This window comes from Triticum urartu, chromosome 6A (assembly GCF_056163025.1).
Source record: "Triticum urartu cultivar PI428250 chromosome 6A, HENAU_Tu73, whole genome shotgun sequence".
Lineage (NCBI taxonomy): Eukaryota > Viridiplantae > Streptophyta > Magnoliopsida > Poales > Poaceae > Triticum > Triticum urartu.
In genome coordinates this window covers 231588024-231660112 of record NC_141878.1, presented here as the reverse complement: position 1 = coordinate 231660112, position 72089 = coordinate 231588024, and the positions used below count along the sequence as shown (strand labels likewise).

General features: G+C 47.1%; 1 pseudogene; it reads right to left on the bottom strand.

Moving 5' to 3' along the window:
• Positions 1 to 38196: 38196 nt before the first annotated feature.
• Positions 38197 to 61092, bottom strand: LOC147964863 (uncharacterized; annotated as a pseudogene).
• Positions 61093 to 72089: the final 10997 nt, after the last annotated feature.

Genomic DNA, 72089 nt, shown 5'->3' with positions numbered 1-72089 from the left:
CAGCACCAAGAAGGATAGATCCATCGCATCTTTCATCCAGGAGTTAAACCAGCACATTCGACGCCACGAGAACCAGATGTGCAATGATATGATAGAGTTGAAGAATGTGAAGGCATGGATCATCGAGCTAGAAGGAGAACTGAAGTCTACACGCAAGGACTACATGGACGAGATCGTAACTCTAGCAAGACACAATGGCGATCTTAAGTAGGAGAATGAAGAACTCAAGAGGAAGTTAGCATCCAAGGAGGAAGACGAGTACGTCGCATGTCCGGACAACTACATCATCATCGACGACACCGATTCAGATCCAAGTGAACCCGACTTTGAAGACGAAGCTGGAGCAGATATCATGGAGTCTTCCACCGGTTCAAATTTCTAGATGACCACCAGATAGTAGTAGTATTCCCCCATGTAAACACAATAGTTCGAACACTTTTGCGATAGTTAGACCGTTGTAAGCCCTTGTTTGATTGAATGAAGTGATTTTGTGTGCATTTGCTCATGTGCATTGGGGTAGTGTTTTCCCTTTAGACCTCACTCTATTCTTAATTCTCGTCTTTTCTAAACCCTCAGATGCCTCCGAGACGTGACAATGGATTCCCACCGGAGCTCACTCAGTTGATCCAGTAGCAGAATCAATTGATGCAAATGTTAGTTCAGAACCAGCAGAACAACAACAACAACAACCCACCACCACCCCCGCCACCTGTTGACCACATAACCCGTTTTCTTAGGCTGAATCCGCCGGTGTTTTCCAGTAGCACCGAGCCGATAGTAGCAGAAGATTGGCTCCGCAAGATAGGAAGGGAGTTGACCACTACAGGATGCACGGATGGTGAGAAAGTGAAGTTTGCCGCTCACCAGCTTAACGGACCCGCGACAGCATGGTGGGAGAATTTCATAGCCACTTACCCAGTTGACACTATCACATGGGATCAGTTTCAGCAAGCTTTCCGCACTGCCCATGTTTCAGCAGGAGCTATGGCCATGAAGAAGCGTGAGTTTCGCAACTTATGCCAAGGAGGAAGAACAGTTGGCCAGTACGTTGACGACTTCAGCAAGTTAGCACGTTATGCCCCAGATGACGTTGCTACGGATGCAGCTAAGCAGGAAAAGTTTCTGGAAGGACTGAATGATGAGCTAAGCATGCAGTTGATGGTAGCAAGTTTCAACAACTACCAAGAGTTGGTAGATCGTGCCATCATGATCGAAGGAAAGCAACAGTAGATTGAGAACCGTAAGAGGAAGTATGGACAGGGGAAGTATAACTCAGGAGCCCAGCAGAAGCCCCGTTTTTCCCCTAAACCGGGATTTCAGCTTCAGCACACCCATGGAGGAGGTAGTTCGCACAACCATAATGGCCACAAGAATGGTAATGGGAATGGAGGAAGCAACGGCCAGAACCGGACCACCCCATCGACCCCAACCAAGAGAGATCTGAGTCAAGTCACTTGTTTCAAGTGTTCCAAGACCGAACATTATGCCAATGAATGCCCTAAAGGCCAGAATGGAAATGGCAATGGAAGCTCTAGGAAAAAGCCGAACCCTTTCAATAGGGGACAGGTGAACCACGTTAATGTGGAGGAGTTTGAAGATCAGCCTGATGCAGTAATCGGTAAGTTTCTGGTTAAGTCATTTACCGCACTCGTTCTTTTTGATACTGGTGCATCGCATTCATACATATCAAGGGGATTTGAGGATAAATATAACCTGCCAACCCAAGCCCTTAGGTCACCCATGTTAGTAAGCTCACCAGGAGCAGAGTTTATGGCTAGACGATGGTGTGATTGGTTAACATTAAGGATTGGTAACTATGTGTTTCCCTTAGACCTAATAGTATTGGAATCTCAAGGATTGGATGTGATATTAGGCATGGATTGGTTATCAAAGTATGAAGGGAATATTGAGTGTGCTAGTAAGTCAATTTTTCTTACCACACCAGAAGGAAGAAGGATCAAGTATGTATCCCGGCATGTGCCAAACAGGACACAAGTAAACTGCCTAACAGGAGTTGTGCAAGAGGAAGTACCAGTGGTGAAGGATTTTCCTGATGTATTTCCTGAGGAATTGCCAGGCATGCCACCGGATAGAGACATTGAGTTTTTGATTGAGTTATTGCCAGGTACAGGCCCAATATCGAAGCGACCGTACCGGATGCCAGCAAAGGATTTGGTGGAAATTAAGAATCAGATTAAGGAGTGATTGGATAAAGGTTACATTCGCCCAAGTTCTTCTCCTTGGGGATCACCCGTACTTCTAGTGGAAAAGAAGGATGGATCATTAAGGATGGTTGTAGATTATCGGGGATTGAATGAAGTAACCATCAAGAACAAGTACCCACTGCCAATGATCAACGATCTGTTTGATCGGTTGCAAGGAGCTAAAGTGTTTTCCAAGATCGATTTGCGATCAGGGTACCATCAGTTGAAGATTCGAGAGCAGGACATACCTAAGACAGCATTCACCACAGGATATGGACTGTATGAGTATACCGTTATGTCATTTGGACTGACTAATGCACCTGCCTATTTTATGAACCTGATGAACAAGGTATTTATGGAGTTTTTGGATAAGTTCGTCGTAGTGTTCATTGATGACATTTTGATTTGTTCAAACAATGAAGAGGAGCATAAGGAACATTTGCGTTTGATTTTGGAGAAACTAAGGGAACATCAGTTATACGCCAAATTTAGCAAATGTGAGTTTTGGTTGAAGGAAGTTGGATTCCTCGGACACGTTATATCCGGAGAAGGTATAGCAGTTGACCCCACTAAGGTTGAGACCGTAACCGAATGGGAATCACCAACGACAGTTGGAGAGATCCGGAGTTTTCTTGGACTCGCAGGATACTACCGGAGGTTCATTGAGAATTTTTCAAAGATTGCGAAGCCTATGACTGAATTGTAGAAGAAGGATACTAAGTTCAATTGGACTGAGGAATGTGAGACTAGTTTCCAGGAATTGAAGAAACGCTTGGTTACCTCACCAGTATTGATTTTGCCAGATCAGAACAAGGATTATGAGGTGTATTGCGACGCTTCACGTCGAGGACTTGGAGCAGTGCTTATGCAGGAAGGAAGAGTTGTTTCGTATGCTTCACGGCAACTGAAGCCTCATGAGTTGAATTATGCCACGCATGATTTGGAGTTAGCAGCCGTAGTGCATGCATTGAAAACGTGGAGACATTTCCTCATTGGAAATCATTGTGAGGTGTACACGGATCACGAGAGTTTGAAGTACATTTTCACTCAAAAGGAGTTGAACCTCAGACAAAGGAGATGGTTGGAGCTCATCAAGGATTATGACATGAGATTGCATTACCATCCCGGAAAAGCTAATGTGGTAGCTGACGCATTGAGCCGTAAGAGCCATGTCAACACCCTAGTGACAGGAGAAGTACCAAAGGAGTTAGCAGAAAACCTTCGTGAGCTATGTTTGGAAATAGTTCCGAGAGGCTATGTAGCAACATTGGAGATTCAGTCAACATTGATGGATAAGATCAGAGAAGCTCAGAAATCTGACAAGGAGATTTGTGCTATAAAAGAGAAATTGAGCGAAGGAAAAGCAAAGGGATTTCGTGAGGATGAGCACGATACCTTATGGTTTGAGGACCGTGTTTATGTGCCCAATGACCCGGAGATCAGGAAGTTGATTTTGCACGAGGCACATGATTCACCGTATTCGATTCACCCAGGGAATACCAAGATGTATTTGGATTTGAAGGAAACATTCTGGTGGACCGGAATGAAGAAGGATATTGCAGCATATGTAGCAGTTTGTGACGTATGTCAGGGAGTAAAGGCAGAGCATCAGAAGCCAGCAGGATTGTTACAACCATTGCCGATACCCGACTGGAAGTGGGATAAGATAGGCATGGATTTTATCACAGGACTACCCAGGACGAAAGCAGGCTATGACTCGATATGGGTAGTAGTTGATCGTTTGACGAAGGTAGCACATTTTATTCCAGTTAAGACCACTTACACCAGTGCTAAGTTGGCGAAGATATACATGACTAGGATCATTTGTTTGCATGGAGTTCCGAGGAGTATCGTATCAGATAGAGGAACCCAATTTACCTCAAAGTTTTGGAATCAGTTGCATGAAACTTTAGGAACCAGATTGGAGTTCAGCACAGCTTTTCACCCACAGACAGATGGACAGACCGAGAGAGTCAATCAGATTTTGGAAGATATGCTGAGAGCTTGTGCACTAGATTATGGATCTAGCTGGGACGATAACTTGCCATATGCGGAGTTTTCTTATAACAACAGTTACCAAACCAGTTAGAAGATGGCACCTTTCGAAGCTTTATACGGAAGGAGGTGCAGGACACCGTTGTCATGGGACGAAGTTGGAGACCGTCAATTCTTTGGACCAGATTTGATTAAGGAGTCTAAACAAAAAGTTAAGTTGATTCGCGATAGGCTCAAGGTAGCCCATTCCAGGCAGAAGAGCTACCCAGATTCAAAACGCAAGGAGACAGTTTACGAAACTGGAAACAGAGTTTACCTTCGAGTATCCCCACTTCGAGGAGTTAAGCGCTTTGGAGTTAAGGGAAAATTAGCATCGCGTTTCGTTGGACCGTACAAGATCTTGCAACGTATGGGAAAAGTCGCTTATAAGTTGGAATTACCAGAGGAGCTGTCAGGAGTTGATGATGTATTCCATGTTTCTCAGCTGAAGAAATGTCATGCCGAGATGGCGGAGGTACCGCTAAGAGATACCGTGCCACTCGAAGCGATTCAGTTGAAGGACGACTTAACATATGAGGAGAAGCCAGTCAAGATTCTCGATTATGCCAGCAGAGTTACCCGCAGCAAGGTTATCAAGTTATGCAAAGTTCAGCGGAACCACCACTCAGAGGATGAAGCCACCTGGGAAAGAGAAGAAGATTTGCTCAAGGACCACCCTCACCTATTTTCTAGCCAACCCGAATCTCGAGGGCGAGATTCATCTTAAGGGGGGTAGGTTTGTAACATCCCAAATTTTCAATTTGGAATGTTATACATTAGATCATCATGCATATCATATTTTCTTGTATTTTGGTCGATCCTAGAAATTTCACGCAACTCAAGGACCCACGGAGAGAGTTGGAGATTTTGTTATTTTCATATTCGAGAGTTTTCTCGAATTTGAAAAGAGGATCATATTTATTTCATCTTCAATTATTTCTCCAATATATCAAATATGAGAGAGGGGAATAATATGACTTCCCCAAAATTTAGGAGAAATGAGGATTTAAAGAATAAATCAAAATTTTGTTTTCCGATGTTTATTTGCATTTTATTTGGATAGAGAAAAATGCGCGTTTGCAAAAATTGCATTTTAGGCCCGGAGAAAAGTTCATTTTGTTCGGCTCATTTTTAGGAGTCGGAGAAAATTTACATTAGGAATTTTGGAGTTCGTTTAGATTTTCTTTCTTTTGTTTTTCTGCACGCGTAACCGATTTAAAAAAAAGGGACGCAGGCCCAGCCGCCTGGGCCAAGGCCGGCCCAGCCGCGCGCGCCAGCCAGCCCCGCCGCCAGGCCGAGTCCCAGCAGGACTCCAGCCGCCGCCGCCTCCCCTTGCCCCTTCCCCAAGAAAGAGACCCCCCCATCCTATATAAATACCAACACCCCCCCCCTCTCCTCCCAAGCCGCAGCCACCTCCCGCCCCGAGCCGCGCACCAGCCCCGCCGCCTCTAGCGCCGCCGCCGCCGCCGCTTTGCCGCCGCCGCTGCCTAGCGCCGCCGCCTAGCCGCCCTAGCCGCCACCCTAGCGCCGCCGCCGCCCTTGTACCCCGCCGCCGCCGGAGCCCCTCGCCGGAGCCTCACCGGAGGTAGCCCCGTGCCGCGCCACTCTCTTTTTCCTCGCCTCGGTTCGGTTTTATTTTAGAAACCGTTCCGATTCTTTTCTGATTCTTTTCCGTTTTCTTTTTCCGGTTCTTTGTTTCGGTTTTCTTTTCCGAAAACCCTAGATCGGTTTTCGTTCTTCTTTCGGACCGTTCGTCTCAACGAACGTGATCACCGATTTTTTTCCCGGTTAACGAACGTCCGTTCGTATAACCGTTCGTCTCTTTCTTTTCGTCGAATTTATTCCGCGATCGCGATCTCAGATCCGAACTTCGTTCTAGTCTTTCTTCCTGCTCGTTTATCGGAATCATGTGATTCAAGCGCCTGGAGTTTCGTCTCGAAACCGCCGTTCCGTCTAATCAACTTGAACAAGCCTTTGCTACAGTAAAATTTGACCTAGTTTCAACTTGCTAGAACCGAGTTGTTTTCTTCCGCCGTTTGTTTTTCCGTCGTCTGTTCGGTTCTTTCTTTCTTTGCAACCGGAGTTCTTAAGTTGAACTTTCTGGTTCGTTCTCTTGTTCGAGTTTTACCTGTGCATTAGATGAGTACTTATTGTGTGCTTGTTGTTTGACTGCGATAGATCACCCGGATTGCGCCGCTTGTTACTTCGAAACCCTAGGACTCGCGGATCATCAGCAAGGCAAGTAACACTTTAATCATACCTTTTCTACAACCCATGTTTTATTGCATTAGATCAATCCTCACACATTGCATGATTAGGATCTAATCAAATTGTGGGATGGGAAGTAGATGAGGTAGTACCTATTACCTGTTTATTATGAAACCTTTGGGAGTTACTTCTACGTTTGCTTATTATGCCATGCTATGCTAGTAGACGTGGATTGGGTGAGTGATATCCATGACGGATGTGAGTTTGTTAATTTTAATGGTTTACTTAAGGTGGCAACTTAAATACACATCTGGGTGGATTGAGGCACCTGATGTCTATCGGGACTTGCCTGTTTTTATTTCGGACCGCCACCCAGGCTCAAAGGGATCATAAGATCATTCATGCTAGTAACTTCCGTGTGCAGCCACAAGCCATTATGGGCTCTGGCATAGTTGACTAAGTCGTGCGAACTCTTACAGTGGTAGACTAGCAGATGTAGGGGATATAGGTGGTACGGTCTACCCGATCGTAAGGTGCTAGCGCTTCTGAAAGACTATGTCTCGGTCATCCGTTTCTCAAACACCCTGTAGTGCGAGAAACCAAATGGAGGCGATCGAGTCTTGTGGGGAAAAGTGCGCAAACCTCTGCAGAGTGTACAAACTAATCATGATTAGCCGTGTCCCCGGTTATGGACAACTTGAGTATCTAGTACTTGAATATCATGTGAATCTCAACATGTTACTCTAATTAATATATGATGGGTTTTAATTACTTAATTGGGATCGGAATGCTGTCAACCATTCTCGATGTTTAACAACTACCATGATAGTTAAATAAATTTATTCCTTTGCAGTAGGGAAAAACTGGCTTTACACAAAACTGTAACCATAGAGCTTTCCACCAGCCATATATGCATGTAGTATAGCTGTTTCATTCCATTACTCTCTATGTGTTACATTGCCAGCATATTCCATGTGCTGACCCATTTTTTGGTTGCAACTTCTCATGTTGCAGACTTTTCAGACGATGAGTAAGGTGCTTTTAGGTCGTGGTTCTATACTCAGTGATGCCGTTGGAGTTGATGGACCCATTTATCTTCCAAGTCTTCCGCTGTTATCGACATTAGATGGCCTTAAGCCATATTATTTGTAATAAGTTCTCTTTGAGACAACGATGTAATAAGTGTGTGATTGCCACTCTGCTATAAATCCTTCGAAGTACTGTGTGGTGTCAGCATTACTGATCCAGGGATGACACCGGAGCACAGTAGACTTGATCCATTCGGGTCGGGTCGCTACAGAGTAACAACAAATTACCTAAAGTTTGGTAACTTTTCAGAATTTTTGGATTTAGGGAAGTATGATTCCTCTTGCATTCTTTACAGACTATTCTGTTTAGACAGATTGCTGTTATTTTTGCATTGTTTGCATGTGTTTTCTTCTTTAATGATTCTATTTGAGGATAGGAGTATTAAATATGCAGAGGCATTTAGTAGGCAAAATCAAATTATAATTTTAGTGATCTTCTACAGTAGAGTATGATAAGGTTTAGCATGGATTTATACTATCTTATCTCGCGAGTTCTTGTTGAGTTTTGTTTCGATGAAGTTTTTAAGAACTAGGGAAACCGTGATATGAGGGGAATTAAGGAGACACGAAAGCTCAAGCTTGGGGATGACCAAGGCATCCCTAGTTAATATTCCAAGAAGTATCAAGCATCTAAGCCTTGGGATGCCCCGGTTGGCATCCCACCTTTCTTCTTCAACAATGATCGGTCAGTTTGGTTGAACCTAAGTTTTTGCTTCTTCACATGATATGTGCTATCCTTGCAATGTCATTTTATTTTGTTTTGCTTGCTGTTTGAATAAAGTACCTAAGATCTGAAATTTTATTTATGAGAAGGAGTCTTCACATAGTTACATAATCATTCAACTACTCATTGATCTTCACTTATATCTTTTGGAGTAGTTTTTCATTTGCTCTAGTGCTTCACTTATATCTTTTTAGAGCATGGCGGTAGTTTTATTTTGAAGAAATTGTTGAACTCTCATGCTTCACTTGTATTACTTTGAGAGTCTCTAAACAGCATGGTAATTTTCTTTGGTTATGAATTTAGTCCTAATATGATGGGCATCCAAGAGGGATATAATAAAAACTTTCATAATAAGTGCATTGAATACTATGAGAAGTTTGATTCCTTATGATTGTTTTGAGACATAAATATGGTGATATTAGAGTCATGTTAGTGAGTAGTTTTGAATTTGAGAAATACTAGTGTTAAACTTTGTGATTGTCGTAGCATGCATGTATGGTGAACCGTTATGTGATGAAGTCGGAGCATGATTTATTTATTGATTTTCTTCCTTCTGAGTAGCGGTCAGGGACGAGCGATGGTCTTTTCCTACCAATCTATCCCCCTAGGGGCATGCGCGTAGTACTTTGTTTTGATGACTAATAGATCTTTGCAATAAGTAAGTGAGTTCTTTATGACTAATGTTGAGTCGATGGATTATATGCTCTCTCACCCTTCCACCATTGCTAGCCTCTCTAGTACCGCGCAACTTTCTCCGGTACCACACACCCACCATATACCTTCCAGAAAACAGCCACCATACCTAACTATTATGGCATTTCCATACACATTCTAAGATATATTGCCATGCAACTTGCCACTGTTCCGTTTATTACGACATGCTCCATCACTGTCATATTGCTATGCATGATCATGTAGTAGACATCGTATTTGTGGCAAAGCCACCGTTCATAATTCTTTCATACATGTCACTCTTGATTCAATGCACATCCCGGTACACCACCGGAGGCATTCATATAGAATCATATTTTATTTCTAAGTATCGAGTTGTAATTCTTGAGTTGTAAGTAAATTAAAGTGTGATGATATTCATTATTAAAGCATTGTCCCATGTGAGGAAAGTATGATGGATACTATGATTCCCCCACAAGTCGGGATGAGACTCCGAACAAAAAAAGGCCAAAAAAGTGAGAAGACAAAACAAAAAAACAAAAAAATGAGAGAAAAGAGAGAAGGGGCAATGCTACAATCCTTTTACCACACTTGTGCTTCAAAGTAGCACCATGATATTCATGATAGAGAGTCTCCTATGTTGTCACTTTCATATACTAGTGGGAATTTTTCACTATAGAACTTGGCCTGTATATTCCAATCAAGGGCTTCCTCAAATTGCCATAGGTCTTCATGAGCAAGCGAGTTGGATGCGCACCCACTTAGTTTCTTTTTGAGATTTCATAAACTTATAGCTCTAGTGCATCCGTTGCATGGCAATCCCTACTCAGTTACATTGATATCTATTGATGGGCATCTGCATAGCCCCGTTGATATGCCTAGTTGATGTGAGACTATATCCTTCTTTTGTCTTCTCCCCAACCACCATATTCTATTCCACCCATAGTGCTATATCCATGGCTCGTGCTCATGTATTGCGTGAAAGTTGAAAAGGTTTGAGAACATCAAAAGTATGAAACAATTGCTTGGCTTGTCATCGGGGTTGTGCATGATTTGAATATTTTGTGTGATGAAGATGGAGCATAGCCAGACTATATGATTTTTATAGGGATAACTTTCTTTGGCCATGTTATTTTGAGAAGACATAATTATCTTGTTAGTATGCTTGAAGTATTATTGTTTTTATGTCAATATTAAACTTTTGTTTTGAATCATGCAGATCTGAACATTCATGCCACAATAAACAAAATTACATGGATAAATATGTCAGGTAGCATTCCACATCAAAAATTCTGTTTTTATCATTTACCTACTCGAGGACTAGTAGGAATTAAGCTTGGGGATGCTTGGTATGTCTCCAACATATCTATAATTTTTTATTGTTCCATGCTATTATATTATCTATCTTGGATGTTTTATATGCTAGTTTATATGATTTCTGGAATTAACCTATTAACCTAGAGCCCAGTGCCAGTTTCTGTTTTTTCCTTGTTTTTGAGTTTCACAGGAAAGGAATATCAAATGGAGTCCAATTGACCTGAAACTTTACAACGATTGTTTTTGGGCCAAAAGAAGCCCATGGGGTACTGGAGATGCACCGGAGGAGTCTTGAGGCCACCACAAGGGTGGAGGGCGCCCCACCCCCCTAGTGCGCGCCCTTCGACCTTGTGGGCCCCTTGTGGACTCCCCTAACTTGTTCTCGACGCCAACACCTCTTATATATCCCCAAACCTCCAGAACAGAACCAAGATCGGTAGTTCCACCGACGCAAGCCTTTGTAGCCACCAAAAACAAATCGGGACCCTGTTCCAGCACCATGCCGGAGGGGGGAATCATTACTAGTGGCCATCTTCATCATCCCTACACTCTCCATGATGAGGAGGGAGTAGTTCACCCTCGGGGCTAAGGGTATGTACCAGTAGCTATGTGTTTGATCTCTCTCTCTCTCTCTCTCTCGTGTTCTTGATTTGGCACGATCTTGATGTAGCGCGAGCTTTGCTATTATAGTTCGATCTTATGATGTTTCTCCCCCTCTACCTTCTTGTAATTGATTGAGTTTTCCCTTTGAGGTTATCTTATCAGATTGAGTCTTTAAGGATTTGAGAACACTTGATGTATTTCTTGCATGTGCTTACCTATGGTGACAATGGGATATTCACGTGATCTACTCGATGTATGTTTTGGTGATCAACTTGCGGGTTCTGTGACCTTGTGAACTTATGCATAGGGGTTGCACACGTTTTTGTCTAGACTCTCTGGTAGAAAATTTGGGGCACTCTTTGAAGTTCTTTGTGTTGGTTCGAATAGATGAATCTGAGATTGTGTGGTGCATATCGTATAATCAAACCCGCGGTACTTGTGGTGACATTAGTGTATCTAGGCGAAATTATGGTTTTGGTTGACGTGTATCTTAAGGTGCTATTTTAGTACAAACTCTAGGGATGTTTGTGACACTTATAGGAATAGCCCAATAGATCAATCAGAAAGAATAACTTTGAGGTGGTTTCGTACCCTACAATAATCTCTTTGTTTATTCTCCGCTATTAGTGACTTTGGAGTGTCTCTTTGTTGCACGTTGAGGGTTTGTTATATGATCTAATTATGTTACCATTGTTGAGAGAACTTTCACTTGTGAAAGTATGAACCCTAGGCCTTGTTTCCTAGCATTGCAATACCGTTTTTGCTCAATTTTGTTACTTGCTACCTTGCTGTTTTATATTTTAAGATTACAAAAACCTATATCTACCATCCATATTGCACTTGTAGCACCATCTCGTCACCGAACTAGTCCACCTATACAATTTACCATTGTATTGGGTGTGTAGGGGACACCAGAGACTCTTTGTTATTTGGTTGTAGGGTTGTTTGAGAGAGACCATCTTCTTCCTACACCTCCCACGGATTGATAAACCTTAGGTCATCCACTTGAGGGAAATTTGCTACTGTCCTACAAAACTCTGCCCTTGGAGGTCCAACAACGTCTAAAAAGATAAAGTTGCATAGTAGACATCAGCCCTCCACTTCAAGTACAATAGGGCAATGACACTCTTCTTCAAGGTCTTAGGGGAAGATGGTGGAATGCTGCTCGGGGGGCACCAATAGCGACGGCGAGGCCGTCGGCGGTGAATTTTCCCTTTGCCATGCCCGTGATGCCTCCAGAAGAGGTGACATCTCCTCCAGGAGGAGCTCAAGCAACAATGACTATGACGAGCTACCGCACCGGGTCAAGGAGGAGGAGGAGGAGGACACCGACTAGGTTCCATGACGTTAGAGCTCGCGCCTCCTGAGTAGAGGCCTGTGGGAGGCGTTTTCTTTTGTTCGATTTCCTACATAAGTCATGAGGGGCCTCGCGGGGGGTGTGTAAGAATCATGGCACTTGCGCCTTCGTATTAATGTTTCCAACTCATGTTGCTTTCGCGTTTCTCGCTTGGGCATAGGTCCCCTTTTGTTCTTGTGATGGCTCAGTGCTCTACTTTGACAGGACCCAGTCCACAAGCAAGCTTCAGCCGTTGCTGGTATCTCGAGTCGCAATGTCGTGGTCAAGGCCATGAGGTGAGCGACCCAATGTCCGGTAAGATCCCCTGAGACGCGATGCTCAGGAGGTCCCCTTTGGCGCGCGAGCGGCCCTCGTACGACTAAGAGGGGGGATTCCTTGCCCGAGCGAGGTTGCGAGAAAATAAAGTGTTTAGTGGTAAGGCTCATGCTGGCATGTGTGAGATAACTTACCTTGGCAAGCCCGTGGTCCGTGGCGGTTCTTGCGTCGCGAGGGCGAGCTTCTCTGGAGCTTTCGATCTTGCGCATGTTTCTTGCTTTGTAATGAATTAAGGTAAACCCCATTAGCCTTTTGCGAGCCAGGATGCTGCTTGATCACGGTAGGTCCATGTTGGCAAGGCCGCTCGAGGTCCTATTTCCCGAGGCTCCTGTGTATTAGTTAGTTACAAAATGCAAGGGGCGGCGTGTGCTTGCTGATCTACCCATGATCGTACAGCGAGAAGACGAAGGCACTAAGGACCTGGTGAGGTGACGTGCACAGGGCCAACTCGCGAGCCAGAGCTCAGTCTCTTAGATTTATCAACATTGCAGGGACGGACCCGAGCACGGGTGCCACGCCTATAGCCCCATCTCGTGGGAGGTTCAAGGGGAGAGCTAGCAACGCGCAAAGCCTACGGAGGTGACTCCGGAGGTGATACATCGTCAGGTGCAAGGTTAACAACCATAGTAGCTCATGAAAGCATAACTCTCTAGCCCTGCACTTAAACTAGACTACAAATCCGAAAAAACACTAGTTTTGGCCCATAGCGAAATAGATTTTTTCTTCTCCACGGACTCCCCATGCTTGGCGCCATAGGCTTTACGACTTTTGGCACTAGGGAATCATACTTTGATCAGATCCGTGGACAGGCTCCCGAGGTCAAATCGGATTATGGACTTTTCCAGCTAAGTGAAAACGCACTTCACTACTAGCAAAGAAGTCAGTTTTCGAATTCATTCCTCGCTGACCGTGCGTCATCTTCAGTTCACGATTGAGGCTCGTCGGTAAGCTTCGCACAGGACCACCCCTCATAAGGCCGGGGCATCCCCATCGGTAGCTTTAGCCGTGGGTGGACACACTTGGCATCCATCATAACCCACTTGCTCTTGAAGCCATCGGCCTTCTTCCTGGTCTTCGAAATCGCGTTGGCCTTGCCGGCTGCGATGAAGTTGGCGCACCCCGTGGTGTGGCCTTCGTTGATCCGGAGGTAGAAGAAGTGGCGTAGCAATGGCATAGACGGCATCACCCCAACGTACACCTCGCAGTAGAAGGCAGAGATGGACAAGAGAAGAGCGGAGTTGGGATGGAGATGAAGAGCCTGTAACCCGTAGTGCTGGAGGACCGCGTAGAAGAAGTCGGAGAAGGGGGGAACGAAGCCGGCGGCCATGCTGCCCATGAAGAAGGGGTAGAAGAAGCTCTTCGGGGCTTCGGGCACGGCGGAGCCAGCCCGGAGCACGGTCTCCCCCTTCTCCTTGTTCTCCCCCGCCGTCAGCAGCTGCATGATGGCAAGGTTCTTCACCGAGACATTGGGCGCCTCCAGGCCCGACTCGTACCAGGAGGGCGGCGAGTCAACCTTGGTCTTTCGGGGCACCATTGTACAAAAGCTTGGAAGGATAACGGAGCAGCTCTGGAGGTTTCGGAAGCAAGGGGCGAGAAAGGGGATCTGGAGCAAGGCGGAGGAAAGCAATGAAGACGGGCGTGGTCCGCGCCAGTCCTTTGTCAAGTCGGGCAGTTGCCGAGGCTGCATGGGGAAGCGGAGACGCCTATGTCCAATCAGTCGCCATGCGTCGACTAAGGCCGCAGGCTGTTGGGGCCCGCGGCGCTCCACACTTGCCTGTTAGCTTCGCCTCGAAGCCAAGCCCGAGCGCTCCTTGGGCCCGGGGGCTACTGTCGGCGTTCTCGGAACGGGCGTCCCCAGACTTGCCTCCCTGCGGCCCGGGGCGTGGCTCCTCCAGCGGCCCCGTATGGCCCATCTTCACAAGCAAACACCCAAGACCCTCGTGAGACGGACGATGCAAGACCTCCTCAGGGGCGGCCTCACCAGGCTGGCTCACGAGGGACGGAGAAATCAAGGCAAGGAAAACCTCGCGAGGTTCCAATGACGTAAGCCATGACGATCAAGACCAGGCGGGCGCCAGCAAGCGCAGTGTCCTCGCTTCCTCTTTGGTGCTAAGGAAGCAAGCACAGGCGAGGAGTTCCAAGGCATGAGGCAAAGGTTTCCATATTGGTGCAACAAGACCAAGACCAGCAGGATGGCAGGACGAAGGTCAGCGTGGAGCCAAAGATGGTGTCACCACCAGAGCCTTTGGTAGGAGAAGACTACTTTTGTTTGGATAACTTGTACTAGTTGTCTCCCTTCGAATTTGGCTGTTGTAGGATCCCTTCCCTCTTAATATTTGGGAAGAGGACCAATGCCACTATAAATAGTACTAGCCACCACCATAGTAAGAAACGGGTTTGCAGGGGAGAGAGGATCTAGATCTTCCTCAAACACACAAGCTCACCAACCACAAGAACACCTCTCCTTAGAAGGCTGCTCTTCCCTTGTAACTGTTCATCCACGGCCCAAGAGGCAATCCACCACACCACACTGGAGTAGGGTATTACACCACAACGGTGGCCCGAACCAGTATATCTTGTGTCTCGTGTTCTCTGGGCCCGGTGAAGTTAGGCTGTGAGATCGTTGAGTGTGCGAGCTAGAGAGGGGGGAGATCTTCCTGCGCACCCTAGTGTTCGAACCTCAAGGGTTTTGCCGGAACCCGAAATCCGACACCGAAGCATGTGCATGTAGTTTAATTTTGAATTGTGCACCTGAAATGGCTAGAAACCCAGTTTAATGTATAAAATGTCCAAATGAACCTTGAATAATTCCAATTCTTTTACGACACACATATAGTTGCATGTTCACTGCAGATAAAAGGTCTAGCAATTCAAACAGCGTCCATCGTCTCTGTGACCCCATTTTGTAATTCAAATCAAGTAGGCCCCACATAGTTTATTATCACCAACTATGTGAGATGTAGCACAAAATATCTTGGAGCACCGTCGGTGTATATAGTACGCCTATGGCTTACACGAGAAGGTGCATTGTCTATAGTCCACAGCCGGCATGTCAAGCACACTAGCTCGCTCCCCAAAAACTCCCGCCTTTGCATCCCTCACAATCTCGAAAATATCTACCGCCTGGAACGTTTTAATGTTTGATAGCACACAATTAGTATGTGCGGACCGTGTGCGATGTCTGTTACTCCCGCTCTGCTTCGGTTCCTTGATTCAAATTTTTAGTAGCCCCGGCATTTTACTCCCGCCTCTGCATCCCTCGCAATCTCAAAAATATCTGCTCACCCTTGATCCAAATTTTCAGTAGCTTCGCCTTGTTACTCCCGCCTAGTAAAATTTTCAGTTGCTGCAGTATTTCCTCAAACACAACCTCCGCTCACACACACACAACCCTCGAAACCATTGGTAGGATGCCGCCATCACCGGCGCCTCCATCCTCAACCTCTGCCTGTGTGCTGGGGTGCTCGAGGAGCCAATGGCCAAAAAGAGGTTTATCATGGCCTTTTTGCCCGACGCTGGCGAGGTGGCCGCCGAGGTGGCCCCGTCGTCCTCCGCGGGCCCGATCCACCATCGCTGGTCCACCGATCCGCCCGCTGCCCCGCCCCTACGCCGGTTCGAGGACTTACCCGCCCTCCCACGGACCCGACAGTCGACGAAGTCCTACCTCGGGGTCCAGCAGCGGTGGTGGGGGACGTGGGTCACCGAGATTACAGATCGAGAGACCCACACCCGCCGGTGGCTCGGTAGCTTCCACACGACCGAGCTCGCGGCCATGGAGTACAACCGTTGGCAAGTCTGCTACCACGGCGCAGCGGCTAGGCTCAATTTCACCTTCGGCACATGTTTGGTCGACCTCGTTCCCCCGGAGCCAGGGGTGGTGAGCTCGGCTATGGCGCGAGAGGACTGCGAGGCGTGGGAGCGCCTTGAGGCCGAGGCCGCCAACGAGGCCTACATGCAAGAGCTCCGCCGGCAGCACCCAGAGCTCATGGAGGTGGAGCGGGCGATCTTTGCCGACGCGAAGGGCGATGAGGTTATCGCGCTCTCCACTGATGACGAGGTCGAAGGCGGCGAGGACGGCGGTGCGGAGGGCAGCGAGGTTATCTCGCTCTCCTCAGATGACAAGGTTGAAGGCGGCGGCGACGGCGGCACGGAGGGCACTAAGGTGGGCCCCGAGGACGAGGAGCTCGACATGGACGAGTAGAGGAGTGCCTTCCCCAATGACCACGACGACGGTAATAGCCCGGACCTGGCTCGCGGCACACCGTACATGACGAGGAAGGATTGGCTCGACCTCTACTTCGACCGAAAGTAGTTTAGCTTAGTTTAAATTTATGTTTTACGTTTGGTTATGCAAAACTATCTATTTTATGTTTGAATGCATGCTACTTTCGGTTGAACCTGCTTTGAACTTGATCAAATTGAAGTTTACAACCTTAAGTTTAGGGGATCGACTAGAAAAGGCCAAAAAACACTGGAGTAGGGCAGCGAGGTTTTCTAGTCTTAAGGTTTTTAGTCCTTAACTTCTTAAGGATCGCCTAGAGATGTCCTTATGACTTGTTTATTTCAGTTCTTCACAATGTGATGCTCTATATGTTCAACTATTTGCCATGCAGTTCAATTTCATCAATAACAGTTTCAACAATACCACTATGAATTACGATTTTTGGTTGATGTTAAGGATATTGCAGTTAACATGCCTTTTAATTTTTCAATTGTTGTTTAGCAACATGCATTATACTAAATGACTAAATATGCAATCCCAGGCTACATAGCAACAAGGAAGAGTGTTACCTTAATGTTCTGATGATGTCTATATATACATGTAATAAAATCTTATATAATGGGATGGATGGACTGTTCTACTACATCATTTTTCAATTGTTGTTTGGCTTCTAATATTAACTTGGTGCTTTTAGGTTCATATATCATTGCCAAAGATCCACACTTCGACCCTTTATGCGTATGGGGCAATGAGATATTCATGAACCAGCATCAAGTGAGGAAACTGATAAACATTGTTATTGAAATGGGTCAAAAGATGTCAATCGAACTATTTGTTTACACTTTATGCAAGACAACAGTGAACTGCAGGATTGTAAGTAAGAACCCTGTAGCCTTCTTGTTACTGCCTGTAATGAGTTGTGTTAGATGACATTGTCCAAAGCTTTTTTCTTTTGCAGTGGATCCTAAAGTAGTTTACTCAAGATTACCTCTCAAACTACATGATTGGCGGCCGGCCATCACAAGGAGTTGGACTAGAGTCCTGCATGCCTTTTGCATCCAGGAGAGCACAATAGGGCCATTTCGCTTCACCTTGTTTAGCAACTGGAATGTATGTCGCCACTTTCTTTACCATATGTAATAGTACAAGTATAGAACCCTGGTACACCATTCTTTATTTGGTGCTTATGTAATTCTTAAACATATGTACCTATGAATCGAATAATGCATTAGTTGTTTGAACCTGATGGATATGAATAAAGTTGTAGCATACATTCAAATTCAAATTCAAATTCAAATCTGGTAAAATTTGGAAAAGCAGCAATTAAATTAGGGTGAAATTACGCTCTCCAGGTTGTTACGGCACACACGGTTGGTAAAACACAAACGTTTGTGATATGCACCATAATTTGAGACGGTTCACAGAGAGGAAACGTGTGCAAGCATGCACACAGTTGTCGTTCGCAAAGCATGTGTGATGTTAGACACTATCACATACGGTGTGGGAAAACTAAATGTGTGTGATTGTCTACCTATCGTACACGGTTTATAATCATGAACTATTTGTGATGTGCTAGGCATCATAAAACTCCCGTGCCTAGAATCTGCTAGGAAAACTCTCGTGCCTGGAATCTGCCTGGTTTTAGGCAGAACCACAAAACTCTGACTACGATGGCAATGCGAGCACAAACGAGTAGCAAGGATGAAGCATTTGGGATATTCGAGATATTGGAAACGGTTATATAGGGACAACTATATGCATGAAGGCTCCCTATCCCCGATGGTTTCTGGGTCGTGTGGGAAGGACCCCCCTATCGCCCACACTCACTTGGCAACGGTTCAAAATGTTGTTGCGGAAAGGGGTTAAAAACCGTTTGTTTAGGACTGACGCGCACCAGTGTGTAAGAAGCCCAAGTTTCATAGCTTTATTTAGGATTGTTTGAAGCAAGTCAGCAACCAATACAAACAATAGTGGAGATAATGGATCACCCTGCCTTACTCCTCTGATGCAATAGAATTTTTTCCCAGGTACTCCATTCAGCAAGACAGCTGAAGAAGCAGATGTAAAAAGCATTTTAATCCAGTTTATCCATCTGTCTCCAAAACCTTTAGCTTTAAGAACTTCCAAGATTGGTTTGTGGTCAATTATATCAAAAGCTTTCTCAAAATCTAATATTAGGACAATCACTTCTTCCTTTGATTTATGACATTGGTGCAAGTATTCATAAGCCCATCCTAAACAATCATGAATTGCTCTTTCCTTGAGGAAGCCATACTGGTTGATATGAACCATTGAAAGAATCACTTTCTGGAGTTTGTTAGCCAATAATTTGGTGATGAGTATTAGGCAACAATTCAGAAGAGAGATTGGCCTGTAATCATTGGCTGTTTAAGGTGTTGGCCCTTTAGGAATCAGAGTGATGTATGATGTGTTGATGCTCTCCATAGAAATTTTTCCATCATGCAACTCATTGATTAGTCTGAAAACATCCACTTTGATGATATCCCAGCAGGCCTTGAAGAACTCATTATTGAAACCATCTGGTCCAGGGTATTTGTCATTTGGCAGTTCTTTAACCACTTCATTTATTTCCTCTTCAGTGAATGGGAATTCCAAGTTATGAAATACTAAAGCATCAGGGATATGTTCAAATAAGGAGACCAAATCTAAATGCATGGGAGTTTTCTTAGATGTCCCCATTCTTTTTTAAAGCTTCACACAGGATTGCTGCCTTCCCAGCATCATCTGAGAGATCTACTTGATCATCATTTTGAATGAGAGCAATATGGTTGTGTCTATGATTAATGGTAGCCTTTGTGTGAAAAAAAATTGTATTCTCATCACCAAATTTTATCTCTTTAATTTTACCACTTTGCTTCCAGTAGATCTTTTGATTTTTGAGGAGGGTGAATAAGTGTTCCCTGAGGATTAATCTACAATTCCACTCAAAATCTCCTAAATCGCTGAATTCTTCAAAAAGGTCTAGCAAGAATATCACCTCATTTACAGATGTTGTCGGCGTTCTGGGAACGGGGGTCCCCAGACTTGCCTGCCTGCGGCCTGCGGCATGGCTCAAAGGGGGGCCCAGCGTGGCCCATCTTCACCAACACAAACCCAAGACCCTCGCGAGGGGCCAAGCCTTGCAGGGCGGACGACACGGAGCTTCCTCAGGCGCGGCCTCGTCAGGCTGGCTCACGAGGAGGCGGAGAGATCAAGGCGGGGTACCTCACGAGGTGCCCGTGACGCAAGCCATGACGACCGGGGGCGCCAGGCGGGTGCCAGCCCGCGTAGTGTCCTCCCTTCCTCTTTGGTGCAAAGGGGGCGAGCGCAGCCGCGGAGTACCGAGGCATCAGGAAAAGGTTGCCATTTCGGTGCAACGAGACCAAGACCAGGAGGACTACGAGACGGAGGTCACCGTGGAGCCCAAGACGGCGTCATCACCAGAGCTTTGCGCAGGCGAAGACTACTTTTGTCAGGATAGTTGATACTAGCTGTCCCCCTTCAAATTAGCCCGCCATTGTTGGCTCCCTTCCCGCTCGATATTTGGGAAGAGGACCAGGGCCTCCATAAATAGGACCAGCCAACCATAGAGCCAAGAGAGCGGGGGCCGGGGGGATCGAAGGATAGAGAAGATCAGAAAGAGAGAGAGAGAAAGGTGACTGAGCTCCTCCCAGTAGTTCATCGCCCCAGCCAAGAACAGACCCTCGCGAGGCTGTTCTTCCTTGTATTGTTCATCATCATCAGCCCAAGGGGCAATCCACCACACCACACACTAGAGTAGGGTATTACACCACAACGGTGGCCCGAACCATTATAAACCCTGTGTCTCTTGTGTTGTTCTTTCCTTAGTTTAGATCCTAGCAAGGCGGAGGATTGCAGGTAGGTAGGAGGCGAAATCTCCGCGCGCACCCCAGTGTTCAAACCTCAAGGGTCTGCCGGAACCCGAAATCCGACATTTGGCGCGCCAGGTAGGGCTGCGCCGGGATTCGTCTTCCACCACCCCGTTCTCCTCCAACCATCACGCCCATGTCTGACGCTCGTCGGGCCCGCGCTGAGCGCCAGGCCGCGCTTGCTTCCCACGTCGCCCAGACAGCCCCTGTCGGCGGGCGTCCTCGCCGTTCCCCGTCACCTGCCGTCAACGCCACCACCGGCCCGGCGGGGGACGAGCAGCAAGCATCGTCCCAGCATCCATCCGTGCGGCAAGACGGCCGCACCGCAACTCCCTCGCTCACCCCAGCTGGTTCTTCGTCCAGCGCGCTCTGCGCGCCCATGGAGGCTCGGGCTGCACTCATCGCGGCGAACGAGCTCCTGTGCTACCGTCCCGTCGACGACTTCTATGAAGAATGGCTCCACCACGTCGCCGAGCTCGTCCGTGCCGTAGGGGGCTCTCCTGTGCCGTCCGTTCCGCTGCACCGCACCCCGCCCCGCACGGGCAATGAAGCTCCGGCGGTGCCCCGGCCGCCTCCTCCTCAGGAAGGCGCCATGGCTCCAAGGCGCGTGGCCCCTGGGCGGAACCCGCTCCGTCAGGCGCTAGCGCAGCAAGAGCAGAGCTGTCAAGAAGTCCCTCGCCCGCAAGAAGTTGCTCGAGCGCTCCCTGCTCCAGCATGCCGCGACCATGCTCCTGCTCCCGCGCGTCAAGACCCCGCGCTGCTCCCAGCTGCAGCGCGTGGGCGCATGTAAGACCAAGCTCCCCGTCATCCAAGGCCTCCCGTGGCCACAGCAGGCTGCCGCGCCTTCACTACCGAGCTACGCAACGTCGCATGGCCCAGCAAGTTCAAGCCAGACTTGCCTCCTCACTACGACGGCACGGCTGACCCTGCGGAGTTCCTCCAGCTCTACGAGCTGGGCATCGAAGCTGCCAACAGATACGAGAAGGTCATGGCGAACTGGTTCCCCAAGGCACTCAAGGACGGGGCCCGCACCTGGCTCCTGAACCTGGCTCCAGGCACAATCTCCTCCTGGGACGAGATGCGCACCTGCTTCATCGCCAACTTCCAAGGCACTCCCCACCGGCCACCCACCGTGAGCGACATGCGCCGCATCAAGCAACAGCCCGGGGAGACCCTACAGAAGTACATCCAGCGCTTCAACAACGCACGCCTCAAGATTCCCAAGGTGACTGAGGAGGCCATCATCTCGGCCTTCTCCGACGGCGTGCGCGACGTCAAGATGAAGGAGGAGCTGGCGATGCATGAAGACCTGTGCACTTCCTTGGAACTGTTCAACCTGGCAACCAAATGCGCCAGGGCCGTGGAAGGGCGTCTCTCCCTCCTCGAGCTGCCTGCCGCAGACCCAGAAGAGAAGAAGCCCAAGGCCAAGGATGTGAAGCGCAAGGGGGCTGCCGTGCAAGCGGCAGAACCAGACACCAAGCGGGGCAGAGATCAGCCCGAACCTTCCAAGGGCAGCCGGTACTGTGTGTACCACGACCTCCACACCCACAACACCAACGAATGTCAAGAGCTCCGAGCCGTGCGAGAAGGAAGGATCGGCCGTCGCCCTGACCGCAGTGACCGGGGCTACGGCCGAGGAGGAGGAAGGAACGCAGGACGCTGGGAAGACCGTGGCCCGCGCCAACGGTGGCGCGATCAACCTCGTGAGGATCGCTGGCAAGACCCGCCTCGCGAGGTAGATAGAAGGCAAAATCTCCGCGCGCACCCCAGTGTTTGAACCTCAAGGGTCTGCCGGAACCCAAAATCCGACATTTGGCGCGCCAGGTAGGGGTGCGCCGGAATTCGTCTTCCACCACCCCGTTCTCCTTCGACCATCGCGTCCATGTCTGACGCTCGTCGGGCCCGCGCCAAGCGCCAGGCCGCTCTCGCTTCCCGCGTCGCCCAGACGGCTCTTGTCGGCGGGCGTCCTCGCCGTTCCCCGTCACCTGCCATCAACGCCGCCACCGGCCCGGCGGGGGACGAGCAGCAAGCGTCGTCTCAGCATCCGTCCGTGCGGCGAGACGACCGCACCGCCACTCCCTCGCTCACCCCAGCTGGTTCTCCGTCCCGCGCGCTCCGCGCAGCCATGGAGGCTCGAGCTGCGCTCAATGCGACAAACAAGCTCCTGCGCTACCGTCCCGTCGACGACGTCTACGAAGAATGGCTCGACCGCATCGCCGAGCTCGTCCGCGCCGCAGGGGGCTCTCCTGCGCCGTCCGTTCCGCTGCACCGCACCCCGCCCCGCGCGGGCGACGAAGCTCCGGGGGCGCCCCAGCCGCCTCCTCAAGAAGGCGCCATGGCTCCAAGGCGCGTGGCCCCTGGGCGGAACTCGCTCCGTCAGGTGCCAACACGGCAAGAGCAGAGCTGCCAAGAAGTCCCTCGCCCGCAAGAAGCTGCCCGGGCGCTCCCTGCTCCAGCACATCGCGACCATGCTCCTGCTCCCGCATGTCAAGACCCCGCGCTGCTCCCAGCTGCAGCGCGTGGGGACATGCAATACCAAGCTCTCCGCCACCCAAGGCCTCCCGTGGCCACAGCAGGCTATCGTACCTTCACCACCGAGCTATGCAGTGTCGCGTGGCCCGGCAAGTTCAAGCCAGACCTGCCTCCTCGTTACGACGGCACGGCCGACCCTGCGGAGTTCCTCCAGCTCTATGAGCTGGGCATCGAAGCTGCCAACGGAGACGAGAAGGTCATGGCGAACTGGTTTCCCATGGCACTCAAGGACGGGGCCCGTACCTGGCTCCTGAACCTGGCTCCAGGCACGATCTCCTCCTGGGACGAGATGCGCACCCGCTTCATCGCCAACTTCCAAGGTACTCGCGACCGGCCACCCGCCGTGAGCGACATGCGCCGCATCAAGCAACAACCAGGAGAGACCCTGCAGAAGTACATCCAACGCTTCAACAACGCACGCCTCAAGATTCCCAAGGTGACTGAGGAGGCCATCATCTCAGCCTTCTCCGTCGGCGTGCACGATGTCAAGATGAAGGAGGAGCTGGCGATGCATGAAGACCTGTGCACTTCCTTGGAGTTGTTCAACCAAGTGTGCCAGGGCTGAGGAAGGGAGTCTCTCCCTCCTCGAGCTGCCTGCCGCAGACCTAGAAGAGAAGAAGCCCAAGGCCAAGGATGTGAAGCGCAAGGGGGCTGCCGTGCTCGCGGCAGAACCAGACACCAAGCGGGGCAGAGATCAGCCCGAATCTTCCATGGGCAGTCGGTACTGTGTGTACCACGACCTCCACACCCACAACACCAACGAATATCAAGAGCTCCGAGCCGTGCGAGAAGGAAGGATCGGCCGTCGCCCCGACCGCGGTGACCGGGGCTACGGTCGAGGAGGAGGAAGGAACGCAGGACGCTGGGAAGACCGCTGCCCGCGCCAAGGGTGGCACGATCGACCTCACGAGGATCGCTGGCAAGACCCGCCTCGCGAGGGAGACTGGAGGGATCAGCCTCGCGGGGATCGCCCGCAAGGCAATGCAGGCCTCCCACCGCTGCCGCCGCCGCCAAGGAGAAACGTGGACCGCCACCAGGACGAGGGAGCTGGGGGTTTCCAGGAGCCGCGCGCGATCATCTGCATCCTGGGCGGGGCACAAGCCCCAGCCTCTCAGCGCATCTTCAAGCAGTTCGCCTGCGAAGTGAACGCAGTCCTCCCCAGGCTCGAAGCCACGCGCCCTCTCAGGTGGTCGGCGTGTGCCATCACGTTCAGCTCAGCAGATCAGCTCAAGTGTGCGGCTACAGCCGGAGTTCTCCTGATTCTTTGCTCCCTGATCGTCAGCAACATGGTGGTCACCAAGACCCTCATCGATGGCGGGGCAGGGCTCAACGTCCTGTCCGTGGAAACATTCAACAACCTCCAAGTGCCCTACAGCCAGCTTCAGCCAACCAAGCCTTTCTCCGGTATCACCAACGGCTCCACGGTGCCGATTGGGCAGGTCCGCCTCCCTGTCACCTTCGGGGCACGCGACAACTACCGCACCGATCTCATCGACTTCGACGTCACTCACATTCGCCTGTCGTACAACGCCATCCTTGGGTACCCAGCGTTGGCCAAGTTCATGGCCGTAACTCACCACGGCTACAACGTCCTCAAGATGCCAGGAAGCGGCGGAGTCATCACGGTGCCCTGTGAAGAGAAGGACGCGGTGTGTTCCCTGGAACGAGCCTTTCAGGCCGCGTCACTTGAAGACCCGGATCGTGGAAGCAGGAGGCCTCCCGAGACCGCCCCTAAGAAGAAGAAGACATCGTCCGGCCCGACCACTCAGGAGGCAGGCCCCTCTGGGCCCGCGCCTGCCTAGGGGGAACCTCCTTCCATCGCATAGGAAAGCGCGCCCGGCGCCCTCCTCCGGCAGGGCTCGGGGGCTCTCCCCTGGAGGGCCACCAACCTAGCTAGGGTCACGAGGGAGGCGCTTGGGCACCACATGGAGGCGTGTTTCGAAGCACGTTTCCCTCTGAAGGAGCAAGGCAAGGAGACCCAGACCCTCAGGAGTTCGTCAGCAAGGCCATTCAGGAGCTATAGGAGTCAAGAGTCATGAAAGGTGGCCGCCGCCTACCAGCAGTGGCTCCCCATCCAGGCGAGGATGGTGGGCTGCGCGTCTGCATCGACATACCAGGGCTCAACCGAGTCGCCTCTCTAGAGCGCCTCTGGCCCTCGCGAGTGGGGCGCTGCGGAGGCCCACCCCACAGCTACGTTCGCATGCCTTACGGCTTGCCGAACGCGGCTGACACGTACCAGCGCCTCATGAGGGGCATCACGGGGGCACGAGAGGCCAGGCGTTCCGCGGCCCTAGCAGGGATGGAGATGGCCCGTGAGGAGCCGCCAGCGCCTCCGGAGCCTTCCGAGGCCCCTGGGCCTGGGGGCTCGTGAGGATCGGCTCCCGCAGCCCACCGAGCCTGCTACATCAATGCTCCTTCGTCCTCGACATCATCAGGTGACGTCTTTCGAGTTTTATTTCCAGCTGGGAGCGCCCCCCTAGGGCTGCATTATTCCTAGGCCGCGTGGTTCCATCCCTGCGGCGTGTATCCCTTTTTTATTCCATGTTGTTAGCTTACCTTGTTGGGGGCGCCCCTCGGGCTGCATGACACCCCAAGCCGCTCGGGCCAGGCCTAGCGGCATGTATCCCGTTTGCGTTTATTTCTGATTATGCGTTAGACCCACCATGCTTGATTATTTGATGCCGGTCCACGGCACCTCTTCTTCTCCATGCCGACCACTTGCACGTTAAAGGGGGGTACCTGAGCATCGCGACTCAGGGCTCTTACTGGCTCTCCAGCCCTCACCCTCTGGCCTTGTCCATGGCATCGCGACCTGGCATACCAGCGACGGCTGAGACCAGCTCAAGGGCCGGGACCCGAGGACGTAGAGTGCCGACATATAACCAAATTTGCAGGGACAAATCACAAGATAAGGCCCAGTGCCAGGCGCAACCCGTCTAGAGGTAGGGCCCCGTGAGTCCCGCGCTGGCTCACGGGTGCCCAAATACACCTCGCCATGCCCTACCGTACCAGCCACGTGTCAGGGCGGGGCTGTACACGCCCCGGGGGCTCCTCCCGGAGGGGGGCCCCCTCCCACGTACCAGTGGAAGCACCATGCTCCACGCTGGCTGACGACACTGCCGAGGAGCGGCTATGCCCGTACACATACTGTAGCGCTATGCTCCGCGCTGGTGATAAACAACTGAGGGTGGCCCCCGGGCCGCACCAACCTCAGGGAGCCCAGAGCTCGGTGTCTAGCCTCATCGTAACGCCTCCCCTCGGGAGTGCCGTGCGAGGGGGCTGGGCACGGGGGCTGCGCCTGGGTCACACCCAGACGCACGCCGCCCAGCCGGGTCCCCCCGGGCCTGGTTCGTCGCGCGTCTCTCCCCGAGCGGAGCCAAGGTACGAAGGCCGTTTGAGCGTCAAGGAGGACTCCTGAGCATCGCGACTCAGGAGCCTAACTGGTCACGTAGCCCCTCACTCTGTGGCCCCATCCTGGTTTCCGGTCGGGACCAACGCTGGGTGAGGTATGCGCGCGGCCGGGCTCTGCAGACGTAGAACGGTAGATCCACCCGCATCACGCCTCCCTACTCTTGTTGTTCGTGCGTCAAGGGGGACTCCTGAGCATCGTGACTCAAGAGCCTAACTGGTCACGTAGCCCCTCACTCCGTGGCCCCGTCCTGGTTTCCGGTCGGGACCAACGCTGGGTGAGGTACGCGCGCGGCCGGGCTCTGCAGACGTAGAACGACAGATCCACCCGCATCACACCTCCCTACTTGCTGTTCGTGCGCCAAGGGGGACTCCTGAGCATCGCGACTCAGGAGCCTAACTTGTCACGTGGCCCCTCACTCCTTGGCCCCGTCCTGGTTTCCGGTCGGGACCAACGCTGGGTGAGGCATGCGCGGGGCCGGGCTCTGCCGGCGTAGAACATAAGCAAGTAGGAAGGAAAGGCACAAATTTCAAGAAGTTCAAAAGCAAATATTACAGTCCACACTATTATCTCGATGCCAAACGCAAGTTTAAACGCCTCCCCGAGGCATGATACATGTGCAGGAATTAAAGGCAGGACAGGAGCCGCGACGGAGTCACTTGTCGGTGATGGAGCAGCGCGGATTTGGTACGCCTTACGGAGCGGTGGGGTCGGCAGCGCCTTGCTTCGGCTTGGTGCTGAAGGCCCGGAACTTCCCCAACAGGGCCTCTGCGCAACCCTTCACGGCCTCGGCAGCGGCAGCGGCACGCTCGCCGCTCATTGGCTCCAGCAGGCTATCGAGGTCGACACCGGGATCGCGAAGATAGATGTGGGTGAGGACCCGTGTCATTGCTGCAGAAGACAGGACACGCGCCTCAGCCTCGGCCGCGGGGCCAAGTCCAAGGGCGACATCTTCAAGAGCGTGAACCAGGAAGGGAAGCAGCTTGGCGGGGCCGTCCTCAGCGCCAGCCAGTGGGCTCTCCAGGCCGCTGTCGTAAAGCGTCCTCAGTGATGAGCGAGCCCTCGCCTCCATCTCCGCAAAGGCCACGCGGTCCTTGGCAAGAACCAGGGCCTCGTCGTCCAGCTTGGCCTTCCTCGCCCCCAACTCCTGCTCCAGCGCGCCTAGGCGGTCGTGGCGTTTCTTGAGCTTGACCTCCTTCTGCTTGAGAGCCGCCTCGCGAGCCTTCACGCCTTCTTCCTGCTCTTGGCGAAGGCGGACCTTGTTCGCGAGCTGGTCCCGCAAACCTTGCAGTTCGCCCTCCAGCGCCTTGCAACGGCCACGAACGTCGACCACCTCCCCCAGGGCTGCATCACGAGCAGCCTTCGCCTCAAGGATGGCCTGCTTCTCCTTGTCGCATGCCGTCGAGGCCTGGACCAGCGCCGCCCGAATCGAAGCGTCGGAGCGAACCCATCCTGAAGCCAGCTCCAAGCGCCCGGCCACCAAGCGGGGGTCGGCGCCAAGAAGATCCTGACGCAGTCGGTCCAGCACAGCAATAGCACGATCCAGAATGGCAGAAGGAGTCGGAGAGACAGCAGCCGCTGGAGTAGGAGGAGAAGACGGCAGCGCGGCCACAGCATCCTGAGGCGGAGTCTGCCGCGCCCCGACAGCTGAAGTGGCGGCGGCAGGCAAGAGCACCTCGGGAGCCACTTGGGCCGTGGGGGCTGAGCTCGCCCCAGCCGGCTCAGCCAGGCCTCGCGAGAACGACCGGGCAGGAGAAGCCTGTACGTCGTGGTCACCCTCCTTCGTGGGCAGAAGCGCTGCCACGGATGGAACCTCGGGAGCCCCCTTCGGCTTCTTTGCGGCGGGCGCCAGCCTACCGAAGAGATGCGGACATCAAGCCTCAGAAGCAGAGCAAGAGATAAAGACAAGAATCGAATGGTTACGGGTCATCGCCAGTGAGCTCAAGCGGCCTCCAGCCAAATTTGAAGCCTGAAAGCCAGCTGGAAGGGTCAACCTCGGGAAGCTTGTAGGCGGAAGGCGCATCTGCGGTCCGCCCCGGGGCGGGGCAGACCCGTGGGAGATCAGCCTGGTCCTGTCCTTCTTCGGGATCGGGAGTGAGCTCCCGCCGTCCTGCTCGTCGTTGTCCTCGTCGTCGTCTTCGTCGTCATCCTCATCGTCATCGCTCGGAGAGATGCGGAGAACGCGGGACCTACGCCGGGGGAGGGGAGCCCCCGACTCTCCGTCAGTCGCCTCAGAGTCAGGCCCCTTTCCCCGCTCCCCTCCTTCCTCCTCTTCGCTGGAGTCATTGGAGGGCACGTCCACTGGTTCCTCAGGAGTTTCCACGGGCACGGGCCCATCCCCGTTGAAGACGGGCATGGACTCCACTACCTGCTCCCAGTCGTCGTGGAGGAACAAGGGCGTAGGAGCGCCCGCCAACCTCACCACATTGCCCCCGACCACAGATTGGAGGACAGCAGCCAGATCTTCGTCGGCTAAGGCCGCGGGGCTCGGGCGGGGCCTCCACATCGGAAGCGAGTACTGCCGAAGCGGAGCCAGCTGGTGCTCCAGGAATTCCCTCAGCAGCGACGCGCCGGTCAGCTTCGTCGCCGCCATGTTGGCTGGCCTCAGATCCGCGTCCATCTTCTCCAACATCAGCTTCGTGCGGGGGTCCGTGAGCTCCGCTCGACCCCAATCGCTGGAGCTCGTGGGCTGCTCCGTGGGCAAGATCAGCCGAGGGTGGATGCGCCCAGCATCCACCAAGACCCACTTGCTCCTGAAGCCCTCAATCCTTTTCCCGGGGTTCGAAATGGCAATGGTGCCACCGTACGCAACGAAGCTCGCGCACACGGAAGCAGTACCACGAGAGGTCCAGAGGTAGAAGTAGTGGCGCAGCAAGGCCACTGAGGGCTGCACCCCCACGTGAGCCTCGCAGTAATAGGCGAAGATTGCCAGGAGAAGGACGGAGTTGGGGTGGAGATGCAGGGCTTGTAGCTTATAGTAGCGGAGGACAGAGAAGAAGAACTCAGAGAAGGGAGGCACCAGGCCAGCAGCAATGGCACTTACGAAGAGCAGATAGAAGGTGCTCCCTTGACCATCAGGGGTGGCGGAGCCGGCTTTAAACACCTTCGCCCCGTTGATGCCCCGCGCCATCGCCATCCGGCGCAACCTGGCAAGGCTCGCCTCTGACACGTTCGGCGGGTCTAGGGCAGACGATTACCAACCTACGGCCGGGGGCTGACGAGGCGCCATGGCTTCCTAGGCCACATGGTCGGAGTGGATCTGGAAATTTTGGAGGAAGGAGAGGCGCAGGAAAGGGGATCTGAGCAGCAACCGGGGAAAGTAAGAAGCAAAGCCTAGGTGGATGCCGCTCCTTTATCAACTCGCACGGTTGCTAGGGCGCCTACGTCCAATCAACCGCCATGCGGCGCCCAAGGCCGCAGGCTGTTAGGCCCCGCGGTGCTTCGCTCTTGCCCTTCCTCCTCCCTGCACGGCCAAGTCCGGGTGCGCCTTGGGCCCGGTGGCTAATGTCGGCGTTCTGGGAACGGGGGTCCCCAGACTTGCCTGCTTGCGGCCTGCGGCGTGGCTCAAAGGGGGGCCCAACGTGGCCCATCTTCACCAACACAAACCCAAGACCCTCGCGAGGGGCCAAGCCTCGCGAGGCGGACGACGCGGAGCTTCCTCAGGCGCGGCCTCGTTAGGCTGGCTCACGAGGAGGCGGAGAGATCAAGGCGGGTACCTCACGAGGTGCCCATGACGCAAGCCATGACGACCGGGGGCGCCAGGCGGGTGCCAGCCCGCGCAGTGTCCTCCCTTCCTCTTTGGTGCAAAGGGGGCGAGCGCAGCCGCGGAGTACCAAGGCATCAGGCAAAGGTTGCCATTTCGGTGCAACGAGACCAAGACCAGGAGGACTACGAGACGGAGGTCACCGTGGAGCCCAAGACGGCGTCATCACCAGAGCTTTGCGCAGGCGAAGACTACTTTTGTCAGGATAGTTGATACTAGCTGTCCCCCTTCAAATTAGCCCGCCATTGTTGGCTCCCTTCCCGCTCGATATTTGGGAAGAGGACCAGGGCCTCTATAAATAGGACCAGCCACCCATAGAGCCAAGAGAGCGGGGGCCGAGGGGATCGAAGGATAGAGAAGATCAGAAAGAGAGAGAGAGAAAGGTGACTGAGCTCCTCCCAGTAGTTCATCGCCCCAGCCAAGAACAGACCCTCGCGAGGCTGTTCTTCCTTGTATTGTTCATCATCATCAGTCCAAGAGGCAATCCACCACACCACACACTGGAGTAGGGTATTACACCACAACGGTGGCCCGAACCAGTATAAACCCTACGTCTCTTGTGTTGTTCTTTCCTTAGTTTAGATCCTAGCAAGGCGGAGGAGTGCAGGTAGGTTGGAGGCGAAATCTCCGCGCGCACCCCAGTGTTCGAACCTCAAGGGTCTGCCGGAACCCGAAATCCGACAGATGTAATTTGAGTTTTCACGCAAGAAAGGGTCCTATCCCACTGCTTGAGAGATCTTCTAAGGTTCTTGAATTTTATATTAATACTTTTGGCAGCATCCATATTTCCCACTGCAATGTTCCAGCAGCAGCTACTACTTGTTTGAAGTCAGAGTGTTGTAGCCAATAATTTTCAAACCAGAACACTTTGGCCTTTGGGATTGCTGTACCAATTTTAATAACACATAGAAGGTGATCTGAGATAGGTTTTGCCAAAGGAACGACAATTGTGTTTGGGAAAGAGGTCATCTAGGAAGCTGAAGTGAAAAACCAATCCAACTTAACCAAAAGTGGTCTTTGTTGCATATTACTCCAACTAAATTTCCTCCCATGTAGAGGTAGCTCCACCAGACACTGATTACTTATGGCTTCATTAAATAACAGCATTTCATTAACATCTCCACATGGTCTGCTCTTGTTAGAGGGAGCTCTGATGAAGCTGAAATCACCCTTTAGGATCCAGTCTGTATCTATTGGCATATGAATATTATGAAACTAGGTGATGAACTCAATCATGTCTTGCACTTCACAAGGGCCATATATGTTTGTGAGGACCCAGGTCTGATTTGATTGTAAACTTGTGAATTGCAATGAGAGGGAAAATCTATTTTGGGCAATGACTTCCCCTACAAACAAAGAGTCATTCCAAGCTACCAAAAGACCCCTTGAAGCCCCAATGGAGGGAAGGAAAGCAAATTTATTAATTTTGTTTTGGCAACGGAGATAAATGGAATCAATCTCCTCTCTTTTGGTTTCCTGTAAGAAGGTAATTGCACAATCACTCTCTTCAATCTTTTGTCTAAGAGCCAACCATTTCTGTTCAGAATTCATCCCTCTAGTGTTCCAATTCAGTATGTTCCAATTCTTTGTTGTGTTATTCACAAGAATTAAATGTTAAAAGCAGCCAGTGATCAAGTTCCATCACTTGATCCAATATAAAGAGTGCCAAGATGCACCTCCAAGAACCAAAATGCCACATGAATTAACAAGACACCCATTTCATACATACTCTCTTAAGTTTCCTTAGATATCTGACCAGTAACAAAGAGCAACATACCCTGAGCACATATAACAGCATTATCCAGTAGCAACTACAGGTCCACAGGTAGCACAAGATTACAAAAGGGGAAACACCAGCCACTACTAAAGGAACCATTACATCCAAAGGTTGAATTAAGAAGCAAAAGGAGATCATGTCCTCCCCGATAGTCAACAAGATCTGGTGTGCAACCATTTGGAGTTCTGTGAAGCTGCTGCATCTCCCATGGTCAAGTTCACCTTGCCCATCTCTTCCCCTGATCTTTTTTTAGGTTTCTTGGCTAACTTTGCCTCCAGCTCCTGATCAGCCACCTTGCAAAAAGTAGCAGTGAGATTCTTAACTACTTTTTTTGAGCAATTGGAGGAGCAGCATTACAAGGTAGGAATTTATTGTTAGAGCGGGAATTACTCTTAAAACCACCATTATCTTGCTTTATTCTATCACTCCTCCTTACCTCAGTTTTGACAAGGGGAGTGTTTCCCCTCTCCTTTTCTTGGAGTTCTCATGACCAAAGGGCTGCAACAGAGCTTGAGATTCTAAATCCATCTAGTTGGAGGAGTCCCCTTGATTCTCCTTATTCCTCCCTAGAGCTTTGTTATTCTCTTCCTCATTCATCTAACAAATAGGAGCATGAGTAGTGGAGCACTTATCAGCGATATGAAACATACTGGAATTAGAATTATCATCAAAATCAGAGAGCAGCTCCCACATAGGTGATTTCAACATATGGACAGTCCAGCCAAATTTATCTGGTGTCATGAGGAGATGCACAATGAAATTAAACCAACTTACATGAATGCTGATAGATATTGTATTTCCATCTTCATTTGGTTTTTCTACAAAGTGCTGCTTCCATAGGAGTAGACCTTCTTCAGAAATTATAGTTTCATTATTAGCAAGGGCAGAAAGCTGGATATTTTTCAAACCCAACACAGTAGGAGCAATATTAAATAGCCCATTGATATCCTGAACCCATTTACCTCTTATTGTAGTATGAAGCTTATCACCATGGGAAACTAATGCAGGGCTGCCTCTGGTGGTGTTAACAAATGCAGAAATATCAGAGTTGAGGGACTAGAACGGTAGCCTCCTTTGGACTAGAAACCTCAATTGAAGTAGATTTGGTAGCCACATCAACCCCCTCACCAGGTAAGACCTGGATAGAAACATGATTGTCATAATATTGCTGGACAGACTCTGGATTAGCAGACTGTACAACACGTGCAATAGAGGAAATGTCTGTGGCAGGTGCATTCAGAGTAGGAACAGTATGAACAACTTCAGTATCAGGTAAGACCTCTTTTTGAGGTAAAGGCAGCTCAATAACATTTGCAATATCCTCGGGTTCCTCCTCATCTGATTGATAGGCTTGAATTAAATTTTGTAGACCATTTGCTATGATATTGACTGCGGGAGGAAGAATAGCTTATTGAACTAGAGGTATCTGAAAACTTGTGGCATTAGAGCACCCACTGCAAGTGTAACTACCATGCCCATGAAGTTTGCATTGTCTCCTTCAGAAAAAGACATATCTAAGGACAAACTACTGTTACTAGCAGCAGGGAGGAGCTCTTCACCATTAGCCCAGGCCATTTCTTCTTATTCTACAACATCAAGTAAGTCATGAATTGCCTCATTGGGAGCTACAGGTTGTTGTTGTACCCAATTTCCATCTTGTTCCCACTCACCCTCTTCCAAATTATCATACATATCATTGTCCATTGCCTCTTGATGAAACCCTGGAATTTGACCAGCATTTTCAGGCAGTGGGTGAGGATCTACATTGTCAGGCGGTATGGGGTCCTCATCCGTGGGTCCACCACCCAACATCTCACTAGCGAGCACTTCAACAGAGGAAGACCAGCCATCTTCTTCAAACTCATCCCCCTCTGACCATCTGACGCTATTAGGGATGATTTCAAGATTCATAACCCTGGCTTTGAGCACAATGCAGCCCATGTGCCCTTCCTCATTATCCCAAGAAATTAACTGGTCAAAACGTCTGACAGCATTTGCAATATCTTCAGTGTTACAGAAATCAAACGAGACGCCCGTAAGAAGAAGACAAACTATCCTATTGAAATGTACCCTCCTATTATTCCTCCCTTCATCATGCTTGGAGAAGGAAATGAAAACGTCATTGAATTCATGCGGGCTATCAAGAACAAGTTTGTCCCTATCTCTGACATGCGTGAGGTGAACATAAGCTTCCCCAAACGGATATCTCTGCACATCTCTAAGACCCAGTTGCTTATGAACAACAACAAAATCCTCAATCACTTCTCTTACAGTGGGGAAAGGAGCGTCGACCAGAATTGGATGGATGGTGGCTATGGCCCAGTCCTCATGATGACGCTTGCCGTGAGGAAGAACCACCCGAGCAACACCATTGTTCCCGTCCACTTGATGGATTTCAAACCCGTAGGGAACAAAACAACGGGGGTTGATCGGGATGTCGGCCATGGATGTAGAAACCCTGAGAGTTGCGGCCAATGACAAGGATGCTAGTGTGGTATTGGAATGGTGTAGGGAAGGAGCAGAGGTTGGAGAAGCCGAGGAGGCAAGTGCCAAGCGAGGCTGAAAATTAGGAAAATCCCCCAAACATAGCTCTTTGATATTAGATACCATCGGGTCCTCGCGGGCCGGGCCAATCGAATGGAACCAGTCATCCACCACACAATGGGCCCAAGCCTCTTCTGGTAGGATTCTAAAGGTGTCAAACTGGAGAAATGGGTAAAGCCCGGTGAGTCTTTTTTCAGTGCGCTCTTTAGCAAAATGGCTGACTTGACCACAAGCATAGCATTGTACTATTCCATTCGAACGTGACCAATCGGCGCTGGCGGTTGCTCTGTCCGGAATGACGCCCGCCGAGTAATTATCCACATTAAATGTGTCATTAGTAGTCGTGGCATTATTCTCTGAGGTACCATTGTTGCTTGATTCTAGATGATTAGACAGACGCAAGAAACATATTGCCGGCGGTGATCGCTGGAGGAACCACGTGAACGTGATCCGCCGCGATCCACCAATGTCCAAGAATCTTCCTCCTTTTGTAAAAAAGGAATTCCTCTCCACGCCAATTTGGACCTCCCACACCTCAAAGTGAAAAAACTATTTCTAAGTCTTTTTCCACAACGCGACCTTGATTATAAATCTCAAAAACGACTGATTTTGAATCCACACAGAACCTAAAAGACATGTCCTTAAGATGAAGAACTATGAACCCTTGAGGATAACCACCAAAGCAAGATTGGAGAGCAATGCTGACCGTATGAAAGTCCAAATGGAAATGAGCACGACAAAAGGTGGCAACTAAAACAAATTCTTTCTACCAAAACCCTGGCGAAAACACAATCGGGTGACCGAACTTCTTCCTCATGGAGAGTTGAAACTCTTTACCTCGGGCAAAGTTGAGTGATGGTGGATCCAACACCATCTACCCCCGTCTCTCTACCAAAGGCCTAGGGAATGTGGCTGCCACCGCCGGAGTGACCGGTGGTAGGAGGTGTCCTTCGGGGCCGGAGTGGCCACCGGAGTAGACGAGAGGAATCTACTGGCTTCTCTCTCAAACACACACACACACACTCGCTAGTTCTATAAATTATTTTCATCGGAGTTATGGTTGATTTTCTATTAATTTCTAAAGTTTTACCAATATCCTGAAAATTCATAACGATTGCAACTTTAGAGCAAGATATATACATGCTACAGCAAGATTACATGGCAACCAGAGGCATGGCATCAAAGAACACATTACATAGAGCAAATCATGTGAAGTAACCACATGCATATGAGCTATAGATTAGTGGCTATCATGAAGCAAACATTGAACCAATTAACAGTTTCAGACTTAGTGAAATATGGGTATAGCAGACAACAGCTTAACGATTGTAACTTTAGAGCAAGATATACACATGCTACAACAAGATTACATGGCAACCAGAGGCATGGAATCAAAGTACACATTACATAGAGCAAATCACACGAAGGAACCACATGCATATGAGCTATAGATTAGTGGCCATCATTAAGCAAACATTGAATCGATTAACAGTTTCAGACTTGGTGAAATATGGGCATAGCAGATTCGTACACGATTCACTTTTGCAACAAAAATTATGACATGTAGATGAATCCTGACATGGGTGTAATTGACACCATCGTGTAGAGCAAAGATAGTACATCAACTTTCATATACAAATCATCTCCATCGGGTACACGGTTACAGAGATACGAGCATCATGAAATTGCAAAGAAAAAAGGAAAAAAAGAGCGGCCGGAGCGCGGGCGGTGTCGGCATCGGGGTGGGCGGCCGGAGCATGGGCAGCGATGTCGAGGCACGGGGGGAGGTGGAGAGGAGGGGAATGGCACGGCAGCTCATAGTGGGAGTGGGGACGGCGTCGGAGCAGCTCCGCGACGGTGATGACAGCGGCCGGAGCGCGGGCGGCATTGGCGAGCAGGCCCGGCAAGGGCTAGGGCATCGTTAGAGCAGCCTGGCGGCGTAAAGGGCGAGGGCATCAGCATCGGGGGAGAGAATGGGAGAGTGGGGGAATTTTTTAAGTGTTGGCTTATATACAAATGGCTTTAGTCTCGGTTGGTGGCTCAAACTAGGACGAAAGGCCCCCCTTTCGTCCCGGTTCGAGCCACCAACCAGGACTAAAGCTCCTTTTCAGCAGCCAGAAGGGCGGGAAGCAAAGGGCTTTAGTCCCGTTTGGTGGGTCCCTTTCGTCCCGGTTCGACCCACCAACTAGGACTAAAGCCCTTTCCTATTGCATCCACAAGTTTAGTCCCACCTCGCTAGTTGAGAGGGGCTTGGAGTGGTTTATAAGCGTTGTTTCCACTACCCTCTTGAGCTCCTCTCAACTTTAGGTAGTACATGCCTATTTGACGCCCTGTTGGGCCTGCTTGCACTACGGGCCTGCATCCTAGCCCATTTCTAGGGTTTCTAGTCGTATGCAGGCCGTGGTGGCAAGTAGGTGGGCCTTTTTATTTTTTGCATTTGTTATGTTTTTAATTTTTTATGTTATTTTTTGCATATCTTATTTTTAGTTGCATAAGTTTTCTTTTTTATTGATTCTTTTTAGTTGATTCCTTTTGTTATTAGTGTTTTATAAAAGCTTTTTAGTTTTCTATTAAAGTTTGTAACAAAAAATAATTTATGAAAATTCTTTGTAGTATTAAAGTTTTTAACAAATAAATACTTTGATAATTTAGTTAATATTATTTTGTTTCTTTTTAGTTGATTCTTTTTTATATTGAAGAATATTATATTTAATTGATTCTTTTTAGTTCATTCTTTTTGCTATTAGAGTTTTATAAAAGCTTTTTAGTTCATTATTTTTGCTATTAGAGTTATATAAAAGCTTTTTAATTCATTCTTTTTGCTATTAGAGTTTTATAAAAGCTTTTTAATTCATTCTTTTTTCTATTAGTTCATTCTTTGAGTTAAATGACCCTAGAAATAAAAAGCAGTACAAATGAACTCTGAAAAGGTTGAAAGTTGGTATGGTATCATCATTTCACCCACATAGAATGTGCTAAAAAGTTGAGAGGGTTACGGCAAAAACTGGATGCACTTTGTGTACAAAATGGACAATCTCTTTCGAAGTATCAGGGTTTCAGACGAAAACTCATCTGTTACAAAGGCATTTCATTTTTTATAAATTATTTCAACTCTAGACTTTTTGTGCGTTCAACATGCACTATTCAAAGCCACATCATCAATTTTCAACCCTTTCTGACTTCATTTGCTATTTTTCATGCATTTACTGATTTTTTTAGCTAAATGACCCTGAAATTGAAGAGCAGTACAAATGAACTCTGAAAAGGTTGAAAGTTGGCATGGTATCATCATTTCACCCACGTAGCATGTGCTAAAAAGTTGAGAGGGTTATGGCAAAAACTGGATGCACTTCGTATACAAAATGGACAGTCTCTTTCGAAGTATCAGGGTCTCGGACGAAAACTCGTCTGTAGCAAAAGCCATTTCATTAATTGACATGTAACTGCAGTAATATTCTAGATAAAAGCCTCATCAGAATAGTTATGGAGAGAAAGTCTTCACTTTTTCTTCGCGTGTGTCCCTTGCTTATTGCACCATCACCATGGATAATCTTCACCATTTAACAGGGTGCTTGGGTCAGCCTTCACTTTCAAGGGAGCAATTTCATGAAAATTTTCATAATCTTCAAACATGCCTGTCTTGCCCTCCACTCCCACGGTGTCTCTTCCCTAAAAGAACTATGTGGCGCTTTGGCTCATCGTATGATGTATTCGCTTCCTTATCTTTTCTCTTTCTCGTTTTGGTAGACATGTCCTTCACATAGAAAACCTGCACCACATCATTGGCTAGGACGAATGGTTCATCTATGTACCCAAGATTGTTCAGATCCACTATTGTCATTCCGTACTATGGGTCTACCTGTACCCCTCCTCCTGACAGATTGACCCATTTGCACTGAAACAAAGGGACCTTAAAATCATGTCCATAGTCAAGTTCCCATATGTCCACTATGTAACCATAATATGTGTCCTTTCGCCTCTTGGTTGCTGCATCAAAGCGGACACCACTGTTTTGGTTGGTGCTCTTTTGATCTTGGGCGATCGTGTAAAATGTATTCCCATTTATCTCGTACCCTTTGTAAGTCAATACAGTCGAAGATGGTGTCCTGGCCAACGAGTACAACTCATCTCCAACAGTGGTGTTACCCATGAGATGTGTTTGCATCCAACTACCGAAAGTCCTGATGTGTTCACATGTAATCCAGTCATCACACTGCTCCGGGTGTTTGGAGCGCGGAATATTCTTGTGTTCATTGACATACGAGGTCACCAAGGTAGAATTTTGTAGAACTATCTAGTGTGCTTGAGCCCAAGAATCCCCGTCCCTACATATTATTGAGACTGCTCCTAGTGTGCCTTTTTCAGTCAGTCTCCCCTCATACCGCGAATGAGGGACACCAATCGGCTTAATGCCAGGGATGAAGTCAACACAAAACCCAATGACCTCCTCTGTTTGTCGGCCCATGGAGATGCTTTATTCTGGCCTAGCACGGTTACGAACATATCTCTTTAAGACTCCCATGAACCTCTCAAAGTGGAACATATTGTGTAGAAATATATGACCCATAGTGGAAATTCGTCGACTAGATGAACTAGGACGTGCTTCATGACATTGAAGAAGGATGGTGGGAACACCAGCTCGAAACTGATAAGACATTGCACCAAATCATTCTTTAACCCTGGTAGGATTTCTAGATCGATTACCTTCTGAGAGATTGCATTGAGGAATGCACATAGCTTCACAATGGCGAATCGAATGTTTTCTGGTAGAAGCCCCCTCAATGCAACTGAAAGCATTTGCGTCATAATCACGCGGCAGTTAAGAGACTTTAGGTTCTAGAACTTTTTCTCTGGGATATTTTTTATTCCCTTTATATTGGACGAGAAGCCAGATGGGACCTTGATACTGAGCAGGCATTAAAAGGAGATTTCCTTCTCTTCTTTGGTAAGAGTGTAGCTCGCAGGACCTTGATAATGCTTTGGATGCATGTCATCTTTTTTGTGCACATGTTGTTGGTCCTCCCGTGTCTCTGGTGTATCTTTTGTCTTCCCATACACGCCCAAGAAGCCTAGTAGGTTCACACAAAGATTCTTCGTCACATGCATCACGTCGATTATAGAGCGGATCTCTAGGTCTTTCCAATAGGGTCGGTCCCAAAATATAGTTTTCTTCTTCCACATGGATGCGCGTCCCTCAGCACCATTTAGAACAGATTGTTGATACGTCTCCAACATATCTATAATTTTTTATTGCTCCATGCTATTATATTATCTGTTTTGGGTGTTTTATATGCATTAATATGCTATTTCATACTCCCTCCGTCCCAAAATAAGTGACTCAAATTTATACTAACTTTAGTACAGAGTTAGTGCAAAGTTGAGTCACTTATTTTGGGACGGAGGGAGTATTATTTTTGGGACTAGCCTATTAACCTAGAGCCCAATGCCAGTTTCTGTTTTTTCCTTGTTTTATAGTTTCGTCGAAAATCAATACCAAATGGAGTCCAAACAAAGTCCAATCGGAGTCCAAACGGAATAAAACTTTTGCGATGATTTTTCTTGGACCAAAAGACATCCAGAGGATTTGGAGAGCAAGTCAGAGAAGCCACAAGGACGAAGGGCACGCCCAAGGGGGTAGGGCACCCCCCACCCTTGTGGGCCCCTCGTGACTCCACCGACCAATTTCTTCCGCCTATATATTCCCATATATTCCAAAAACAACCAGGGGAGCCATGAAAACACTTTTCCACTGCCGCAACCTTCTATACCCGTGAGATCCCATCTAGGGGCCTTTTTCGGCGTCCTACCAGAGGGGGGTTCAATCATGGAGGGCTTCTACATCAACATGTAACGCCCTCGATGCGGCTATATCTCCCACGTGTCGAAGCATGACTTAGAGGCATAACCACATTGAAAGCAATGTCGCAAGTGAGGTAATCTTCGCAAACAACCCATGTAATACAATAAGGGAAAAGATACATAGTTGGCTTACAATCGCCACTTCACACAAATACATGAATAAAGCATTACATCATCTAAATACAATCAGGGCCCGACTACGGAGCCAAAATAAAAGAAGACTACCCCAAATGCTACACAGATCCCCGATCGACCCCAACAGGGCTCCACTACTGATCAACTAGAACGAAACAACATAAAGGACAAGATCTTCATCGAGCTCCTCCTAAGCTTGGTTGCATCACCTGCTAACTGGTTTTGGAAGTATCTGTGAGTCACGGGGACTCAGCAATCTCACACCCTCGCGATCACTATTTAAGCTTATAGGTAAGGCAAACGTATGAGGTGGAGCTGCAGCAAGCAACTAGCATATATGGTGGCTAACATACGCAAATGAGAGCGAGAAGAGAAGGCAAAGCACGTTCGAGAAAGTATGATCAAGAAGTGATCCTAAACAACCTACGTCAAGCATAACTCCAACACCGTGTTCACTTCTCGGACCCCGCCGAGAAGAGACCATCACGGTAACACACGCGGTTGATGTATTTTAATTAAGGTCAACTGTAGGTTTTCTACAACCGAACATTAACAAATTGCCATCTGCCCATAACCGCGGGCACGGCTTTCGAAAGTTCAAATCCCTGCAGGGGTGTCCCAACTTAGCCCATCACAAGCTCTCACGGTCAACGAAGGATATTCCTTCTAGCGGGAAGACCCGATCAGACACGGAATCCCAGTTACAAGACATCCTCGACAATGGTAAAACAAGTCCAGCAACACCGCCCGAATGTGCCGACAAATCCCGATAGGAGCTGCACATATCTCGTTCTCAGGGCACACTCAGATAGGTCAAGCTACGAGTAAAACCAACCCTCGAGTTGCCCCAAGGTGGCCCCGCAGGCTGCCCATTTTGGACCAACACTCAGAGGAGCACTGGCCCGGGGGGGTTAAAATAAAGATGACCCTTGAGTCTGTAGAACCCAAGGGAAAAAGAGGCTAGGTGGTGAATGGTGAAACCAATGTTGGGCATTGCTGGAGGAGTTTTATTCAAGGCGAACTGTCAAGGGGTTCCCATTATAACCCAACCGCGTAAGGAACGCAAAATCCGGGAACATAACACCGATATGACGGAAACTAGGGCGGCAAGAGTGGAACAAAACACCAGGCATAAGGCCGAGCCTTCCACCCTTTACCAAGTATATAGATGCATTAATTAAATAAGAGATATTGTGATATCCCAACAAAATGTCCATGTTCCAAACATGGAACAAGCTCCAATCTTCACCTGCAACTAAAAACGCTATAAGAGGGGCTGAGCAAAGCGGTAACATAGCCAAACAACGGTTTGCTAGGACATGGTGGGTTAGAGGCTTGGCTCAACAATATAGGAGGCATGATAAGCAAGTGGTAGGTATCGCAGCATAGGCATAGCAAAAGAGCGAGCATCTAGCAAGCAAAGATAGAAGTGATTTCGAGGGTATGGTCATCTTGCCTGAAATCCCGCAAGGAAGAAGAACGAGTCCATGAAGAAGATAAACGAGCGTAGTCGAACGGGTCCTCACAAACGCGACGTTATTGGAACCAACCCGAAAAAGCAACACCGGAAAGAAGCACACAACATAGTAAACAACTATCACATGATCATGGCATGATGCACAACAAGTATGATGCATGTCCGGTTTAATGATACATGGCATGGCAAAGTGCAACAAACAATACTACAAATTAAGTGGAGCTCAATATGCATCGGGATGCATATTGACGAAACACCACATCAATTATTTAGTTCTCTCTCGGTTAGGGTACTCAACAATATTAAATGTTGTTAAACATGGCAAGAGAAGAAGCAACAGGAAATTATCTAACTAAACAAGTTTAAATGGGGCCGGAACAAACATCAATTCCGGCAAATCCCCATATGCATTAGTAAATTAATGCAACAACAAACTAAACATTTTAATTGTTGTTATCATGATGCGAATGACATGAACAAGTTTGTGCAATTTTTATTAAAAGTTGACAAGAGCATTTTGAAGTATTTGTCATCATGGCGGAAACGAAAGGGGTGCCACGGCAATGATAACGAAAACGGTGCCACGGCAGCGTTCCGGTTCCGGTAACTCGATTGAGATACCGATGCAAAGGAGAAGTGTGCGGATGCGTGTAAAAGATGGTGGGGCGCTCCCAGATACTGGGTGTCCCATGAGTAGATGACATGGAAGCGAGAGACACTACAGACATGGTGCAGACAAAGGGTGCAACTCATACAACACGCAACATTCGTCCACGACGGTCGTCTCGACGTTATACCTTTGAAGCGTGCGCTATCGGAGGGGTTTAAGTTCGATGCGGTGTAGGGGAAGTAGACGTTCTCGGGACGTTCGGTAGTGGAAGTCGGGGCTCACGCGACGGTAGTCGAAGTAGTCATCCTATCGTTCATCAATGATCATTGGAGCGGTAGTGGAAGTAGAGGCTCACGGCGTCTTGTCGAAAAACACGGCGGCGGTAGTCGTACACAATCGTAGATGTTCAGGGTCGTCGGGGTACTTGTCGGTCGGGTCTTGACGGTCTCGTTTTTGCGACGATAGTTGTGCTAGTCGGCGGTAGTGAAACTTGACGGTCCGAGGGCTCCGGGCATCGTGGTACTTGTCGCAACACCGTGTAGTCGTACATTTGAAGAGGAACTTGGCCATCTGGAGGGTCACACTTGTCGTCGTGGAACTTGTCGGTCCATGAAGTCGATCTCCCGCGTCTTGTCGTACACGTATCGACGAGGTACTTAACGTTTCGGTATGCAGTCGTTCGAGCGTCCGTGTGGTCTTGCCGGTGGGGTACTTGTCGCTTGCGGTCCAACTCCGAGGTCATAGTCGTGTAGTCGAACTTGACGAAAAAAATGGGTCTCGCTGGGGACTTTGCATCCATTGGGAACTTGGTGGTACTTGGCGTTTCTCGGTCCTGCGGTTCGTTGTGTAGCAAAACTCGAGGAGGTCCAAGGAGGCACCGGATGGAGGTGGAGGCTCCAGCTCAGGGAGGAGGTCGAGGCCGACAGGTACGGGCGCGCGGGCCGATCCGGGCGAAGGCACACAGGATCCCGTCAGCGGCGTGGCCTTGAGACGACGCGCCATGGGGATTGGTTCCCTGGATGGCATCCGACGGTGCTAGAAGAAAACATCAGCGGGGGTGCGAAGAGGCAAGGTGGAGGAGGAGCTGGCGGCGCTGCAGGCTCGCGGCGAGGAAGGAGGCACAGGCGTGCGGGCAGAGCTTGGCGGCGGGGCCAGCGCCAGGAGACGGGGCGACGTCAGGCGATAGGAGCAGTGGATCGGGCGACGTGGTCCGGCGACCCGGTGACGGGGCGCGCTGGCGAGGAAAGGAGCAGGCAGAGGGGGTCGGGCGCTCTCCCTGGCATCGATGTGTGGCGGCGGCACGGGAACGAGGGGGGAGAGATGGGGATCGGGAGGAAGTAAGGGATCGGGCACGGGGCTCTCATGGCGAGGAGTGAGGGAGAGAGCGAGCCTGCGAGGGAGAGAAGGGGATCGAGCACGGCCTCCTGGCTCGATGCGTGAGGCGTGCGTGTGGCGGCGGCGTGGGAGGACGAGAGGGATCGAGAGAACGAGGGAGTGGGTTCGGTCGACGTTAGGGTAGCGAGGAGATGGACCGGGCTGACCTTCATTGCAGATGGGCCTTAGAGGCCGGCCCAGGGAGAGGGAAGACTGCGCCTAGGGAGGTTTGGGCCTGCTGGGCTCTCTCTCTCTCTCTCTTAATCTCTCTTTTCAGCAAAAGAGATAGGCCAAAAAAATAATTAATAGAAGAGGCCATGGAGAAGAACAAAATTATGGAACATTTTGTATGGCTTTATGGAATATTTCCACCTTAACAAAAATAGTTCCGACAAGTTAGGAGAATTTAAATTCAAACTTATTTGACTTGAGCCAAAATAGTTTGAATGGAGGCTAGGCTAAAGGGGTGTACAAAAATGTTGAGGGTTTTTGGAGGACCCTCGATAAATGGAGAAAGAACTACTGCCAAGGTTTGGAGGTGAATCTTGAAGCAAAAGAACCCAAGGGATTTATATTGTGAGTGTGTTGTGGTTGATTCCTAAAGGATGGAATATTTATTTATACCTCCCTATACATATTGGGAGATATGTTATAAAGAGAATTTCACCATGTGAATATCCCTCGATTGAAATGGACCGAAGATCCATCCGATTTTATTTGGTTGAGTTTTAAAACATGTTGCAAGATGACATGAAGCAATGCACATGATGCAAAAATGAAAGCAACGAACCAAACAAATCACACGATGAATCACGGAAAACCCTCGAAGGAATCTGCAGCTCCGGTCTTGGGGCGTTACAACACTCCACCACTAGGAGAGGATCTCGTCCCGAGATCTAGAATGGCACCAGAGGGAAAAGGAAGAGGAAGAGAAAAGGTAAAACTAAGTTGCTTCTTTGACAAACGAGTGGAACCAAAGAACCTTGAGAAGTTGAACAAATTGAAATAAAGAATGTAATGGAGATGAATGAACTTGAAAACACTCCGTTAGAAAAGAGGAACAAGGAAGAACAACTTCGGGCAGCACTTCGATTGAAAAGAAAAGGAATTGAATAAGAACTTGGTAAGATGAGAAGATACTTGATGAAATCACAACACACTGCCTCCGGAACTATTGAATGAATGGAACAAGGGTTAAGAAAAAATCTCACACAGCACTCCGGTTGAAAAGAGATGCAAGGCTTGATAAGGCGAAAAGAACTTGAGCAAAACAGGCACAACACTCCGGTTAAATGGATAGGCATGAAAAGAACATGATCTTTGACAAAACGCGATGATGGGTGAAAAGAACAACATCGCAATGCGTCCGGAACAAAAGAATAGAAGTTGGATCATTGGAAAGAAAAGAGTTGAGAATAAAATGACATCTACTGCCACAATAGAATTTGAGAAGCATCCCTAGAAAGAAGTATGGAACGGAGTTGTTGAAAAATCAACAACGAAAAAAACAACGGCTGCTTGTGGGCTTATGAAAACGTCTCAAAAGTTAAGGTGAAATTCTGCCACTAACGAAAACAAGATTGGATTGATAAGAACTAGGAGACGAGAAACTATTTCACCGGGAGGCTAGATGAAGAACTTGGGTCATTTATAAGCACCATAATTAGCAACATTCCCAATGGAAGGCTTACGGTGAAATATAAACCAAGATACTCCAACGAAAAGAAAGATGGATTGAGAAGAGCTCATGCTCGAAGAAATTGATGGGTTTACCTATCTCATTTCTGACAACTTGTGAATCATGAAAAATGAAAGAAATTGTCAAAATGACATAACACCACATGAAGAGATAAAGTGGAAGGAATTGCACTCCGGATTGCAAGATGAAGAAATCTTGAGCTCCTCTAAAAAGAATCTTGATGAACACTTCGAGAAGGAAACTAAATCCTTGATGAACCATCATGTAGAACTCCATGAAGAACTCCGTTAAACAAAAGAATGATCAAACGGAAGGAAAGAGAAGTTGAAAACACAAAGTGAATCCTTGTACCAATTTAGATGGATCTCCGTGATAATTAGAGCTTGGTACTCCGAGAAAGAAAAGATGAACAAAAGAAAATCAAGAATTTGATGAGCCTCCAGAATAAAGAATTAAATTCACTCGATGAAACAAGAATGAGAATTACATTATGCTTATCCTTCACCAATTGAATTGATGACAAGGAACGGATTTGGCATACTACTTATTCTCGTAGAAAGGATTAAGATAGATATTGCGCAAACTTGAGGAAGGTCTTCAACGAACCACCGGTAGAATTGAAAATGAACGAAGTAAAGATAAAGAAACACCGGGAAGAATTATAAAAAGAACGAAGATACTTGAGAGAATTTAGATACAAGTGAACGAAGAGATTCCGAGATGATTAGAGAACACTTGGATGAAGCACCGATAAGATTTAGAGAAAAAGAGCTGAAAGCTGAGAATGAATAATTCTGAGATGATGGACTCCGGATGATCAAACTGAAAAGACTCCTGAATTGCTCCGGATAGGTGAAAAGAAATCTCACAACCGAAGAGAATTATGAGAGGATGGCAACAAGCTAGAATCACGAATCTTTGAAGAGAATGGAGCAAGATTGAGAGAAAAATCTTCTTCCGTCTTCAATCCGAGAATGACGACGAGAAACATCACCAAATTGTTGAGGCACTCCAGAATGAATAATGGAAAGGTTGAGCCAACTATGAAAAGAATTTAACCGATCTTGGAGAAAGGCATTTGACTGATGATAACTCATTCTTATGTCAAACTTCGAAAAGAATTTGAGGATAACTCCGGAAAAATTAGAAGTGTCAGGTAAGATCCTGGAAAAAGACCTGTGGGTTAGGGCCCACTAAAAAAACATCGTAGAACGATTCAAAAGGGAGAAAGCACCGGTTAAATAAAATGGCTTGAATGAGATAACAACCTTGGAATAGGTTTGAACGGATCTTGAAGGAAAAGATGAGCCTTCCGAGATATCTTCAGCACTCCGGAATAATTGAATAGCGAGAGGTGAATGAATATAAGGTGCACCGGCATGAGAAGGTATTTGAAACGAGGAAAAAGATATGATCAACACCAAAAGCTTGAATTGGTTCCACCGGAGAAGAAAACGAGTGAAGATTGACGAACTTGAAGCTCTGTTAGAATATTCATGAGAATCACCGGATAAGGATATTGACGGAAAAGGAATGAAAAGGCCTCGCGTCAATAAGATGGATACTTGATTAAGAAATCTGAATCCTTGAAGAAAACAAGGGTGGGAGGGTGGGAAAAACAAAGTCAACTTGGAACGGATGAAGACAACACCGTTGAGAAGAACTAGTAATAGATCTTGCTGATATTGAAATGATCGGATCCACTTGAAGAGAAACACACCGGTTGAAAAGGATTGCCATGACAGTCTTGATTATCATGAAGGTTTGGTATTCACATCGGAGTATGAGAACACCGTTTAGAGAAGGTATGGAATCAACATTTGACTTCGAAGCAACTCGAATACCACAACTCAAAACAAACAAAGGATTGGCTTGCAGAATAAGCCGGAACAAACATATGATAGAGATTTCGTCCGAAGTTTTCGTGGCGGGGCCTACACGGGCTCGATCGTACAACACCATCATGTACAAGGCAGTGCACATGACATACGAAGCGTCCCCGAGTCGGCATAGCCAATGACTCTTTAAGACACAACGAGACCACTGTAAAACCAACCGTGGATAGGCGGACCACTAGACGTCGAACCCCAATTTCATATCATACATCTGTCGGAAAGATATCCAAAGAGCTACTTGAATTCCCACTTATAAACTCCCGAAATTTTCCGGTTATGCAATCAGGTGTTGGGGATACAGTGGAAGCATAATATCTCACCCAAAACTAACAAATCCTACATCCAGCTGTATCCATCCTTCAACACATAACCAAGAAACCTTCGGAAATCATTTACCTCAACCTTCGAAAAGCATCCGTTATACGAGTTATGGCAATACTCCCGAACTCCCACCCCAGTACTGGGTGGCGTCGAGGTTATCTCACCAACAACTGCATAAAAGAGATTTTCGATGTCGGCGAAACTAATCTCAGGTATTTTAGAACTGCAACGATAAAATTGTGATGACAACACCTCGGAGCTCAACTCCCTGGGACACTGCCACAACCCCTAAATGTCAAGAGGCACCAAGAACAATGTTCTCGTCACAAAACCATCGGAACAATTCCAAGATACGCGCGTGATCCTAAAAAAAATTAGTGAAATTTGAGAAGAGAAGAGTCAAAACTCTACGTCAGGATGCCTCACCAGAGCGACCAAGGGACTGAGGAGTAAAAAGAATTCCTAACTCTTTGATATATATAATCCTAAATGACTCAAAACATTTCTAGACTCAATAACGCCAGCGATTCGATCAAGCAGGGGGCTCCTAAGGTCGGGGAAGGCTCTGATACCAACTTGTAACGCCCTTGATGCGGCTATATCTCCCATGTGTCGAAGCACGACTTAAAGGCATAACCGCATTGAAAGCAATGTCGCAAGTGAGGTAATCTTCGCAAACAACCCATCTAATACAATAAGGGAAAAGATACATAGTTGGCTTACAATCGCCACTTCACACAAATACATGAATAAAGCATTACATCATCCAAATACAATCAGCGCCTGACTATGGAGCCAAAATAAAAGAAGACTACCCCAAATGCTACACAGATCCCCGATCGACCCCAACTGGGCTCCACTACTGATCAACTAGAACGAAACAATATAAAGGACAAGATCTTCATCGAGCTCCTCCTGAGCTTGGTTGCATCACCTTCTCGGTAACATCGGCACCTGCAAACTGGTTTTGGAAGTATCTGTGAGTCATAGGGACTTAGCAATCTCACACCCTCGCGATCAAGACTATTTAAGCTTATAGGTAAGGCAAAGGTATGAGGTGGAGCTGCAGCAAGCGACTAGCATATATGGTGGCTAACATACGCAAATGAGAGCGAGAAGAGAAGGCAAAGCACGTTCGAGAAAGTATGATCAAGAAGTGATCCTAAACAACCTACGTCAAGCATAACTCCAACACCGTGTTCACTTCTCGGACCCCGCCGAGAAGAGACCATCACGGTAACACACGCGGTTGATGTATTTTAATTAAGGTCAACTTTAGGTTTTCTACAACCGGACATTAACAAATTGCCATCTGCCCATAACCGCGGGCACGGCTCTCGAAAGTTCAAATCCCTGCAGGGGTGTCCCAACTGAGCCCATCACAAGCTCTCACGGTCAACGAAGGATATTCCTTCTAGCGGGAAGACCCGATCAGACTCGGAATCCCGGTTACAAGACAGCCTCGACAATGGTAAAACAAGTCCAGCAACACCGCCCGAATGTGCCGACAAATCCCGATAGGAGCTGCACATATCTCGTTCTTAGGGCACACTCAGATAGGTCGAGCTACAAGTAAAACCAAACCTCGAGTTGCCCCGAGGTGGCCCCGCAGGCTGCCCATTTCGGACCAACACTCAGAGGAGCACTGGCCCGGGGGTGTTAAAATAAAGATGACCCTTGAGTCTGCAGAATGCAAGGGAAAAAGAGGCTAGGTGGCGAATGGTAAAACCAATGTTGGGCATTGCTGGAGGAGTTTTATTCAAGGCGAACTATCAAGGGGTTCCCATTATAACCCAACCGCGTAAGGAACGCAAAATCCGGGAACATAACACCAATATGATGGAAACTAGGGTGGCAAGAGTGGAACAAAACACCAGGCATAAGGCCGAGCCTTCCACCCTTTACCAAGTATATAGATGCATTAATTAAATAAGAGATATTGTGATATCCCAACAAAATGTCCATGTTCCAAACATGGAACAAGCTCCAATCTTCACCTGCAACTAACAACGCTATAAGAGGGGCTGAGCAAAGCGGTAACATAGCCAAACAACGGTTTGCTAGGACAAGGTGGGTTAGAGGCTTGGCTCAACAATATAGGAGGCATGATAAGCAAGTGGTAGGTATCGCAGCATAGGCATAGCAAAAGAGCGAGCATCTAGCAAGCAAAGATAGAAGTGGTTTCGAGGGTATGGTCATCTTGCTTGAAATCCCGCAAGGAAGAAGAATGAGTCCATGAAGAATACAAACGGGCGTAGTCGAACGGGTCCTCACAAACGCGACGTTATTGGAACCAACCCGAAGAAGAAACACCGGAAAGAAGCACACAACATAGTAAACAACTATCACACGATCATGGCATGATGCACAACAAGTATGATGCATGTCCGGTTTAATGATACATGGCATGGCAAAGTGCAACAAACAATACTACAAATTAAGTGGAGCTCAATATGCATCGGGACGCATATTGACGAAACACCACATCAATTATTTAGTTCTCTCTCGGTTAGGGTGCTCAACAATATTAAATGTTGTTAAACATGGCAAGAGAAGAAGCAAAAGGAAATTATCTAACTAAAAAAGTTTAAATGGGGCCGGAACAAACAACAATTCCGGCAAATCCCCATATGCATTAGTAAATTAGTGCAACAACAAACTAAACATTTTAATTGTTGTTATCATGATGCGGATGACATAAACAAGTTTGTGCAATTTTTATTAAAAGTTGACAAGAGCATTTTGAAGCATTTGTCATCGTGGCGGAAACGAAAGGGGTGCCACGGCAACGATAACGAAAACGGTGCCACGGCAGCGTTCCGGTTCCGGTAACTCGATTGAGATACCGATGCAAAGGAGAAGTGTGCGGATGCGTGTAAAAGATGGTGGGGTGCTCCCGGATACCGGGTGTCCCATGAGTAGATGACATGGAAGCGAGAGACACTACAGACATGGTGCAGACAAAGGGTGCAACTCATACAACATGCAACATTTGTCCATGACGGTCGTCTCAACGTTATACCTTTGAAGCGTGCGCTATCGGAGGGGTTCAAGTTCGATGCGGTGTAGGGGAAGTAGACGTTCTCGGGACGTTCGGTAGTGGAAGTAGGGGCTCACGCGATGGTAGTCGAAGTAGTCATCCTATCGTTCGTTGGTGATCATCGGAGCGGTAGTGGAAGTAGAGGCTCACGACGTCTTGTCGAAAAACACGGCGATGGTAGTCGTACACAATCGTAGATGTTCAGGGTCGTCGGGGTACTTGTCGGTTGGGTCTTGACGGTCTCGTTTTTGCGACGGTAGTTGTGCTAGTCGGCGGTAGTGAAACTTGACGGTTCGAGGGCTCCGGGCATCGTGGTACTTGTCGCAACACCGTGTAGTCATACATTTGAAGAGGAACTTGGCCATCCGAAGGGTCACACTTGTCGTCGTGGAACTTGTCGGTCCATGAAGTCGATCTCCCGCGTCTTGTCGTACACGTATCGACGAGGTACTTAACATTTCGGTGTGCAGTCGTTCGAGCGTCCGTGTGGTCTTGCCGGTGGGGTACTTGTCGCTTGCGGTCCAACTCCGAGGTCATAATCGTGTAGTCGAACTTGACGAAAAAAATGGGTCTCGCTGGGGACTTTGCATCCATCGGGAACTTGGTGGTACTTGGCGTTTCTCGGTCCTACGGCTCATGGTGTAGCCAAACTCGAGGAGGTCCAAGGAGGCACCGGATGGAGGTGGAGGCTCCAGCTCGGGGAGGAGGTCGAGGCCGACAGGTACGGGCGCGCGGGCTGATCCGGGCGAAGGCACGCAGGATCCCGTCAGCGGCGTGGCCTTGAGACGACGCGCCATGGGGATTGGTTCCCTGGATGGCATCCGGCGACGCTGGAAGAAAACATCAGCGGGGTTGCGAAGAGGCAAGGTGGAGGAGGAGCTGGCGGCGCTGCAGGCTCGCGGCGAGGAAGGAGGCACAGGCGTGCGGGCAGAGCTTGGCGGTGGGGCCAGCGCCAGGAGACGGGGCGACGTCAGGCGACAGGAGCAGTGGATCGGGCGACATGGTCCGGCGACCCGGTGACGGGGCGCGCTGGCGAGGAAAGGAGCAGGCAGAGGGGGTCGGGCGCTCTCCCTGGCATCGATGTGTGGCGGCGGCATGGGAACGAGGGGGGAGAGATGGGGATCGGGAGGAGGTAAGGGATCGGGCACGGGGCTCTCATGGCGAGGAGTGAGGGAGAGAGCGAGGCTGCGAGGGAGAGAAGGGGATCGAGCATGGCCTCCTGGCTCGATGCGTGAGGCATGCGTGTGGCGGTGGCGTGGGAGGACGAGAGGGATCGAGAGAACGAGGGAGTGGGTTCGGTCGACGTTAGGGTAGTGAGGAGATGGGCCGGGCTGACCTTCATTGCAGATGGGCCTTAGAGGCCGGCCCAGGGAGAGGGAAGACTGCGCCTAGGAAGGTTTGGGCCTGCTGGGCTCTCTCTCTCTTAATCTCTCTTTTCAGCAAAAGAGATAGGACAAAAAAATAATTAATAGAAGAGGCCATGGAGAAGAACAAAATTATGGAACATTTTGTATGGCTTTATGGAATATTTCCACCTCAACAAAAATAGTTCCGACAAGTTAGGAGAATTTAAATTCAAACTTATTTGACTTGAGCCAAAATAGTTTGAATGGAGGCTAGGCTAAAGGGGTGTACAAAAATGTTGAGGGTTTTTGGAGGACCCTCGATAAATGGAGAAAGAACTACTGCCAAGGTTTGGAGGTGAAACTTGAAGCAAAAGAACCCAAGGGATTTATATTGTGAGTGTGTTGTGGTTGATTCCTAAAGGATGGAGTATTTATTTATACCTCCCTATACATATTGGGAGATATGTTATAAAGAGAATTTCACCATGTGAATATCCCTCGATTTAAATGGACCGAAGATCCATCCGATTTTATTTGGTTGAGTTTTATAACATGTTGCAAGATGACATGAAGCAATGCACATGATGCAAAAATGAAAGCAACAAACCAAACAAATCACACGACGAATCGCGGAAAACCCTCGAAGGAATCTGCAGCTCCGGTCTTGGGGCGTTACACAACACCATTGCCCTTACGATGAAGTGTGAGTAGTTTACCACAGACCTACGGGTCCGTATCTAGCTAGTAGCTAGATGACTTCTTCTCTCTCTTTGATTCTCAGTGCCATGTTCTCCTCGATGTTCTTGGAGATCTATTCGATGTAATACTTTTTTGCGGTGTGTTTTCCGAGATCCGATGAATTGTGGATTTATGATCAGCTTATCTATGAATATTATTTGAATCTCCTCTGAATTCTTATATGCATGATTTGATATCGTTGTAAGTCTCTTCGAACTACAGATTTGGTTTGGCCAACTAGATTGGTTTTTCTTGCAATGGGAAAAGTGGTTACCTTTGGGTTCAATCTTGCGGTGTCCTTTCCCAGTGACAGTAGGGGCAGCAAGGCATGTATTGTATTGTTGCCATCGAGGATAAAAAGATGGGGTTTTCATCATATTGCTTGAGTTTATTCCTCTACATCATGTCATCTTACTTAATGTGTTACTCTTTTCTTCATGAACTTAATACTCTAGATGCAGGCAGGAGTTGATGGATGTGTGGAGTAATAGTAGTAGATGCAGGAAGGAGTCGGTCTACTTGATACGGACGTGATGCCTATATTCATGATAATTGCCTTAGATATCGTCATAACTTCGCGCTTTTTGCTCAGCAGTAATTTTTTCACCCACCATAATATTAACTATCTTGAGAGAAGCCTGTAGTGAAACCTATGGCCCCTGGGTCTATTTTCCATCATATAATCTTCTAGTTTCCATCATATGAGTTTCTGATTTACCAAAAATATTTACTTTACCGTTCATCTATCTCTATCAGATCTCACTTCTGCATGTAACCGTGAAGGGATTGACAACCCCATTATTGTGTTGGGTGCAAGTTGTTCATTGTTTGTGCAGGTATTCGGTGACTTGTTCGTTGTCTCCTACTGGATTGATACCTTGGTTCTCAAAACTGAGGGAAATACTTACTCTACTTTGCTGCATCAACCTTTCCTCTTCATGTGAAAAACCAACGCAAGCTCCAGAAGTAGCAGGAAGAATTTCTAGCACCATTGCCGAGGAGATCTATGCCAAGTCAAGACATACCAAGTACCCATCATAAACTCTCATCTCTTGCATTAAATTATTCGCCATTCACCTCTCATTTTCCTCTCCCCCACTTCTAAAATGATTTTTGAAAAGATTTGCCTTTTCTTCGCCCCTCTTCCGTTCGTCTTCTTCGCTTGGTTTTGGTGTGCTCGTGTGTTAGATCATTTATATCATGGCTAGTCCTCCCATTATCATGAGCACTCCTGATAATGAAGTCCTCAATTTCAAAAAAGGGAAGGAGAAAATTTAAAAGATGCTTGGTATAGAATTTGGAATGCTCAAAATAGATCTACTCGAAAGCAATCAACTGTCGTTCTTCTTCGCAGTTTTTATGTAGGCGTTACTCCTTGGAATAGATATGTTCTACATACCATTACCAAAGGAAATTTCTTGGGGAGCCATACTTTTGATTGTTATAATGCCATGATAGATTTGTTAAGCCCCCCACCTCTTTGGTTAATGGAACTGTTTTAACTTTGGATCATGTGATGCAAAGACTTGATATTATTGAAAATTAAATTGCTACTATTGATTTGATTGAAAATTTGGATAAAAAGATTCATAATCATATTACTTAATATGGATCTAAAGTAGGAGTTACTTTAAAGAATCTTAGGGAAAAGGAATCCATGGTTAATGAGAAGATAGATCAAGATTCTTCTAGATTTGGCAAACTAGAAGATATTATTACCAACTTGGGTTCCTCTTTTTCCTCCATTAAAACTACTCAAAATCTTCCTCCAACCAAGATTGACAAGTTTACTTATGTTCCTAAGAATAAGGGTGAATCTTCTAGTAAAGACAACAAAGATCTCAAATCAATAAGTATTCACCCCAATTTTCTCGATATCATTAAGGAACCAATTGTCACGAATGAATTTCTTGATTTCTTGTCTAGGAGTTTGACCGTTGATAAAACAAAAAAAATCTCCTAAGAGTTATAAGTCATTAATTGAAGAATTGCATGCCAAAGACGGCAATACTTAGATCTATTCATGTTTTATGCCTAGCTAAGGGCGTTAAACAATAGCGCTTGTTGGGAGGCAACCCAATTTTTCTTTTTTTTGCTTTTTAGGTTCTGTTTTGAATTAAATAATTTATCTAGCCTCTGGTTAGATGTGGTTTTGTGTTTTAATTAGTGTTTGTGCCAAGTAAGACCTTTGGGATAGCTTACGGTGATAGTTGATTTGATCTTGCTGAAAAACAGAAACTTCTACGCCCAGGAGATTAATTTTAATTTTTAGGAAAAGCGCGATAAAATATTGATTCATGTTTAAGAAGAGTAATAAACAAATTGCTCAAGCTGTCATATTTTTTTGGAATTTTTGGACTTACAAAAGTATTCAAAATATCCATATTGCTACACACTATTTTGTTTTTTGACAGATTCTATTTTCTATGTGTTGTTTGCTTATTTTGATGAATCTATGGCTAGTATCGGGGGCGTGAACCATGGAAAAGTTGGAATACAGTAGAAATTACACCAATATAAATAAGTAATGAGTTCACAATAGTACCAAAAGTGGGGATTTATTTTCTTATACTAACGGAGCTTATGAGATTTTCTGTTGAGTTTTCTGTTGTGAAGTTTTCAAGTTTTGGGTAAGGATTTGATGGACTATGGAATAAGGAGTGGCAAGAGCCTAAGCTTGGGGATTCCCAAGGCACCCCAAGGTAATATTCAAGGACAACCAAGAGCCTTAGCTTGGGGATGCCCCGGAAGGCATCCCCTCTTTCGTCCTCGTCTACCGGTAACTTTACTTGAGGCTATATTTTTATTCACCACATGATATGTGTTTTGCTTGGAGCGTCTTGTATGATTTGAGTCTTTTCTTTTTACTTTTCCACAATCATCCTTGCTGCACACACCTTTTGAGAGAGACACGCATGAATCGTGATTTATTAGAATACTCTATGTGCTTCACTTATATCTTTTGAGCTTGGCAATATTGCTCTAGTGCTTCACTTATATCTTTTTAGAGCACAGTGGTGGTTTTATTTTATAGAAATTGATGAACTCTCATGTTTCACTTATATTATTTTGAGAGTCTCTAAATAGCATGGTAATTTGATTTGGTTATAAATTTAGTCCTAATATGATAGGCATCCAAGAGGGATATAATAAAAACTTTCATGTAAAGTGCATTGAATACTATGAGAAGTTTGATTCCTTATGATTGTTTTGAGATATGAAGATGGTGATATTAGGGTCATGCTAGTAAGTATTTGTGAATTTGAGAAATACTTGTGTTAAAGTTTGTGATTCTCGTAGCATGCATGTATGGTGAACCGTTATGTGATGAAGTCGGAGCATGATTTATTTATTGATTGTCTTCCTTATGAGTGGCGGTTGGGGATGAGTGATGGTCTTTTCCTACCAATCTATCCCCCTAGGAGCATGCGTTTAGTACTTCGTTTCAATAACTAATAGATTTTTGCAATAAGAATATGAGTTCTTTATGACTAATGTTGAGTCCATGGATTATACGCACTCTCACCCTTCCACCTTTGCTAGCCTCTCTAGTGTCGTGCAACTTTCGCGGGTACCATAAACCCACCATATACCTTACTCAAAACAGCCACCATACCTACCTATTTTGGCATTTCCATAGCCATTCCGAGATATATTGCCATGCAACTTTCATCCGTTCCGTTTATTATGACACGCTCCATCATTGTCATATTGCTTTGCATGATCATGTAGTTACATCGTATTTGTGGCAAAGCCACCGTTCATAATTATTTCATACATGTCACTTTCATTGCACATGCCCGTACACCGCAGGAGGAATTCATATAGAGATGTATTTTGTTCTAAGTATCGAGTTGTAATTCTTGAGTTGTAAGTAAATAAAAGTGTGATGATCTTCATTATTAGAGCATTGTCCCACGTGAGGAAAGGATGATGGAGACTATGATTCCCCCACAAGTCGGGATGATTCTCCAGACGAAAAAAGAAGCCAAAAAAATGACAGAAGGCCCAAATAAAAAATGAGAGAAAAGACAGAAGGGGCAATGCTACTATCCTTTTACCACACTTGTGCTTCAAAGTAGCACCATGATCTTCATGATAGAGAGTCTCCTATATTGTTACTTTCATATATACTAGTGCGAATTTTTCATTATAGAACTTGGCTTGTATATTCCAATGATGGGCTTCCTCAAATTGCCCTAGGTCTTCGTGAGCAAGCAAGTTCGATGCACACCCACTTAGTTTCTTTTGAACTTTCATAAACGTATAGCTCTAGTGCATACGTTGCATGGCAATCCCTACTCATTCACATTGATATCTATTAATGGGCATCTCGATAGCCCATTGATACGCCTAGTTGATGTGATACTATCTCCTCCTTTTTGTCTTCTCCACAACCACCATCTATTCCACCTATAGTGCTATATCCATGGCTCACGCTCATGTATTGCATGAAAGTTGAAAAAGTTTGAAAACATCAAAAGTATGAAACAATTGCTTGGCTTGTCATCGGGGTTGTGCATGATTTAAATATTTTCTGTGATGAAGATAGAGTATAGCCAGACTATATGATTTTGTAGGAATAAGCTTTATTTGGCCATGTTATTTTGAGAAGACATAATTGCCTTGTAAGTATGCTTGAAGTATTATTGTTTTCATGTCAATATTAAACTTTTGTTTTGAATCATACGAATCTAAACATTCATGCCACAATAAAGAAATTACATGGATAAATATGTTAGGTAGCATTCCACATCAAAAAATCTATTTTTATCATTTACCTACTCGAGGACGAGCAGGAATTAAGCTTGGGGATCCATGATACGTCTCCGATGTATCTATAATTTTTTATTGTTCCATGCTATTATATTATCTGTTTTGGATGTTTTATATGCATTAATATGCTATTTTATATTATTTTTGGGACTAACCTATTAACCTAGAGCCCAGTGCCAGTTTCTGTTTTTTCCTTGTTTTAGAGTTTTGTAGAAAAGGAATACCAAACGGAGTCCAAACGGAATAAAACTTTCGCGATGGTTTTCTTGGACTAAAAGACATCCATAGAACTTGGAGTGCAAGTCAGAGAAGCCACAAAGCGGCCACAAGGACGAAGGGCGTGCCCAGGGGGTAGGGTGCGCCCCCCACCCTTGTGGGCCCCTATGACTCCACCGACCTATTTCTTCCACCTATATATTCCCATATGTCCCAAAAATAACCAGGGGAACCACGAAAACACTTTTCTACCGTCGCAACCTTCTGTACCCGTGAGATCCCATCTAGGGGCCTTTTCTGGCGTCCTGCCGGAGGGGGATTCGATCACGGAGGGCTTCTACATCAACACCATTGCCCTTTCGATGAAGCGTGAGCAGTTACCACAGACCTACGGGTCCATAGCTAGTAGCTAGGTGGCTTCTTCTCTCTCTTTGATTCTCAATACCATGTTCTCCTCGATGTTCTTGGAGATCTATTTGATGTAATACTTTTTTGCGCTGTATTTGCCGAGATCCGATGAATTGTGGATTTATGATTAGCTTACCTATGAATATTATTTGAATCTCCTCTGAATTCTTATACGCATGATTTCACTTCTTTGCAAGTCTCTTCGAGCTATCGATTTGGTTTAGCCAACTAGATTGGTTTTTCTTGCAATGGGGGAAGTGCTTAGCTTTGGGTTCAATCTTGCGTTGTCCTTTCCCAGTGACAGTAGGGGAAGCAAGGCAGGTATTGTATTGTTGCCATCGAGGTTAAAAAGATGGGGTTTACATCATATTGCTTGAGTTTATTCCTCTACATCATGTCATCTTACTTAATGTGTTACTCTGTTCTTCATGAACTTAATACTCTAGATGCAGGCAGGAGTTGGTCGATGTGTGGAGTAATAGTAGTAGATGCAGGCAGGAGTCGGTCTACTTGACATGGACGTGATGCCTATATTCATGATCATTGCCTTAGATATCGTCATAACTTTGTGCTTTTCAATTGCTCGGCAGTAATTTGTTCACCCACCGTAATATTCCTTATCTTGAGAGAAGCCTCTAGTGAAACCTATGGCCCCCGGGTCTATTTTCCATCTTATAATCTTCTGTTTCCATCATATTAGTTTCCTATTTACTTCCTTTGCAATCTTTTACTTTCCGATCTATAAACCAAAAATACCAAAAATATTTACTTTACCTTTTATCTATCTCTAGCACATCTCACTTTTGCAAGTAACCGTGAAGGGATTGACAACCCCTTTATCGCGTTAGGAGCAAGTTGTTGATTGTTTGTGCAGGTATTTGGTGACTTGTTCGTTGTCTCCTTCTGGATTGATACCTTGGTTCTCAAAACTGAGCGAAATACTTACTCTACTTTGCTGCATCACCCTTTCCTCTTCAAGGGAAAAACCAACGCAAGCTCAAGAAGTAGCAATTGTCCGCCAGGACCCTTTCCAAAGATTACCTATAAATTCTTTACCATATCAAGTATGTGATCACCAGTACTGAGGGTGGGCTTCTTCCGGTGATTTGCCTCACCTTTGAAATACTTGCCTTTCTTTCGACATTGATGGTTGGTCGAAAGAAATCGACGATGTCCCAAGTACACAATTTTCCTGTATTTGTCCAAATATATACTTTCGGTATCATCTAAACAGTGTGTGCATGTGTGGTATCCCTTGTTTGTCTGTGCTGAAAGGTTACTGAGAGAAGGGCAATCATTAATGGTTACAAACAGCAACGCATGTAGGTCAAATTCCTCGTGTTTGTGCTCATCGATCCCACACACGTACACCTTTTCCATTCCACAGTTGTAAAAGTTCTTCAACTAATGGCCTTAGGTACACATCAATGTTGTTGCCAGGTTGCTTAGGGCCTTGGATGAGCACTGGCATCATAATGAACTTCTGCTTCATGCAGAACCAAGGAGGAAGGTTATAGATACATAGAGTCACGGGCCAGGTGCTATGATTGCTGCTCTGCTCCCCAAAAGGATTAATGCCATCTGCACTTAAACCAAACCTACGTTCCTTGCTTCATCTACAAAGTCCCCCAACCTTCTCTAGATTTTTCTCCACTGTGACACATCAGCGGGTGCTCTCAACTTCCCATCTTTCTTACGGTCTTCTTTGTGCCATCACATCAACTTGGCATGCTCTTTGTTTCTGAACAGACGTTTCAACCGTGGTATTATAGGAGCATACCACATCACCTTGGTAGGAACCCTCTTCCTGGGGCCCTCGCCCTCAACATCACCAGGGTCATCTCATCTGATCTTATAATGCAATGCACCGCATATCGGGCATGCGTTCAAATCCCCGTACTCGTCACGGTAGAGGATGCAATCATTATGGCATGCATGTATCTTCTACACCTCCAATCCTTCGTACATACCATCAGGAAATTCGTTATCCTTTGGAAGCTTCTTCTTCATTATTTTTAGTAGCTTCCCAAATCCATTGTCAGATACACCAATGTCTGCCTTCCATTGCAGCAATTCCGGTGTGGTACCAAGCTTTGTGTTGTCATCTTAGCAATTTGGGTACAACCCTTTTTTGTGATCCTCTAACATGCGATCGAACTTCAACTTCTCCCTTTCACTTTGGCATTCTCTCTTTGCATCAACAATGACCCGGCGAAGATCATCATCGGGCACATCGTCTGGTTCCTCTTGATCTTCAACTCCCCTCGTTGCAGTATCACCATATTCAGGGGGATAGTTGTCATCATCCTCTTCTTCTTTGTTGTCTTCCATCATAACCCCTCTTTCTCTGTGCTTGGTCCAAACATTATAGTGTGGCATGAAACCCTTCTCGAGCATGTGGATGTGAAGGGTTTTTGAGTTACAGTAATCCTTCGTATTCCCACAGACAGGGCATGGACAATACATAAAACCATTCTGTTTGTTTGCCTCGGCCTCTTCGAGAAATTATGCATGCCATCAATGTACTCGGTGGTGCGTCTGTCATAGTACATCCATTGTCGGTTCATCTGAGTGCATTATATAATTAAGTGTATCAAAAACCATTACAAAACATCATGAATAGAGAAGTGACCAAATTAATACAAGTTCATCATCACATTAAAACCAAAGTAGAGTAGTGATCAAATGTTATTACTGAAAAATAAATACATAAAGTTCAAGCATAGTTCTCATAGAACAACAAATAGACCTCTAGAGCATATAATTAAAACATACATTTGAAACTAACATACAACTATGTAAAACATTTAAATGCAACAAGAAATGCGGTCATAATCGCAACTAAGGTAACAATTGATCCAACGGCATAATGATACCAAGCCTCATTATGAATGGCATATATTCTAATCTTTCTAATCTTCAAGCGCATTGCATCCATCTTGATCTTGTGATCATCGACGACATCTGCAACATGCAACTACAATTCCATCTTCTCCTCCTCTATTCTTTTCAATTTTTCTTGAAGTAATTGTTTTCTTTTTCAACTAAATTTAACCTCTCGACAAGAGGGTTGATTGGAATTTCCAGTTCACATACCTCCTAGATAAAAACATCTATGTCACGTTGGTCGGTGATACGTCTCCGTCGCATCTACTTTTCCAAACACTTTTGCCCTTGTTTTGGACTCTAACTTGCATGTTTTGAATGGAACTAACCCAGACTGATGCTGTTTTCAGCAGAATTTCCATGGTGTCTTTCCGTGTTGCGAGTTCGTCGAGTTCGTCCGTGAGATCTTAGCGAGTTAGGGCGTAGATCGATGGGAGGGAAAGACTTCGCGCGCACCCCAGTGTTTGAACCTTAAGGGTTTCCCGGAACCCCACATCCGACTGAGTTCATGTATTCACTATGTGTTAATACTTTGGTCCGGTACTCTATTAAAAGGAGGCCTTAATATCCCTTAGTTTCCACTAGGACCCCGCTGCCACGGGAGGGTAGGACAAAAGATGTCATGCAAGTTCTTTTCCATAAGCACGTATGACTATATTCGGAATACATGCCAACATTACATTGATGAACTGGAGCTAGTTCTGTGTCACCCTAGGTTATGATTGTTACATGATCGATCGCATCCGGCATAACTCTCTATCACCGATCCATTGCCTACGAGCTTTCCATATATTGTTCTTTGCTTATTTATTTTTCCGTTGCTATTGTTATCATCACTATAAAACACCAAAATATTACTTTTGCTACCGTTACCACTACTATCATATTACTTTGCTGCAGATATTAAGTTTCCAGGTGTGGTTGAATTGACAACTCAGCTGCTAATACTTGAGAATATTCTTTGGCTCCCCTTGTGTCGAATCAATAAATTTGGGTTGAATACTCTACCCTCGAAAACTGTTGTGATCCCCTATACTTGTGTGTTATCAAGACTATTTTCTGGCGCCGTTGCCAGGGAGCATAGCTCTATTTTTTGAGTCACTTGGGATTTATATCTGCTTATCACTATGAAGAACTTGAAAGATCCAAGAACCAAGATTTATCCCTCAACTACGAGGGGAGGTAAGGAACTGCTCTGCACTTGATTCAGCTTCTGTTTTGAGTAAGCTTGCGACACCTAAACCTGCTTCTGCTATTGATTCTGATATGTCGCATGTTATTGATGATGCCACTTCTGCTATGCATGATACATGTGATGAAACTACTTCTATGCTTGATACTACTATGCCACTTGGTGAATTTCTTGATGAACAACTTGCTAGGGCTAGAGAGAATGAAATTATTGAAACTGATAATATTGATGAAAGTGATGATGAAGACTCTCTCCCTAATAAATATGAATTGCATGTTGTTCCTGAGGGTTATGTTATGGATGAAGAAGCTACTAGAGCTATTTTAGCTTGCAATGATATATATGATCTAAAGAGGTTATTAGCTAAATGGAAGCAGCAATCCCTTAATGCTAGAATGAAACCTGACCCTGCTTTTGCTACTTCACATATATGTGTTACTGATAAGGATTATGAATTATCTGTTGATCCTAATATAATTACTTTGGTTGAATCTGATCCTTTTTATGGCTATGAATCTGAAACTGTTGTGGCACATCTTAATAAATTAAATGATATAGCCACCTTGTTCACTAATGATGCTAAGATATGGTTTAATTCTCTTGATTCTGGTTGTGTGCGTAGTCCCCAGGATATGATTTATTACTTCTCTGCTAAATATTTCCCTGCTCATAAGAAACAAGCTGCCTTAAGGGATATATATAATTTTGTGCAAATTGAAGAAGAGAGTCTCCCACAAGCTTGGGGGAGGCTTCTCCAATTACTTAATGCTTTGCCTGATCATCCTCTTAAGAAAAATGGAATACTTGGTGTCGGGGATATACCCCGCGGTATGACCCTGCCGGAAGTATGACCGGAAGGACTTGGCGATTCACTGGTGACCCTCCCTTACTTGGCGACTCACTAAGTGACCCGCCCGGATTTCTCCACTCACTGATGACCCGGCCGAGCCAGGTGACTCATTGGTGACCCGGCCGGCAGAACAGAGGAGCAACAAGACCCGGTGGCCCAAGCAGACGGTTCATGGAAGGCCGGCTCGTATTATGGTGGGCTGCTTAAGAGGAAAGCATAAGGAATATTCCCGTACAAAGGAAGCAAGACTATGACTCCACTTGTAATAAAGTAATCCTAATCCTAATAGGACTAGTCATATAAACCGCCCCTTCAACATATATAAGGAGGGGCAGGGCACCCCAAGGGGGACAAGATTCACAAGTTCCACAAGTTGGGCAAGTTAGGTTTAGACAATAGCTCTCGAGAAAGAACACTCTTGTAACCGTGATCATCATCATCAATATCAATGAAGCAGGATGTAGGCTTTTACCTCCACCGTGAGGGGCCGAATTGTAACACCCTCGATGCGGCTATATCTCCTACGTGTCGAAGCATGACTTAGAGGCATAACCGCATTGAAAGCAATGTCGCAAGTAAGGTAATCTTCACAACAACCCATGTAAGTAGATAATAGGGAAAAAAGGTACATAGTTGGCTTACACTCGCCACGTCACACAAATACATGAATAACATTACAATCATCCAATACACTCATGGTCCGACTACGGTACCAAAATAAAAGATCACCCCAACAAGCGACATGGTCCCCGATCGCCCCAACTGGGCACCACTACTGATCATCTGGGAAAGACACATAGTAACAGCGAGAGTCTTCATCGAACTCCCACTTGAGCTCAAGCGCATCATATGGAACGGTGAGGGGCCGAACCTGGGTAAAACATCGCGTCTCTCGTCCCGCTCAACCCCTCTGAAGCTACTACATAGATGCGTTGGCCTCGCGACTAAGTCCTGACACTAAGGACATCTGCCGTGACAATTCCACGACAGTTGGCGCCCACCGTGGGGCTCGCGCACGGTGGTGTTGAGTTCTTGGAGGGATCTCTCCCAGGGATCGAGAAGTTTGCAATTTTCCGGATGAGCCGGTTTTGAAGGGTGCATCAACTTCAAGGTCATCAGTCCAGAATGTAGATCTATGAGATTTAAGGTTCAAGAAAAAATAGGGTTACAACTTGTCTACCGTCCTTGTTCGACGATCTGTCAAAACCAACAGGAAAGTTATCCACATACGACTTCTCTTGGCGGGTTGTGCGTAACATCTAGCAATCAAACTGTCAAATCACTACATCGCTAAGACCGTCAACTTCCGTTGGAATCTGATCGGACACATTACAAGTCTCGGGAAATCAACTCATAGCTGCTGGTGTTTTTTCCTTCAATGTACAGCAATCCGAAGCCAGATCAAGGTTTGGAACGCCGCGTGCAAGAGGCCGAGATCGACACAGGTTCTGTACGCGTACAAGTCGCCGAGACCGATTAGTTATTTCTGCCGATTCAACTCGTACAACAGGGTATGGATAACTGCTTGACCTAGCACACGTGAGATCTTCAGACCAATCTAGTGCATGTATCTGAATCAAGTGCTCACGATGCCTCAACGATGGAAAAGTCAAAACCTGATGGATTCCAATGCCTCCTCCACGTGAAAAGCCCTCAACTAAACACTTCTTGCTAGAAAAGATCCAAGGAAATATAGCTGGTGTACACGCATGGAGAAAGGACAACCATCGTACCTACGGACTGCCTCGCCTGTGAGGCGCCCCGCAAGAACCTCGCATCGAACCGCCGCTCCGAGTCGCTGGCCCTACACCTTGCCCTTGAGCGGCCACTGCCACATCTGCTATGAGCCTGCGAGTCACCCCGGTCGTTGAGTGGTCTCCACTGTGGTCGAGGCGTCCTACGTTGAGCCGCCCGTGGCCACGGCTGAGGAGCCGGATCCTCTAACATTGAGAAGGAAAGTCACGGTGCTACAGTGTTACCCTAGTGTAAAATGAAGAAGGAAAGTTAGGGACTGTTAGTAGGTATTTAGCAAATTGTTTACTGTTGATATTAACTGTAGATATAAATAATTTAAAATTAATTTTATTTCATCATCAATTTGCTTGTATGTAATTACTATAAATGAGCAGAGTAGATCATCAATTTGCAAATTAATTTAAAATGTTTTAGCCATAATCATATGGATAGAGAGAAGGAAAGTTAGGGTACTTTAGCTTCTCTAACTTTCCTTCTTAATGTTAGAGGATCCGGTTCCCACGGCTGAAGCTTTTGCCTCGGTTTCGTGCATGTCCACTAAGCCGCTCTCATCATTGTGTTTCACCAAGTCGTTGTTGCCGCTCCTCGTTGTTATCGGCGTCCACATCAGTGAGCCGCCGTTGTTGACCCGCGGGCGAGGCCCTAAGCCGCCCCACGTTGTGGTAAGAGCCGCCAGCACTACTGCAGCTTTTATTTTGGAGCATGGGAGGTCGGGTCAAGTTTAAGGCAGCTGTTGGATTCTTTGGCCACAACTCCAGATTTGACCTGTCATTGACTCCTCTCAGGGAGACCAAAACCAAGACATCAACGGGTACACCATTATCCAATATGACGTACAATGGCATTAGTACAAAGTGTTAGTCCAAAATTTATTTTTTACCATCAGATGCCACAGCCGCCGAGGCATATCACTAGTTGCAAAAAGTTGCTGCACAACAGAATACACCGATCTAAGCCGGATTGCTAGCGCGTTAAAAAAAGGGGGGAGGGGGAAGACCCCGACTTGGGCGTGGATTCATCCATCAGGACATGACCCGGAAGATCGAGACGAATGTGGATTTCTGTAGAATAACCGACCCGGAAACAGACTTCGCGAGTCGCCTGAGCCGCTGAGTCGCCTGCTTCTGCTGATGGGCCGCTTCGGCCACGCGGCCTTGCCTCACTTGGGGGCCATCAGCCGTATGCTTCTGTACTGCTCCACTTGCAAGCTTTTTTCCGCTGATGAACCGGGCAGGCGTCTCTGCCGCCGTACCGTGAGCCGGGTCACTTGCCTGACACCTGCAGTAAAACACCAGCTGTCTCGCCACAAAGACTAAAGGATCATCTATCGTCTGGACGAAACAGGTGCTATTTACCTTATTGATTTTTAAGCACATATTAATTCATCCGAACAAAACTAATTTGCCCTGCTATATTTTATATGCAGGAGAATTATCTATTACAAAGTGGAATTACGCCACGGAGATGGAGGCATGCCAACATCATTCGGCATAGCTGGTCGTCCTTACTCAACGAATTCCCGCACCGGCTTAGAACGTCGTGGTTATCTCTCGCATCCACGTCGGCTTACATCGAGGAGGACAACTTGCTCGTCCGCACCAGGCTTACAATGTCGCGACTAACTCATCTATCTGCTCCCGCAGTCAGCTCGCCCGTGATTGGTTTTAGCTTCACCATAGTGAAGATCAACTCCGTGGTGGATAATTTCTGACTTAACATATCAGGTGAAATCCATCCAGTATAGTTTTTACATTATATATGGCTTTCTTTAAAAGAGCAATTACTCTGATTTGCAAGTTCTCCAATGCAGGACAAGTTATATCATTGAGCTATTGAAGGACTCATTCCGGTTTATCACTGTCAAATATGGAGAGTCTCAAGCCAACTCCTCGAGTAGTCTTAAGACTCGGGGGCTACAATGACATGACTCGAGAACTCCGGGTCATTGGAGGGAATGATAACCCGATTCCGAAGGACACCGCCATATTAATGAAAATTTAAAGGCCATCAGAAAATTGTCGGTTCAAATTAAAGATTCCGGTTTAAAATCCGGTTCAAGAGACATCTCTCTCCCGCAAAGCTTTGAAGCTCTCAAATCCGGTTCAAACATCCGGCGCAAGGTAAATTTATCTCTTGCAAAGCTTTTAAGCTCTCCTATCCGGTTCAAACATCCGGCTCAAGGAAAATTTGTATCCCACAAAGTTTTGAAGCTTTCAAATCCAGTTTAAAGTTCCGGTTCAAAAAGAATTAATCTCTCGCAAGATTCGATTTATCAGAGAACTTGCTGCCATGATGCATGGTTCAAACATGAGTATCCTGCCTTACGGCTTATCTTATTATGGTCACTTGGGGGCTTCCTGCTCATCGAGCATAGCTGTCGGTACCCTCTTGATCGGCGTGATGCCAAAATTTAATATGGTCACTTGGGGGCTTCCTGCTCATTGAGCATAGCTGTCGGTACCCTCTTAATCGGCATGATGCCAAAATTTATTATGGTCACTTGGGGGCTTCCTGCTCATCGAGCATAGCTGTCGGTACCCTCTTGATCGGCGCGATGCAAAAATTTATATGGTCACTTGGGGGCTTCCTGTTCAAACATAGGTCGTATTCGAACCAAAGAGAACATAGCTGTCGGTACCCTCTTGATCGGCGCAATGCCAAACTCACTAGGGGGCTTCTTGATCGTATTCGAATCATAGCTTAACCCCTTTTGGGTCCGACTTGGATCGTATTCGAATCAGGGTCGTTAAAAACCTCTCAAGGTCATTTGGGGGCTTCCTGCTCAAACATAGGTCGTATCCGAACCAAAGAGAACATAGCTGTCGGTACCCTCTTAATTGGCGCAACGCCAAAGCCACTGGGGGCTACGTGATCATATTCGAATCCTAGCTTAAACCCTTTGGAATGGTTTACTAATCGTATTCGAATCAGAAATCTCGATTTTTATTTGGTTTGAGTTTTTTTTGCAAACAATCTTTGTTTTTGTCTTGAGGCTTTTGTCTAGATCTAAGTATAAGTGTGGTTTAAATTTAACCTGGTTTGACTTTGGATGATAAGCCGCCATCATATGACAATCATCAAACATTTGGAAGTCTTGACTTCTAAAGATTGGGTTATCACCCTTACTGCACAGGTATCCTAAACCGGCAGTACGATTTAATATCCCAGGAACCAGTTTTCCAAACCGGATTATATTATTCAAATCTTTAATAGCCAACATGGCTGGATTTTTATTATGATTATCAATAGCCAATATTATGATGGAGGTCTTCAAAGTCTCTTCAGTGCAATGGTTATTATTTTATTAATGGACATGATTTATTTTTACAATGGAGGGAATAGTCCCGAGTCGCTTCAGGCTTACGACCCGACACTTGGGGGCTACATTATTCAAATTGAGATTACATCAAATATGCAAGTCCCATGTCACTGCCAGCATGCACCATGGCACTTGGGGGCTAATGTAAAGTCATTTCTTGATTAACTTATTGAAGACCCATCACATTCTAAATGAGCCGGCCCTTGGGGGCTACCAATTGCTCCTGTCAACAATTCAAGGTACACAAGTTTTATTTCATTATATTGAAGTGTCCACTGGTCAATTGGTAAAGCACAAAGCTCTTAACCTTGTGGGCGTGGGTTCAAGCCCCATGATGGGGGTTACATCATATGATGTTCTTTTCAAAGAAGTATATATAAAGTCCGAGCACAATATTATCTTACTGAGCCGGACCTTGGGGGCTCCACGTTGTTGTTCAAGTCTATATGATCATATTTATAAAGTCCCTACTCATTATTGCATAATGACCCGGCCCTTGGGGGCTACACTGGTTGAAGTTTTTTTTGAGCATCAGGCAATTACAAGTCCCAAGTTGCTGCAAGCATGACAACCCGGCATTTGGGGGCTACATATATGGAGTATTCAGTCTTTACGAGTGATTAAGATGAACAACATTTTCAAAGTGGCGGTATTTATATTGAAGCAAGTCTTAAGTCATCCCTTTGTTTCTGCTCAAGACTTTGGGGCTACAAGTAATATGGATATAAGGGAGAAAAATCTTCAAATTCTCAGTTTTGAGTAAACCAGATTGACCCGGCGTCACCAATAACTATGACCCGGCGTCAGCAACAATTATGACCCGGTGTTATCAATATTTACAAACTGGATATTTTGGCAATGATAAACCGGCAAAATTCTACAAGCCGGCTGAAAGTCAGATGAGTATTTCAAGACCAATATTTTTTAAAGCCAGCATTTTGGAAGCCGGTTCAAGTGGATTATTTCTTACAATATTTCTCTACAAGAGGCCAATGTCAGCAAATTGACTCTGAAGCTAGCCTATTGGCCCGGATTTCTCAAAAGAAGTATCTGAATTTTTTACATTGACAAAGTCAAAACATATCTGCTAAGGGAGATTTGCTATAAGATCATGGACATGTAGATATCAACAAGGAAATGACAAGGACTTAACGATGATCAGGTGCCGGCTTACAAGAATTTTTTAACCCGGAGCACAACCTGTGAAATTTGTTCTTGTGTCTATTTTGCAGGATCAGTTTAACATGGATAAATCCAAATTAAACTGGGGGGCTATTGTCGGGGATATACCCCGCGGTATGACCCGGCCGGAAGTATGACCGGCCGGACTTGGCGATTCACTGGTGACCCGCCCTTACTTGGCGACTCACTAAGTGACCTGCCCGGATTTCTCCACTCACTGATGACCCGGCCGAGCCAGGTGACTCATTGGTGACTCGGCCGGCGGAACAAAGGAGCAACAAGACCCGGTGGCCCAAGCAGACGGTTCATGGAAGGCCGGCTCGTATTATGGTGGGCCGGCTTCAGAGGAAAGCATAAGGAATATTCCCTTACAAAGGAAGGAAGACTATGACTCCACTTGTAATAAAGTAATCCTAATCCTTATAGGACTAGTCATATAAACCACCCCTTCAACATATATAAGGAGGGGCAGGGCACCCCAAGGGGGACAAGATTCACAAGTTCCACAAGTTGGGCAAGTTAGGTTTAGACAATAGCTCTCGAGAAAGAACACTCTTGTAACCGTGATCATCATCATCAATATCAATGAAGCAGGATGTAGGCTTTTACCTCCACCGTGAGGGGCCGAATTGTAACACCCTCGATGCGGCTATATCTCCTACGTGTCGAAGCATGACTTAGAGGCATAACCGCATTGAAAGCAATGTCGCAAGTAAGGTAATCTTCACAACAACCCATGTAAATAGATAATAGGGAAAAAAGGTACATAGTTGGCTTACACTCGCCACGTCACACAAATACATGAATAACATTACAATCATCCAATACACTCATGGTCCGACTACGGTACCAAAATAAAAGATCACCCCAACAAGCGACATGGTCCCCGATCGCCCCAACTGGGCACCACTACTGATCATCTGGGAAAGACACATAGTAACAGCGAGAGTCTTCATCGAACTCCCACTTGAGCTCAAGCGCATCATATGGAACGGTATCATCGGTCCCTGCATCTGGTTTGGAAGTAATTTGTGAGTCACGGGGACTCAGCAATCTCGCACCCTCGCGATCAAGACTATTTAAGCTTATAGGTAAGGCAAGGTAATATGTGGAGCTGCAGCAAGCGACTAGCATATATGGTGGCTATCCTGTTTGCAAAAGAGAGCGAGAAGAGAAGGCAAAGCACGAACGAAGAACTATGATCAAGAAGTGATCCTATAGCAACCTACGTCAAGCATTACTCCAACACCGTGTTCACTTCCCGGACTCCGCTGAGAAGAGACCATCACGGTTACACACGTGGTTGATTCATTTTAATTAAGTTAAGTTTCATTATATCTACAACCGGACATTAACAAATTCCCATCTGCCCATAACCGTGGGCACGGCTTTCGAAAGTTCAAATCCCTGCAGGGGAGTCCCAACTTAGCCCATCACAAGCTCTCACGGTCAACGAAGTATATTCCTTCTCCCGAGACATTCCGATCAGACTCGGTATCCCGGTTCTACAAGACATCCTCGACAATGGTAAAACAAGTCCAGCAACACCGCCCGAATGTGCCAACAAATCCCGATAGGAGCTGCACATATCTCGTTCTCAGGGCACACTCAGATGAGACATCCTACGAGTAAAACCAACCCTCAAGTTGCCCCGAGGTGGCCCCGCAGTCTACTCGGTCGGACCAACACTCAGAGGAGCACTGGCCCAATGGGGGTTTAAATAAAGATGACCCTTGAGTCCGCGAAACCCAAGGGAAAAAAAGGCTAGGTTGCGAATGGTAAAACCAATGTTGGGCATTGCTGGAAGAGTTTTATTCAAGGCAAACTGTCAAGGGGTTCCCATTATAACCCAACCGCGTAAGGAACGCAAAATCCGGGAACATAACACCGATATGACGGAAACTAGGGCGGCAAGAGTGGAAAAAAACACTAGGCAAAAGGCCGAGCCTTCCACCCTTTACCAAGTATATAGATGCATTAATATAACAAGATAATATAGTGATATCCCAACAACAAACAATGTTCCAACAAGGAACGATCTCCAATCTTCACCTGCAACTAGCAACGCTATAAGAGGGGCTGAGCAAAGCGGTAACATAGCCAATCAACGGTTTGCTAGGACATGGTGGGTTAGAGGTTTGACATGGCAATTTGGGAGGCATGATAAGCAAGTGGTAGGCATCGTAGCATAGGCATAGCAAAAGAGCGAGCATCTAGCAAGCAATGATAGAAGTGATTTCGAGGGTATGATCATCTTGCCTGCAAAGTTGTCAGAGTTGACTTGATCCTCGTAAGCAAACTGAACGGGCTCCTCGTTAGCGAACTCGTCTCCCGGCTCTACCCAAACAAGAC